The sequence below is a fragment of the Rhododendron vialii genome, chromosome 12a (genome assembly GCF_030253575.1).
Source record: "Rhododendron vialii isolate Sample 1 chromosome 12a, ASM3025357v1".
Classification (NCBI taxonomy): domain Eukaryota; kingdom Viridiplantae; phylum Streptophyta; class Magnoliopsida; order Ericales; family Ericaceae; genus Rhododendron; species Rhododendron vialii.
The window spans coordinates 19,626,506-19,697,573 of record NC_080568.1 but is presented as its reverse complement, the minus strand read 5'-3'; the positions used below and the strand labels follow the sequence as shown (position 1 = coordinate 19,697,573).

At 39.8% G+C, this 71,068-nt stretch overlaps 5 protein-coding genes and 1 pseudogene across 7 annotated transcripts; 3 read left to right on the top strand and 3 right to left on the bottom strand.

Annotated features, from left to right (window-relative positions):
* Nucleotides 1-2,974: 2,974 nt before the first annotated feature.
* LOC131309986 (protein HHL1, chloroplastic) lies at nt 2,975-12,824 on the bottom strand. 3 transcript variants are annotated; one of them, XR_009195072.1, is made up of 8 exons: nt 12,284-12,742; nt 10,512-10,649; nt 8,888-8,974; nt 8,753-8,800; nt 7,238-7,380; nt 7,020-7,131; nt 3,969-6,839; nt 2,975-3,215 (listed from the first exon to the last, which is right to left on the bottom strand). XR_009195072.1 is itself a non-coding variant. In XM_058336739.1 (6 exons), exons 1-6 carry the CDS (start codon nt 12,566-12,568, stop codon nt 7,119-7,121), a joined length of 714 nt encoding a protein of 237 aa, XP_058192722.1. In that variant the 5' UTR covers nt 12,569-12,824; the 3' UTR covers nt 6,862-7,118. The 3 variants fall into 3 exon arrangements, 2 of the variants coding, with proteins under 2 accessions (XP_058192722.1, XP_058192725.1); XM_058336739.1 differs by lacking the exons at nt 2,975-3,215; nt 3,969-6,839 and having other exon boundaries at nt 6,862-7,131; nt 12,284-12,824; XM_058336742.1 differs by lacking the exons at nt 2,975-3,215; nt 3,969-6,839 and having other exon boundaries at nt 6,862-7,380; nt 12,284-12,745.
* On the bottom strand, nt 3,201-4,573 carry LOC131309533 (predicted GPI-anchored protein 58). The gene is made up of 4 exons (XM_058336150.1): nt 4,317-4,573; nt 4,093-4,171; nt 3,925-4,008; nt 3,201-3,215 (listed from the first exon to the last, which is right to left on the bottom strand). The coding sequence occupies exons 1-4, from the start codon at nt 4,571-4,573 to the stop codon at nt 3,201-3,203; spliced, it is 435 nt and encodes a 144-aa protein (XP_058192133.1).
* A 14,788-nt stretch (nt 12,825-27,612) lies between the features above and the next one.
* Nucleotides 27,613-31,769, top strand: LOC131309985 (probable carboxylesterase 16). The gene is made up of 2 exons (XM_058336738.1): nt 27,613-28,643; nt 30,861-31,769. The coding sequence occupies exons 1-2, from the start codon at nt 27,970-27,972 to the stop codon at nt 31,399-31,401; spliced, it is 1,215 nt and encodes a 404-aa protein (XP_058192721.1). The 5' UTR covers nt 27,613-27,969; the 3' UTR covers nt 31,402-31,769.
* A 14,877-nt stretch (nt 31,770-46,646) lies between these two features.
* LOC131309984 (stemmadenine O-acetyltransferase-like) lies at nt 46,647-51,517 on the top strand. Its single transcript, XM_058336737.1, has 3 exons — nt 46,647-47,473; nt 49,871-50,174; nt 50,930-51,517. The coding sequence occupies exons 1-3, from the start codon at nt 46,833-46,835 to the stop codon at nt 51,281-51,283; spliced, it is 1,299 nt and encodes a 432-aa protein (XP_058192720.1). The 5' UTR covers nt 46,647-46,832; the 3' UTR covers nt 51,284-51,517.
* Nucleotides 51,518-55,541: 4,024 nt separating this feature from the next.
* On the bottom strand, nt 55,542-58,053 carry LOC131309531 (stemmadenine O-acetyltransferase-like; annotated as a pseudogene).
* Nucleotides 58,054-58,139: 86 nt separating this feature from the next.
* On the top strand, nt 58,140-66,854 carry LOC131309983 (uncharacterized). The gene is made up of 7 exons (XM_058336736.1): nt 58,140-58,277; nt 59,553-59,649; nt 64,381-65,022; nt 65,131-65,298; nt 65,389-65,928; nt 66,025-66,159; nt 66,274-66,854. Exons 2-7 carry the CDS (start codon nt 59,593-59,595, stop codon nt 66,628-66,630), a joined length of 1,899 nt encoding a protein of 632 aa, XP_058192719.1. The 5' UTR covers nt 58,140-58,277; nt 59,553-59,592; the 3' UTR covers nt 66,631-66,854.
* The last annotated feature ends 4,214 nt before the right edge of the window (nt 66,855-71,068 follow it).

Here is a 71,068-nt window from a genome sequence, read left to right as displayed (position 1 = left end):
ACACTGTTACCTTTAACGTTAAAACAAGGGGCAATTGTGTCTTTTCCCCACCCCCAACCCTATTATCCCGCCAAAACCATACACCAACCCACCTGGTAACCCTTTTATCCCGCCAAAACCATACACCCATTATATATACATTACCTGTGAAAAAAAAACAGAGTACACCAGTTTCTTCTCTATCTCTCTTTCTCTTCCATGGCTTCTTCTTCCTTTGCAACTACCCAATATGAGTACCCTACTTGTTTGTGTGGGAATCCAGCCCCCCTTCGAAGGTCAAAGACCATTGCTAATCCAGGAAGACGATTCTTAGGGTGCGCCATTTACGAGGTATAAAATAAACCCACAAATTATATACTAAATAAAAACTGCAAGTTTACAGAATTTATTGTTAATATTTGCAGATAAAAGAGAAAAGATGCAAATACTTCTATTGGGTTGATCCACCAACAAGGGAGAACGAATTGGAGGCAAAGAATGCTGAGCTAGAGCATCGACTAGAAGACATGGAAAAAAAGAACCAATAACTAAGTAAAGAGAACAAGAACCTGAAGTAGAAATTGATGGCAGTGGAGGCTAAAATGAACTCCTACAAATTATGGTGTATTATTCTAATGGTTGTATGCATCATGTATTGGTTCACAACAAAAAATAGTCATGTTGGAAGTGTCAAGTATCTGCCATGAAATATAAAGGCAGATATGTAATGACTTTATATGCTTTGAATGAATGAAACTATGGTACCCAATGCCTTTAAGTTTATGCCAAAATGATTGAACTGAAATATAATGCCTTCATTTTGTGAAGAAAGCATGTAGCATGTGTCCATAAGTTCTTCCAAATTTTAACTGAAACAGAATCACAGTGTACTGAAACAAAACAAAGTGCACTGAAAATATATATATGCACCAAAGTGTACTGAAACAGAAAAAATTATGCAGCAAAGTGGACAAAAAAATGCAACAAAGTAGATAAAAGAAATTGCAGCAAAGTAGATTAAAAAAATGCAGCAAAACAAATGCTATATTGTTCCCAAAGTGCAGGTATACAATCAAAGTGCAAGTAGCAGCAGTAGCATACAGAATGTTGAATGCTAATAGCAGCAAAAGCATATTGAATCCAGGTGTTCTTCTACCTAAAACAGCAACAACATACATATTGACCATAACATAAGCTTGGTACCAAAACATAAGGTATTTTTCTGCCTAAAACATTGGCTTACTATCAAAACATTCAAACTGAATCAAATGCCCTATGGCATACATATTGAGCATAACAACATAAGCTTTAATAGCTAGCTTCCTAGTAAATCCAAAAACAAGTTCATAAGCATGGTACCATATCCAAAAACCAATTCATAAGCATGGTACCATTATGCCTAATCCATTAGGGCCTAATCCCATGCAAACCTGACACATTAGCATACTTGTTGGTAGCTCCCCTTCGAACTTGCTTAACTTGTGTCACAGTTGAGATTTGGGATCCTTGTGTTGCTTGGTCATAATTTGTTGGAGTATTGACCTGTACAAAATGAGATAAGTGTATACTATAACGTGTGACTAAATTATGAGCAAACAGAGGTTAAGTGTGTGAGATGAAGTATATAATACTAAATAATGAGCAAATAGAGGTAAAATGGTGGATTTTCACCTGAGTTGTAAGCCCCCCCTAATAGCAGGCCTTGTTCTTCCTCCTATACCTCTGACAGTTGTTCTTCCTCTTCTTACACCCCTTCCTTGCACAACACCTACATCTCCCCTCACAAGACTGCCTCTACCTCTTGCTTGCACAACATTACCTCTGCCCCTTGCTTGAACAGCATGTCCTCTTCCCCTTGCTTGCATAGCTCCACCTCTGCCCCTTGCTTGTACAACACTACCTCTACCTCTCACAACCCTACCTCTGCCCCTCACAGGTATACCTTGCACATCAGTTGCACCTCTGCCCCTCCCAGCATTACCTTCGGCTGTCTCACCTTCCTTTTGTTCTGCCAATGGTACACTGCAAGTCCTCCTATTGTGTCCATGTTGCCCACATCTCCTGCAACTTGGCACCAACGGTTGCATCCTAGGAGGCCTTTCTTTTTTGTTATTTATTTATTTATTTATTTTTATCTTTCCTAGGAGGCCTTTCTTTCTAAATAGATTTTTGCGTTATTTTTCTGTTGGATACGCTTTCCTTAACATCACTTGTATAACAAATTAGTAATGTTTTAGTGGTTGTAGATTTTACTCAAGTCCAAATTTCAAAACTTTTGCACACTATAAATCTTAAAAAATTGGTCTGTGATCCACTATAGCATGTTTCTAACCCACTAGGTCTATTGATCAAGTTTCTAACCCACTAAATCCACTAATATGTATTTAGTACGGCATAAAGTCCACTACATTTAAAAAATGAAAGAGTGTCTGACAGATTTACCCTTCCATTCAAATCTCATCCATTTAGCTCATCCCCCATTATCTCTTATACGTTTGAAATCACGCAAAATTCTCGGGAAATAACAGTTACGTTGAATCAGTTCGTATCTAACGTTATTGTGCTTATATAACGTTATATAACATTGTATATTCTGCTTTGTAGAGTTACATCTTGATCTCAACTGCTTTGTTGAATTTTTTTTGAGTTTCGCTGCACAAAAACTCTCATATAACTTTATATTTTCACTTTATTGAATTGGTCCGCACAGCAGCTTCAATAACTTGCTTCTAGTAACAATAATACACACAAAAAAACGTAATACATGTGACAAAAAATAAACATATAATTTATAACGTTATCCGTTTAGCCTATTATCCCCCATTATCCCTTACACGTTTGAATCACGCAAAATTCTCGGGAAATAACAGTTACGTTGGATCAGTTTTGTATCTAACGTTAGTGTACTTATATAACGTTATATAACATTGTATATTCTGCTTTGTAGAGTTACATCTTGATCTCAACTGCTTTGTTGAATTTTTTTTGAGCTTCGTTGCACAAAAACTCTTATATAATATTATATTTTCACTTTATAGAATTGATCCGCGCAGCAGCCTCAATGACTTGCTTCTAGTAACAGTAATACACACAAAAAACGTTATACATGAGATTTTGTCCGTTCTAACTCTAAAAAAATAAAAAGAGGAGATCTCGTAACTTCTTTTCTTTTGCCGCCGTCGCCTTCTTCACAGTCGATTTCACAGGTAACTTAATACTCTTCACTCCTTAAACAACTGCACAAATAACAACCTTTAACAAAATTAGTATATTACCAACATTGATATAACCATATATACTATCAATCAAATCCCTAACTTAATTCAACCATACCATACCAGATCAAAGATTGATATAACCACATATACTCGCAATCAAAACCCTATCTTAACTAAACCAATACGTAACCGATCAGAGTTTGATATAACCATCTATACTCGCAATCGAAACCCTAACTTAATCTAGCCAAACTATTCATATAACCATATAACGTTATATGTTCTACTTTATTGAATTGGTCCGCGCAGCGGCTTCACTCACTTGCTTCTAATAACATATATGTTTGTAACAGAGTCCAGTTCATCATAGATAACATTATATGAGCAGGTTTGTTAAGCCGCTGCGCGGACCTGAATATATAACCATATAATCATATCAACGTAATAGTATCCAAGATTCAATAAAAAAACAAAACAAACTCTTCAATTTTATGTGAAAGAATAACAGATAACATACACATATAGCATTATATATGAATTTAATGGAATAAAAAGGATGTCAGATAACCAAATATAACCATATGTAGATATATAACCTTATAGGTTAAACAACCAAAATCCTAAACGTTATATACTTATATGTTCTCTTTTTTTTGGATTTACAAAGCAAAGATGCTCACATATAACCATACATAAATTGGATTAGGCACTTATATACTAGACTAACTAAATAGTCAATGCATCTGTCCATAAAACCAGTGGCATAATCACCTTCCATGGGTTGGGGGCCTTCCTCGTCTTCTTGCTGTTGCTGCCAGAAAAAAGAACGAAAAATAGTCACAAACAGTTACGGATCCAAGTGTAAACCAAACCTAACGATCACAATCACACGCACCCTAGAAGGCGTTGTCGGCGTTGGTGATGGTGATCTATTCGATGAAGGGTGACGGCGAGGAGGAGGAAGAGGAGTGCAGCTGTGACGATGAAAGGCAACGACGGGCAGATCTCTGCCTCTTACCTCTCGCGGTTCGCGGCTATGGCGGTGATGGATGAAGGATGATGGCGAGGAGGAGTGCGGTGTCGGCGACGATCGATGACGGATATTTGCAACGATCGTACCTTGGGCTAGGTCGACGATCAACGACGGAGGAAGTCTGGGATGTGGGTTGATCTCTGCTTTTCATCTGTTGATCTCGCTGTTGGAGTGACAACGACAATCGAGTGCTTGACGACGCCGGGATTTGAGTGCTTGACGACGCCGGGATTTGAGTGCTTGAGGACAGCGACGGCGATCGAGTGCTTCTCGCTGATGGAGTGGTTGAAGATGAACCGACTGGCTGGGAACTGGGCCTTTCTTCTGAAAAGGGATGAAACATATGAAAATGGGGGGGGGGGGGGAAGGGGGGGGGTTTTATAATTTTTTGAATTGGAAGAATTTTGAAATGGATGAGACGGGGCAAAATGGTTTTTAAAATCAGGGGTATATTGGTCTTGTCGAGTTCATTTAATCCCTAATGATAGGTTAGTGGACTTAAGGGGTTATGAAATTTAGAAGTGGACTAGATGAGTTTGGAAAGTGCTATAGTGGACCTATGGAAAATTCTCCCTATAAATCTCTTGGTGAACTATTAGACAAATGGACCTAATAGAGAACACCTCAGTTGGGGGTTTCGATAGGTGGGGAACGGAAAAAATCCATCGGCACGCCGGGTTTAAAACAACTTACCGACGTTTTGAAAGGAAAAGGAAATCATTTTCAGCCAGATCGTGAAAAAAAATTTACCATGGAAAAAGTTTTTTAATTTTTTGTCCAACCAAACAAGGGAAAATAAGTAAAATATTTTACACAGAAATATCATACGTCCAAACAAACGGACGGACCCTAATTACACAATCTGAATTCCAGCTCCTACAAACCAGAAACATATGCTGAACGATTAGGCACTTTACCCCAAGCACAAAGACAAGCTCTGATGTCTTCCAAGATCTTATGCAACAAGCTAGCAGAATCCCCCTTTTTGCTCTCACCCGTGCTTGATACATAGCAGCCAGAGAGCTTCAAGACTAGCTCCTTGGCTATATTCCATAGAAGCCCCATTGGAGTTCTAGAGATGCCATTCTTGGACAGTACAGATTTCCAGACCAAATTGAACAGAGTGCACTCAACAAATAGAGGCTGATGACTTTCCCCACTGCTAGCATAGAGCACACAACTTTGATCTCGACTGACACCCCAGTAGAACAGCCTGTCACGGGTGGCTAATCTCCCATGGACTGCCAGCCATTGACTTATGGCCCATCTCCCATGGACTGCCAGCCATTGACTTATAGCTCATCTAGGAGAGAGTGCCCTCAACAAATAGAGGCTGATGACTTTCCCCACCTCTAGCATAGAACAGCCTGTCACGGGTGGCTAATCTCCCATGGACTGCCAGCCATTGACTTATGGCCCATCTAGGAGTATGTTTTGCTTAAACCAGACCAGATCATTCCAACAAACCTGAGTGGTTCTGATTTTATGCCATGGACTGCCAGCCATTGATAAACATTTTCCATTCTTGGATAGAATCCAAAGAACAGAATCCTCCACCTGAGAGTTTGGTTTACTATTTCCATAGTGACATGATTTCTTCCCCTAGGCCAGGCCCATCCACCACAGACCATGGCAGAGCTCACCATGGCTGCAAGAGATCTATCCATGTTGAACACCACTCTTTCCCCAAAATGTTGGTACAAAGTTCTTATAGGGTGCCTGTTGTCAACCCATAAGAAGGCAGAGTTCCCCATACTTTATTCACCCTTGCCCAGCCTCTATGATTGAAAATCATCCTCATAGTCCAAGACAATTGAGGGGGGAAGGACATGAATCAGAAACTGTCGTATTTTATCACAAAAGTGTATACATTTGAACCGAAGGATGTCAGCTTTATTGCAGATGGCCCAATACGCCTACTCATAGTGACCTTATCCCATTCCTCAACTTCAAGAACCTTCAAACCTAAGCCACCTTCCTTCTTAGATAAACAGACTTGCTCCGATTCAACATCAGCTCCTTTAGGCATGCTAGCCTTTTGGGGGTGAAACAATAACACTTGAAAATTAAATCAAATATGGAAAGAGGAAAAAGCTTATACTAGAAGGACCAATCCAACCAAGCCCAAAATCACAAATGACCTCGCAAGTTATGTTTTGTGGCTATTAATATGCCTAACATATGACAGACTATATACAAAAAATTGCAATGTTCCCGCTGCAGCTGCATTCTTAATTTTATGTGTATGCGCCCACCCCTGTATCCACGTTAACGTGCTTAGATCGAGAGGAAGGTCAGGAAACTGAAGCTACAGGGTCAGAGGTGGAGAGGACTAGTTCTAGCGCATTAAAGTCTGAAAGCTGCGTGAAAGCAAATTAACAGCAGACTCACCCCACCAGTTTCCACAATGGTTCAAGTTCAACAGGAAGGAGCCAATGACTTGAAAGAAAACTTTGAATTATCTAATCATCTTTAGAACTTGTCCCTACCATCAGTATGGAACGGAGCTTTGAGTTCTTACGTTTGTACGTAAAAAGACTCCAAAAAGCATTTTCCTTGCACACAGGGTTTCCGATGCATTTGACATGGCAATTGTGTACTCTCAGTACCTGCAATTAAGTTACATGAAAATTGCAAACTCATGGTGATTTTATTCAGATCCAACAAAAACAGTAGTTTGACATTTCATTGCAAAATAAAGATAAAGTTAGCAGAATCGACAACATTCTGTTTAATAGAAAGAGATATATATGAACCAAATTCTGCCCTAGAAATGTTGCGTATAAAACCTCGCTCATTTTGCTGGCAAGTGAATTTGTCCCACATAAAGCTCATTGATCTCCCAAAACCACCAGCTACAGAAACATGTGATTCAAATGATTTCAGCTTCAGCCTTTAACCCTGGCAAATGGGAAAAACCGCCAAAACAATGATTAGAGACTTTCAGATTTTCCTCTCTATTGTTTTGTTCCCATCAGGCTGTTTTGCTGTGATTTTCATCACTCACTTGGATTGCTCTTTGGGTTTTTCCTCCAACTCCTCTGTTGTGGTTAAATTTAGGGCTGTCAGCTTCCCGAAGGATTCCTTGGCATCCCCAAAGAAGTCTTTCACCTTATCGAGCACTGTTTTGAGCTTGTCTTTTGTCGGGAGCTGAAAGTTAAATGAAGAGGTTGCAAGGTATCAAAATATATATAGGGGTACATATATACATGTGTGTGTGTATCAGAAATGCAAAAGCAAGATACCCCAAAGTGATCATATCAAAGTTTGAACACAGACATACAACAGGAAAAGTATAAACGTCACTAACTTCTAGTTTCGGGATAAAATATTCAGAAATCCTATGTGTACCGACCAAAGTGTAGGGAAACCGTACCGACCGCCGCGCGCGGCCGTCTCTGGCCACCGGACGGCCGATCCGAGCCGTCCAAAAATTTTTTAAAAAAAAACCGAGGGGCCCAACGGGGGAATCAACGGCATCCGAGGTGTGTAAGGTGCTTGATCCGAGCACCCTTTTTTCGTGCATATATGTATATTTCGCGCCGAAATATACATATATGCACGAAAAAAGGGTGCTCGGATCAAGCACCTTACACACCTCGGATGCCGTTGATTCCCCCGTTAGGGCCCCTCGGTTTTTTTTTAAAAAATTTTTGGACGGCTCGGATCGGCCGTCCGGTGGCCGGAGACGGCCGTCCGGTGGCCGTCGGTACGGTTTCCCTACGGAAACCGTCGGTGCAGCTAGCACTACTCTAAAATATTTGTTCATAGATACACCAGAATTCACAGCACAGTTTATGACAAATGCCTCAAGTCCATGCCAAAGCAGTTATCCATACTCCTTTGACGAATTGCTGGAGAACCAATTCTATTGTGATACACTCCACGTTCCCACCAGAAGTTATGACCTTTTGTGAGCTGGTTTCAAGGGGGTTTTAAGCCTCTTATCGCTATTGTTTGTGTTCTCTTCAGACCACTGGAATAAACAAAATAAACAGATGCCTACGCACTGTCCCATATCAGTGAATGAACCACTTATCTTTTGGGATTGAAGGTTAAGGTTCCATTCCCCCTTCAAAAGTTTGGCCCTTTTGTGAGCGTGGTTACAAGTGCACTCAAAGCCTTATATAACACCACTGCCCGAGTGAGTACGTGTGTTTTCATCAAACCAAAGGACAAGAAAATAAGAATGGAAGGCCTATCCAGTATCAACATTGGAGGAATGGAGGGTAAGGTTGAACCATTTCCCTTGAGAGATTTAATGCTCCACTTCCCTCCAAAAGTTAGGCCATTCTGTGTGTAACTCAGAAGGTATGACCCTTTGATGTTCATTTGTTCTCCACTGAGTCACTGACCAAACGAAAAGAAAGACAAAGTGGAAAGCCATAAACAAGTCTCATATGGGTTTTGAATTTTGATATTGCCTTTTATGCCTGTGGTAACCTAAACATATCCAAATTCCCTTTATCTAATACAAAAATCGCCAAACCAACAGAACTAAAATGGAACGACCATTGACTACCTCAATTACATCAGAAGAAGCAAGTGCAGCTCTCAAATTGTTATTCTCCTGCATGGTAAGCATGTGGAAAATTAGAGCAGAACTGCTTGGCTGTGCAAGTCAATATTTAGTGACGTGAATTTCTGAGGACATTACAACAAGTTTGTAGCCATATCTGAACTCAGTAGCTGAACGCAATGAACTGTGCTGCTTAAGTGCTGTCTTTTGTATCTCCTTTTCATCCTGTTTAAATAGAGACCACCTGTCAGCTATATACCATTAGACACATACTACAGTGTGACTGAAGACAGGAAACTGGAAAAGAACATGGAATGCCCACTCTACAAAAAGACCAACTATAAATGTCCACCCATAAGAGAACATCTTTTAACCAGTTCGGGATTTAGTCAAAGCTGGAAAAGTCTAGGCAACAGCAGAACAAACCCTAAAATGGGAACATGCAATCAAAATAAACAAAAATAGCTCAATTGAAACCAATGATGAGAATTAAAAAACCAACTTCATCACAGGACGGAAAAAAAAATTCCTAAAGCAAAAAACCATGACTTCAAAGTTCGGATTTGAAAATTAGAGCAGTGCTACTTTCAGGATGTAAAGAGAAATGGAAAGAACGCTCATCTAAATGCTTCCAGCAAAGAGAAATTCTAGCTCACAAGACAAACTCAGGAAACATTCCCCATGGAACAAGCTTAAGCTACCATAGCAGACATGAAAATTATAAATCACCAGATATGCCATCATGAAACTACCAGAGGCTACAAGAAAGGGCTTGGTAGAAAAGCAAAAGAAGCCCTCCTTTGAGTGGTGAAAGGAACAAATGGCACCATCCAATCAGATAGCAGCGAAAAGTCTGCCCTAAACATAATGACAGAACCTTCCAAAAAATTAAAATACACACGTACATGCTCCTATGTCATGACATACAGGTAGAAATGGATGAATCCCTTAAACTATAAATTGCTTGGTCTTCAATAATAATAAAAATAAATTGCTTCCATGCGGATATTATGAGCTTTGATGCACGCGGTCCTATCTTTATTTATAACTCAATGGATATCTTTCCTGGTTGATTCTTCCATAGGCTTTATATATGTTCCATGTACTTGGGTACGGGTGTCAAGTGCGAGTGCATATCTGCTCGTTGGACACAGCAAGTCTCTCATATAGGGCATGAGGAGCAACAAAAGGAGGATTCATATTTTTCATACTCTAATCTATTGGGGGATAAAAACATTTTATGAAACTTAGAGAGTGTCACAAAAGACAGTTTACTTATTTTATATCAATGCTGTAGTAAAGAATAAATATGAAAGACAATGTTGAATACATTTGCATAACAAGTGTCCAATGAGAAGTATAGAACCAGAACAACACTCCAGTGTCTGACAAGAGACTTGATTTAGTGTGAGGAGTCCTTGCAGCATAGGTTACAGACTTACAGCGATCACCGAGAAATTAGTTCTCACAAACTCTATTTATCTAATAGAAATGCAATCTCCCTCTTGTACATTCACCCAACATAGAAATCAGGTTCAACAATGTCGACCGATCTGTAGTAAACTAAATACTTGTACTCGTATATATCACTTGTAGATGTTAACACGAGGATCCATTTCAGTTATGGAATAAAACACAACTCAAATAAGTAAACTACCACTAAAGTTATCCCAGAAAAGGCAGGACCCAGCATCAATTGATTTTGTTTTCCTATGAATTCCAAGCACAGAAAGTATAAGAACTTGGTTCAAAGAAATCTTACTCTGTAAATAACTGCCGCAAGATTCCTAGCAATAGTATCTTTATATATATACTTCCCAAGAAAATTATCTTTAGCTGCAACCATAATCTTGGCAGTTGTACCACCGGATATTATACTGAGTGGGTACCAAAGGCCAACCTGCCCAAAATACAAAGCATCATTTGATCCTAAATGAATCCAAAAGTATAGCTCCAAGTAAAAGAGTAAACGCAAAAAGTTAATAACACTAGCACATAGACTTAATAGGAATGATTTGATTCATTTGAAGCATACTAGGCAAGTACCCATGACAGACAAAACGAAGCCCAGCAACGAGGCAAAAATGGATTTGAACAACTTTAATTAGAAAATAAATACAATGACAATTACAAATTTACAAGTATCCATAACACTATAACAGCAAGGGATGACACATAAGGCCAAGGGTGGCCACAATCACTCCTCTTCTTTAAAAGCCCACATTATAATACACAATTAAAGCAGAAGAGAATGTTTACCAAAAATGGCCCGGCACGTTTTTGAAGACGAAACTCCTTAGACATTCTTCACTAAACCCAATTTATGAAGCACATTTTCAATGCATCCATGGAGTGGGAAATAAATACATTGGCCGAATATCCTAGTTACCACTTCTAGCAGACTCTTTTCTCTCCTTTTCGTTCTTTCTTTCTTCAGTCTTTCATTTTGTTTCTCCCACGTTATCCTAGTCTTCCAAGAGACACAATCCATCTCAAGTTGGCTATTTTTCTCCACAACGGTTATTTAATGCGATCAATGACTCCCACAACTCACATCTGAAACTTTTTGAGAGAACATTTCATCTATCTTCCTCTTTCACTTCGAACCCCACAGAAGTAATCTTACCTCTTCTTTGTTTCTCTCCACCTTTCTCTCTTGAATCATTGTATATTTACAATCACATTGAACAAACCCAAACCTCAATCCTCTAGTAGTACAAGAAAACCAAGCAGTAAAATATAAATCTTTCTTTTCTCTGCCTGACTAATTCTCACCCGCTTTTCTAAACACTAGATAAAAACCATGGTATAAATCATATATGTATCTCAATTTAGCAACATAAACAAATAATTGGTAAGCCATTAATGGAAATTGAGGTACATAATTTTTCAGATCGAAAGGATTGGAATTTGATAACTTTGCAGACACAATATACCGACCATATCTGCTAAAGGAAGCCAAATACCATGGGCTTCTTTGCAAGCTTCACTTCATTGATTACATGTACGCGAAAATACAACTCGAGCAACTAATGCAACTATATTTGGGAATTGTGATTCACCTCCCTGACGCACTGAATACAGCAAAACAAAGGGGAAGGACATAACGATGCTTGTAATTCCTACACGCTGATTCTTCCGTTGACTCCAACCATTCATTCCAATTCACCCTCCAATTAGGATGGGGCGATGGGCCAAAAGCCCTGCTAGCGAAGAAGGTGTAACGATATGCTTGCGTATTTGTTTGTGCATATGTTTGTGGTTCTAGCACCACTGATTTGCGATTGATGCCTAATTCAGTGTTATTCATCTTTTCGAATATCAAGTGTCGAAATACCAAGTCAGAGAATTTCTTCTCTAAATTAGGTAACACCTAAGTGACATAATGCGTGAGCATGAAAGCACATCAAACAACTGAAATTCGCAAGCGCATGAGCGTAGTGCCGGAATCGACACACATGATTTAGGTGAATTAAGAAAGTAACTTCGAATTCGAGAAAAAAGAATCACTGAAACAACAAAACTTATACAGACCTTGGCCGAGCAGATGAAGAGAACGAATTTCGGGTTGCCATCGTCTTCAAGCTTGGGCAAAGGGGGAGGCGTACGGGGTTGGAACTGACGATTCATCATCCCTTTTTTGCCCTTCGCTTTCACCACCAACATTCGCTGCCGCTGCCCGTGCCTAGCAGGCTTTCTTGGGGTCGTGGAAAGAGAAGAGAACAAGGAGGAGTGTTTGGTTAGACCCTCTTCGCTTGTTCTTGAAATATTCGACATTGGCAGCCGAACCAGCGCGTTCAACGACATACCCACTTCCATCTCTCTCTCTCTCTCTCTCTCTCTCTCTCTCTCTCTCTTAAAATGGACTGATTTGTTTGTTAGTTTGGTTTCACCTCCTCACGGGATGGCGCACACCACCATAGATGGTAGACGGAAGCTTATCCACAACTTCTTTTACCCCGTAAAATAGTGAAGGAGCACACGAGAAGTCGCTGATTATTCAGTGCTATTGGACTACCACCATTTTGATGTTCCATTGGCCTTTTTCACTACCTATATTTGGTTTTTTTGGTACATACTACCTATATTTGTATTTGTTTGAGAGCCATATACTTGGTTGTGAAACACACACAAATGGGTACACGATGACTGCAAAAAACCAGGTCAATGGAATGACCGCAAGTTCTTGTCTAATCTGCTAACTTTTGATTCGTAATTAGGATCTTGAATTCTGAAAAAAATTAAGAAAATTGAATCAATAACTTATTGTCATTTGATTAACCTGATTTTTAATTGGGCTTATCAAAAAATTATTTTAAATTTAAAGAACGTATTAGATTGTTAGCGTGAGACTCAAAAGTGAGCCCCACAAATTGTCTGTGCACGTAGTCTTTTTGTTTGGTGGCTACATGAACTTTTTTCTGTCCAAGATTTGGACTCTCGTCATCTATTGGACCAAAAGGGTTGCAATTCAAAAGTTGATGAATGAAATAAATCATTTTTCGTAGTTTAGAGATGAAGTAACAAAAATGGAAATAGTTTTGGAGATAGAAACAAAATCTACTCTTTTTTAAATGACAATATGTTTGAAAATTTGTGACTGATACGGTTAGGTTCGAGAATAATCCGAACTCTGTTTGGTTCAGTTACGGTTTATTTCTTTTCCCCTCGTTTGGCTATCGGGGCGAATTCTAGTAGGCTTTTTGGTTTCAGGGATCGAGTACGAATATGCTTATATCCGTCCCGATCCACCCCGTTGCGATTCCTAATAAGCAACTTGCATGTAACATTTTGGAATTTTTGTCCAAAACCTAACCTAACCAAACCGGCCCAATTTACTTCGATGACTGGTCTAGTTTAACCACTTGTGACTCGACTAACAAAATTATGAAACCGAAATATCTGGTCTAGTCCTCGAATGGCCAAAACCCGGACGAAATCGGTCCCATTTACCAAATTAATAACAAAGGGGGAATTATGTTTCAGCGGTGGTTGGGACAAACAATTCACAAGTGATAGATATGTTTTTATCAAATTCAGCTAGATATGAAAAGGAGAAAAGAAATTTCCAGTACATGGAGAGGGCCACCTAAAATGATTATTACACCTCTTAATGAATCGAACCCTAAATCCCTAATCCCCACTGCTTAGCCAAAAACCTTGCCTTCAAATAAGGTTGAAAACCCCAAGCATATGGCTAGATCATTGAGAGCATAATAAACTGGTAAGTCCGGGATCGTACCACAGGGAATTGGTAATAGCTTGCTCGGATTGTATGTTTTATGTAAGGATTGTGGCGTTTAAGACGGCCAACTTTCGGTTTTGCTTTTAAAGTGGAAATACTAAGGCAAAAAACTAGAAAAGAGTTTAATTAACTTAAAAGAGGCAAGCCTAGGGATCATCTAGCCCGTAACTTAGGCCATTATTGGTCTCGATTATAACTCAAGCAAGAGTCACAACCGCATGTTTGTGCTTGGAAGATTTAACTTTAAAGATTACGTTTATCAAAAGATGTGATTTATCAGAGGCAAAGTAACTTATTTAACTCATTAATCGAACATGTAGGACGCCACGAGCTCTAGGCATACTGCGTGCCAAGATCGCTTGACCAAACGATATGCCAAGGAGTTAACACCCCTAGTAAAGACCAAAAGTGCAAGATTAGCTCTTATTCCAAAAAATCATGCTTTTAAGCCCGAGGGTTCGAGAACCAAGCAACAACCTAAGTCTTTGGGAAAGATTAACCCAAGACTTAGCCAAGAAACTACTCACACCTAGCTAAAGAACAAAGCAAAACATAATAATGAGACATGTTATTTAACCATAGAAAACAAAAATAAACTTGATATTACTAAGGATCTAGTCCGTACAAGCAACTTTAATAAACAAGAAATTAACAAACAACAATTACCTTAAGAAGTTCTTGAACAATTAAACTAAGAAAGCTTGAGAAAAACTATGGAGAAAACCTAGAGAAAAAACTAACCTAGAGCATAAATTAGTTCTCACTAAGGGGGGGAGAGAGGGGTATATATACATCTCACCCTCTTTCTCAACAAAATATCCCAAAACTTGCCAAAAAGTGGCAAGTATTCCATAAATAGAAAGTCCAAAAAATGAAGAAGCAAATATTAGGCCGAAAGCCCGTGGTATCGATGCAACCAAAATGGTTGCATCAATACATCAATCTTTTGACATTTTCTTCAATCCCTCTGTCTTGCACCAGTATCGATACGGCAGAAATGCCTGTATCGATACAGCCTTGATTCATCCAGAATCCCAGCTTTTGGCCTTTTTCTTGGCACTTGACGACCCCCACAACCTGATGGTCCTCCAAATGCCTCAAAAGCCTTGCCGGCCGCGTTTCGTTAGGCCTGCGGTGCTTGGGCACACTCATGGGTTGATGTTGGTGTCAAAAAGCGGCGTATTCCATCGGTTCACCTGAAACATTTAAGAAAACACCTTACGTGCAAAATCACTATAAAAACTAAAGAAAACGCAAAATAAAGCAACATAACCCAGGAGACGCACCAAATATCTACAATATTAGGTGCTCATCACCCACCCGCTGTTTCATTTCATCCCTTCATTCGTAGGCCCCTCAACAATAAAGGTAGGGTTCTGTTTCTGCTTTCCTCCGTTCACCTCTTCTCCCTCACCTTTCTTCCTCTCTCACTTCATCTCTATGTTCCATTCTAGCTTAATTAATCTCTCCATTCCACCCAAGAAGAAGCAGCATCTTCTCCTTCCCCAAGCGAGCTCGTCGTCGTACATTGGAATCGTACGCATCTGGTAAGGTTTGGGTGTTTCATTTTTTTTGCAGCTTTCTCTTATTTTGTCTCTGTCTCTCTCCGTTTGTAAGCAACTTAAGACAAAGGCAAAACTTATGAGTGAGTGATCTAACCTTGTTAGGTTTTAGGTACCCATTTTGTCATGCATAACAAGTAGGGCTGCTTGCGATCCGGCTCGGTTCAGATTTTTAAGAATCCGAGACCGAACCGCTAGTCACGATTTTTTGAAAATGAAATCTGTGTCCAAACCAAAAGTCCTACCATTCGGTTCCAATCCAATCCGTGACTCATGGATCGGTTACGGTTTTGTCCACGGATTTTGGCACATAAGTAAGCAAAAATTAAACACTAGCATATATTATCTCGCAAACTAAAGCATTACACCAAATGAAAGCAAACACCAAATGAAAACAATAAACGCAGTTCTAGTCTTCCAGACGTTCATTAAAAACCAAACAACAAAGTGGAACAAAAAAAAACACCAAAGATCTTTCATCAAAATGCAAGGCACGGCAACCGGCAAGAGTGTCACTCTGGAATTGGATGAAATGAAACATTTTGTAGAGTTGCAAATAAATAAATGAAGCGAAATTAGATTATAGTAAAATGAAACTCTAGCATACAAATTAACTAAGTAAGCGAAATTTAGATTATAGTAAAATGAAACTTTAGCATACAAATTAACTAGGTTATAAACAAAAATACAAAAAGCACAGTAAACTAAAACTTTACCCAATTCAAGTTGTTGCATTTCTTCCATATTCTCTTCCACTTCAAATGGCAATGGAATAGCACGCATTCAATATTGCATACAAATTAAACACTCAACAAACCTTGGAGTGAGAGAACTACAAAATTGATCAACAACATGACCTCCGGTACTAAAAGCAGCTTCAGAAGCTACGGTTGAGACATGTATGGCTAAAGCATCTTGAGCAATTTCAGAAAGAACTGGGTACTTACAAGAGTTCACCTTCCACCATGCCAAGATATCGAAGTTTGGAGTTTTCTTCTCACAACGTTCTGCTAAATACCTATCTATCTCTGATTTCATTTTCCCCACATCATCTTCTTCTTCCAAATGTTTTTGAAATTTGGATTCAAATGACAATCCCAGCTCACTTTTGCTATGTCTATTTGGTTGGTCAGCTTCCATCCCATTACTATTTTGGCTAGAAAATGGTGCTCATTCGTTCAACTTTTCATACTCAACAAAGGCATGATCCAACATGTCCCTTATCATTTGTGTTAACTCTTTTTTCAAATCAGAATCAAAAAATTCACTAAAGCAAAATGTCACATACTTCAACTTAAAACGGGGATCCAACACAATAGCATTGAGCATCATCATGTTCATCGTTTCCACTTTACCCCAATAACTATCAAACTTTTTCTTTATTTTTCTAGCCATAGCAACTAGTACGTCACGACTCACATTCCTCTCATCACCGTCATACATCACATGAACATCTTTTAGAAAACTCGATAAAAACTCATCAACTGCCATAGCTTCATTGAAATACATATTAGACGTGGCATATGAAGAACCAGACAAGTGTAGCGTGGTATCATAGAACTTCTTCAAAAAATCAGCAAAGTACCTAGCATCATCCCAATCTTTAGAGGTAGAAGGCCCCGTATGGAGTTCAAAAAGGAATAGTGGGTCCTCCTCTTCAAGCCTTTCAAATACTTTTTGATAGTTTAAAGCAGTACTTAACATGAGATAAGTTGAGTTCCACCGAGCTGGAACATCAACGCACACAAAGCTTGTACAAGTTATTCTTTCGCTCATCACACATCCTCTGAATCGTTGCTCTCTTTGGGGAGAACCCCTAACATACTTCACCGCATCACGAATCCGGGAAATTGATTGTTTAATATCACCTAATCCTTCCCTCACAATTAAGTTTATAATATGAGCACTACATCTCATGTGAAGATACTCACCTCCTAAGATCAATGCAACACCCTTCTTGGACAATTTTTTCTTTAAATATGCAATTGCAACATCGTTGGTTGTTGCATTATCCACTGTAACAGTATAGGCTCTACCCACACCCCTTCAAGCAAACATGTTTCCAGGGCCTTCCCAATTGCCTCACCTTTATGACTCGAAATCACATAAAAGTTAATAATCCTTTTATGCAATTTCCAATCCTTATTAATGAAATGGGCAGTAACGCACATGTAAAATAGATTATGAAGGGAGGTCCATGAATCAGTGGTAAGGCAAATTCTTTGATTTGATTTCTTGAACATATTCTTTATTTTGGTTCTCTTGCTAGCATAAAGATCCACAATATCCCTAGCCACTGTATGACGTGAGATTTCTTTGAAAAGAGGTTGCAACACACGACAAAAAGAACGAAACCCCACGCGCTCAACAAACCTAAAAGGTAACTCATCCTAGCCAAAGCATCTCTACAAGCTTTTGGGTCAAATTTCCAAAACCCAAGTCCACTTTTAGTTTCTCCTTTTACTTGTGTATATGATGCTAGTGTTTTCTGTCTCTTAAGTTTCTCATTCACTGAATTTTTTGGGCACCATAGCATATGCTTTTTTAAGGTACTAGTCCCATTCCCACTCAACCATTTATACTCATGCTTATAGTACTTGCATTTAGCACGATCAAGTTTCACTTGGCCTTTCCTAGTGACTTGCTCAAAGTGAGCCTACACAACAGACTCAGTTCTTCCTTTGGATTTAGATCCAACAGTTATCTCATTTTCCTCTCCCTCATTAGATAGATTGATTCCTGGCTCAAACATAGCATCACTCTCCATGACATCATCTTCAGTCCTTAGGGTGCTGTCAGTAGCCATGTCTGCCTCTCCAATGCTTGACATCTAACAACAAATAGGCAACAAAATCAAATTAGTTTACTTTTCAAGAGAATCAAGTGCATCCTATACAATACAAACCTGAAAATAGGTAAGAAAAATGAAAAAACCAATAACTTACAAAGACGGAGGTCACGACTCGTGGAGCTGCAAGTGGTGTGCGAGCAAGAGAGAGATAGAGGTGTGCGACCTCTTTACTCTTTTGAACTTTGAAGAATCAGATCTAGGAAATACCGAAATAGGGTTAATGTATTACTGACTAACTACGATTTACCCCCTAAAGTTTTTGTAGACTTAAAATATATCCCAATATTAAGTAAAATACTAAAATTGGTATAAAAATTTATTTATAGGTGAAAATTATTTATGTATAGACTTATATATTAATATATATATATATATATTTATATTTATAATAAATTCTCACTGTCTGGTTCGGTTAATCCACGGTTTCGTAATGAAAATCCATGGACCGAACCGCGAGTCACGATTTTTTAATTTTTCAATCCGTGTTCGGACCATTAATCCACGAACAAAATCCAAAAAATACGGATCGGTTCAGTCCGGTCCGATTTCACCGTTCACCGGATTTTTTGAGCAGCCCTAATAACAAGTGCTGGATAAATTATTGAAGGGAAAGAAGTAACTACATCTCATGCATTTAGACATAGGATATTGTGGGTCTTTCATTCTCCTATCAATAAATGGCAGTGAGTATTAATGATTTGTTGTTAAATAACTAGATGAATTCTATAACTATAATGATAATGAAAACATTCTCCTTTCGACGTTTTCCCCCTTTCTGCAAAGTGACTTTGAGCACATTGAGATGGATTTTACTAGAGTCGAGACAGAGTTTTATGATACGGAAAGAGATCAAATTGTGGAAGAGGAAGAATCACTTTATATGAACGAAAGTGATACTTTTGGTGATATAATTTAATATGTAATGTTTGTGTTATGTCTGTATTTTGAGACCACACAGACCACACCTAAGTTAACTAATGTTGGTTGTTGTAAGAATGTTTGTTGCTCTCTATGTTTCAATGTATGTACCAAACTATTGTCTTGACCTATATTTTAGCTTACTAAATGGTTGTTAGCATACTTACTTGCCAAAAATAGCATGGTTTTATAAATCTATCCGATGGTTTTTACAAGTGATATGGTATGTCCCCGAAAAATATAAAAATACCTTTAATCATTTCCCGCTCTCCTAATAAGATAGTCCACGATTGAATTTTTCCCTTGCGTAATTTCGTTATCTTAATGGAGGGTTATGAAACCTAAGGAGATTGAATACATTGGCTCAGTTTCACATTTCTTCGACATCTTTTCTTTGTTGGATTAGTCGAGATTGGTTCCTGCTTTCGCTTGTGGCACGCCAAATAATCTATGATTTTTGAATTGTCCCCACCTCCCCCTCCTCAAGCTGACCCACTTGGAAATTTTCAGGAATTGGTGGCGAATGACCTTCATTTTGAGCAATTTGGGGCCCTACATTTTGTTGCCATTGACCATCTTGAGGTGAGGTTAATGATGACATATCAGGCAACGAACCATGTTCAGAGGCACCACCAAGGACTTCCACCAACAGGGCTTCCATTGTTCGACTCAATCATAGAAGCATCCATTTCATGCGAGCTTTTTGCGTTAACAACAAATTGACACATTAAATCTTTGTACATTTTAATGAAGCGTTGAAATGGTAGAAGATAAAGCAAAATATGAGTTTATGTGAAAACTAATGTAAGCAATATAAAAACAAAACTCGTCAATCTAGAAAATATGGAAACTAAGCCAATATCATCACCTGATTCCTCAAATGATGGGAAGGAAACTGAGAAAAAATGGAATCCTCAACTGAATTATCCTCCGGCTCTTTCTTATTTCGAATATCCATCAATTCCTTTGTCCATAAGGCAATCGGAGGCTGTGGTTTCTTCCCAATGTTAACATTCAGCAAATTTAGGTCGAAGTATATGACCTGTAAAACAAATAAGTTTTAATTTTTAACTTCCTACATAAACCATAATATTGTTTTTAAGAGCATGTACATCAGATTCTGTATTTCTTACTTTTTAAGTGAAAATAGAGAAGCAAATCTTGAAAATAGTCCTACAGCAGCTTAGGTATTACCCCAATTATTATACATTTTCTAGAAAACCTCGGCACTTTTAGTGATGAATTGTTACAAAGGTAAAGAATAAAAAAATATTTCTTTAGCCTCTTGCAGTACTTTACCCCTCATCTCTCTCTACTTTATACAGGTGGCAACTATGTAAAGTAATATTTTTATTAAATAGAGATAAAATACCTACCCCTGCTGTAGAGGTGAGGGAAAAAGTGTTGGGTAAAGTATAGAAGACAACATTTTGAATAGCTATTTTACATTTTATTGGTGTACATACTCTAAAAGGATTAAATACAATTTGATGGAAAAATTAAGTATACATACCATTAAAATGAACAAACTACCACCAACTCCTTCCCTGGACCGTCCACGACCTTCGCTTGTCCTATCCTTGTAATTTCGAATCTCATTAACTAACCAATCCAAGACAAAGGCAGGCCACTTGTAAGCCTTTAAAGTTTCAAAGTTATCGTCAGCCACCCTTGGGAACAATCTACTCCCAGCGACATCTTTCGTTGTGGGGCACAAAAAGTATCCTATAGCAAAAAGCATATAAACCCTTTGAAACGTTCCATCAGTCGTCCCTTCCCGAATGACATTTTCCAATCTGAATATATCAATGCCCTTAAAACATCCTTCAAAGTCCTCCTGAAATTTATGTCTATGTGACTCAAGGCATTCAATCGGCATGGGTATGTCCCCAATCGGCATTCCCGAAACTCTCGCCACATCATCTTAAGTAATTGGGAAAATTACGCCCCTCGTCAATTCAATGCTGCAATTGTCTGGATTAAAACATTGCACCAACTGCATGGCAAAGGCTCTATGCAAATGTGCACATTTGACATCGAGTAGAGTATGGAATGGATTAAAATTCTTGATTGCATCAACTTGGTCTTCAATCAAACTACAAATCAAAGCAACGAATTTTCTTGGGGAACACCTTGTCTTTATAAAAGGTTGTAAGTATAAACATGAAAAACAATTATAGGGTTTGTATTTAGTACATTAAGGTTTGCATCAAACATTATGCCACATTTTCCTAAACAGAAAAAAGGGAAGGAATGATTACATTACACTCAATGGCCATAATGACTTTCATTATATTCACAAATGTCCAATCTTCCACTCTTCTTTCATATTTGGAGTAAAAATTCAGTCATCCAGCAAGTCAAACATATTCTCATATGCAGCAAATGACACTATCATTAGAGCATCCATAGTGGCATAATCAAAACCAAAAGGTTGCTAAGATTAGCAACATTTGCTCAAAAAAGAGCTTACATTGAAATAACCAAACTTAGCAACCTTTTATCAACTCATCAAATTTTGGCTCTTGAATAATCAAAACAAGGAACCTTTTGCCAATAATCAAATTTAGTTGTCCCCACATTTTCTAAATCAAGTACACCATCATTACACAAAAACATTCCCTCTCTTCCATTTTTAACATATTTCTAAGAAAAATACTTTTAAAAACAGTTTTTATTTTTTTGCAAAACCTTTTTTTTATTTAAACTGTTTTTCCAATTTTTTTTTTGCAAAAATTGTTTATTTCAAAACAATTTTTTTATTTAAACTTTTTTGTTTCAAAAAATGTTCTTCTTTTCAAAAACTTTTTTTAAACTGTTTTTTTTAATCAAAGTTTTCAAAAAAACTATTTTCTCTTTTTCTAATAACATGTTTTTATTAGTTTGAAAACTATTTAAAAAAAATATTTTCTATGTCACAATTTTTAGATTTTTATAAGCTGATAAGGTGATGTGGAAATTTTTGGTTATTCAATTTTGATTGTACCATTGTGGACCTCTACATTGCTAATCTTAACAACTCCATAAATAGATAACCAAAAGATGACGTGACAACTTTTGATTATTAACTTTTAGTTATTCTCTTATGATAGTAAATGTAAAGAGGAGAACTGTTAGCTTATGCAAGACTCGAGCAATCTCACCAAGTCAACAAATGTCATGAGGGTACATTAATTGACCATATTTATTTCTCCCACTAAGTGTTCTACAATTCGATTGGCGTAAATAATGCTCAATATGGGTATTTAGACAGACGAAATCCAAATCATGGTGACGTCAAACTTGTGGTATGTGCTGAAAACATGGTTACAAGGACAAGCAACTGATCTCTAGATTGTTAGAAGTAAAGCATGAATATATACTGCACTCAAATTGAACAAAGAATATAAAAAAGCTTTACCCAAACTAGGACATGCAAGAGCACTAATAATACAATTCTTCATAGCAAGTATTGGGTGGTCAATTGTTGGCCTCAGATTGACATACCTACACTTTCTTCTTCTTTTTATTCTCGCCTTTAATCTTCTTCTTCTTTGGAGGGGGTGGACAATTGTTGGCCTCTTATTCGCTCGCTTCCTCATCATCATTCTCTTCCTCATCGCTCGATCCCTTAAAGGTTTTGTCGTAGTGTTTTCGCCCCAATCCCTCATGCTACCATTCCGACATGGCTGCCATCACCTACAAAGGAAATGAATATCATGGACAACATTAAAAAATGGTATTGATAAAAACAATACAAATTATTTCCATCCCTCAATCCTAACCTCCAGTTGTTTTATAATATTGTCTTTTCCATATGAATCCTTTAAACCATTAGTCATATCCTTTCTGCATTTAACCGAGTATTGGGTGGTCAATAGGTAAGGGGGATAACAAATAACATAAAATATAATCTTTTAAAATTCACACATAAAAAGCGAAACCACTTGGTTTCCATTGGACCTTCCCCTTGAGAGGTCGTACTACTGATTTCCTGGCTTCTCTCTTTGAATGTGCCATCACAAAGATATCTGCACATGAAATCACTGCAGCACAAAACTCATGTTCAAATCAAAGAGAAGTGCAAGTAAACTGGAGTAAAACTCACATCCCGCCTAAACCAGCTAGAAGGGAAGCATAAACTTTATGCATGAACTAGATGATCGAAACCATATAAGGAATTGCAGAATGGTGGAGGTGGGCCGAAACCATATAACTACTGTAAATAAACCTGGTGAGTTAAGAATAGCAGTCCTTCAACACCCATAAGGTTTCATCTTCTAACCCAAACCTCACATACACATTAAGAATAGCAGTCCAAGATACAACATTTCGTTGCGACATTTTACCAAACACATTGCGCACGTCAGTTAAATCAGCCCCTCTCAACATAAGCACTAATCAAGTTATTGTCAACAAAGGTGACTGGCCTCTCGAAACACTTAATATCAATCGCATACAACTTTTTAATTTCTTTTGTTGCGTAACATTTTATGAAGCTTAGAAGCAAGAAAATTGCAATCCACCGAAATTAGAACTAAAATAAAGAGAATTAGAGAATTAACAAACCTTAGAGATGCTCTGCCAGTCATCTAAATGAACTCAAACAATGGAACTGAAAAATCAAACTTAATCCTACCACTTCACGCGAATTTCAGTTGAAATCTATCAACTCACCCACTCTTGTGCAACAGAGCGAGCGAGAGAGAGAGGGGGAGGGAAACGATCGGAGAGCAAAGTGAGAGATAGTGAGATTGAGTCGGGGAGCAACACAGAGAGAGAGAGAGAGAGAGAGAGAGAGAGAGGAGAGAGGGAGACGATTGATTTAAGAGAGTGAGATTGCAGGTTTTATTTCTTGTCTTTGTTATTGTGGGGGGGGGGGGGGAGTGGTGGGTGGTTGAAACGGCATAGTATAGATGAGAAGGATAGTTTTGTCTGAGTGTGTTTTCAACACCATGTATTCGGAATAATTCTTTTCCTTTACATCACTTCTTAATTTCAAAAAACCTATCCATCACTTGTGAATTGTTTGCTTCAATCACCGCTAAAACGTAATTTCCACTATAGATTAACTTCTCCACCGCCGTTCCGTGAAGAAATGTTTAGAGCGTCTAAAGAACGGCGCCGTTTTGGGCAGGAAAAATTTGAAAACCGGTGACATGTTCCCCAAGCCACAACCGCTTAAATATTAAAAAATTAAGTGCTTCAATTTTTAATCCATTTAAACCAATGCGAAAATCTTATTTTTTTGATCATTTTATCATATAGGGTCATGATTAATTTTTGACTCTAGAATTTTCGTAATTAAGTATTTTCTTTTCATTTGGTTCTACAGCTATCTTAGGGCTCTCATATGAGAATCTCAGAGCCAAAATCTAATCATGACCCTATAGGATAAAATGATCAGAAAAATGAGATCTTCGCACCGATTCAAACGAATTGAAAATTGGGTCACTTAATTTTTTAAATATATTTTTTAAGATATACGCAGTAAAAAATTTAAATGCTCTAATTTCAATCCGTTTGAATCTGTGCGAAAATCTCATTTTTTTGATCATTTTATCCTATAGGGTCATGATTAGATTTTCACTCTAAGACTCTCATATGAGAGCTCTAAAATAGCTATAGAACTAAATGAAAAACAAATACTTAATTACGAAAGTTCTATAGCCAAAAATTAATCATGACCCTATAGAATAATATGATAAAAAAAATAATATCTTTTTACTGGTTCAAACGAATTAAAAATTAGATCACTTAATTTTTTAATCATTTTTTTTAATATTTAAACAGTTATGGCTTGGGGAAACGTGTCACCTGTTTTCAATTTTTCCTTCCCAAAATGGCACCGTTCTATGGGCGTTGTAAATATTTCTTCACGGAATGGCCGTGAAAAAATTAATCTATTGATTAGGGTTTTATTAGAGTTTTAGGCTAGTTTGTTTTTGGAGATTAACTTCTTCTCGGCTTTTATGTGAAGAAATGTTTAAAGCGCCCAAAGAACGGTGCCGTTTTGGGTAGAAAAAATTTGAAAACAAGTGACACGTTCCCCAAACCACAACCGCTTAAATATTAAAAAATTAAGTGCTTTAATTTTTAATTCGTTTGAATTAGAACGAATCTTAATTTTCTGATCATTTTATCTTATAGGGTCATGATTAATTTTTTGCTCTAGAACTTTCGTAATTAAGTATTTGCTTTTCATTTGGTTCTACAGCTATCTTAGGATTCTTATATGAAAGTCCTAAGATAATTTTTTTTAATATTTAAGTAGTTGTAGCTTGGGAAATGTGTTGCCTATTTTCAAATTTTTCCTGCCCGAAACGCGACGTTCTTTGGGCACTGTAAACTAGACCTGGGTAACAGGTCGTGGCAGGTCGTATTCGTATCGTGTCAGTCGGGTTCGTGTCACAAACCACCGAACCCAAACCAGACTCATGCAGAATTCGTGTTTCTCGAGTCGTGTCATTTTCGTGTTAAGTGTCAGAAATGCTCAACACTAACCCGTTAACTTCGTGTCTGATTCGTGTCGTGTGATCGTGTCCGTCGCCTAACTCTATATAGAATTACAGATATACCATATTATATATATATATATATATGTGTGTGTGTGTGTGTGTGTGTGTTCGTGTTAATGGGTGACACAGATTAGTAACCGTGTTAGTCGTGTCAATTTCGTGTCTCGCGTATTTAACCCGAACCCGAACCATTTAGGATTCGTGTTCTTGAGTCGTGTTATTTTCGTGTTTCGTGTTTGAAATATTCAACCCTAACCCGCTAACTTCGTGTCAGATTTGTGTCGTGCTATCGTGTTTCGTGTCCGTTACCCGGCTTTACTATAAACATTTCTTCTTCATGGAACGGCCATGAAGAAGTAATATTTTCCACTAAGGGCTTGTTCCAGAACGTGAATAAGAATTTATTTTTTGTTCAATAATAAGGCTTGTTCCACAAAAATAAGAAGAATGTACATATTTTTTTAGAATTTATATAGGTACCATGAGCGCCGGGAAGGGAAATCGTACAGACGACCGTGCTGGGCCGTCTCCGGTCACCGGACGACCGATTCGAGCCGTCTAAAAATTCTATAATAAAAAACCGAGGAGGCTTACGTGAGAATCAACGGCATCCGAGGAGTGTATGATGCTTGATCCGAGCACCCCTTTTTCGTGTATATGATTTCACACGAAAAATGGGTGCTCGAATCAAGCACCTTACACACCTCGGATGCCGTTGATTCTCGTGATAGCCCCAACGGTTTTTTTTTTTAGAATTTTTGGACGGCTCGGATTGACCGTCCGGTGGCCGGAGACCGCACAGTGCGGCCGTCGGTACGATTTCCCTCCTCGGCGCCCATTACTTATAGCACAACTCTTTATTTTTTAAGAAGGTAATTTCAAGATCAAAAATCATGTGCTTATGCAAATAATTTTCTTATTAATATGGATCTTATTTGATAGATCTCATTGAGATCTTTAATACGGTGCAAAAAAAATTGAATTTTTTTTCATTTACATTATTTTTGAGTTTGAAAATGTGAAATAAATTTTTTATTTGAATTTTGTGGAATGACCCTTCTTATTTTTCTTTGAAAAGTTTTAAAATAAATACTTATTTTTTAAGAAGGTTTCCGGAAAGGACCTAAGAACATGTACACCAATGTTAGCAAAAATACCTAATGAAAAAGGCACAATTTCTATTCTACCTATTCACTTTTTCTCCCTCCCTGCACCAGCCTCTCTACTATATTTTCTCCATATCTATAAACTATCATAAAATAATACAAAAAGAGTATATATAATCATATATATAGGCACCAATATATGCATATACTCATATACACCTATACACCCACACCCCGTAGATATATATGTTTTCTTCTTCTGTTTCTTAAAACCCACATCGATCGTTGAACAACGCCGGACCTCGCCACTGGAGATCGACGTCGATCGATGCTTTAAAACCCACACGCCCAAAACCAGATCGTCAATCAATCGGAAAGGACAAAGAAGGTTGAAGAAAAACGAGAGATTGACGAGAAACAGTGAAGACAATAGAAGATCGTACTCGACGGAAACCCAAACGACGGTAGATCAGATCCTTGCCGACTTTCTCATTTGCACGCGCACACAGAGAGAGAGAGAGAGAGATTAATAAATTACTCGTTTGCTCGTGAACAGTACCTCGGCAAAAGAAGAGAGGTACAGTGGCTTAAGCTTTTCTACCGAAGTGTTTGCAGAGTCTGGTGTAGACAACTTCTCTCATTTTGGTGAGCTATAACAGCTCAAATGCCTTTTTACCTATTCTTGTGCACATGCTCTAATAACAAAGACTGTTCAAAATCAAAGCCGCCTCTCCCTCTCCCTCTCCGTCGTCCTGTATTTTGATACAGGTCGTTGAATGGAATAGGTCCGTTCTCTCATCATCATCATCATCATCATCATCATCATCAATGGCGTCATACACAAACAAGTCCCTCATCTCGCCAACGAATACTCTCTCTGTCTAGAAGACGCCCTGCTTCAAAATGTCAACACGATACAACACAGGGTCTTTGAATTGAATATGTCTCTCATAGTCGATGTTCCCTTAACAAATAAAATAAAACCCCAAACCCAATTCTCTCTCTTCTCTCTCTCTCTCTTCTCTCTCTCTCTCTGTCCACATGCCTAGCGTAACGGTGAAGCTCTACAGCGTCCTCTTCAAGTTCCTCCTAAAACGCCAATTACAAACCCTAATCCAATCCTCCCTCCTCTACTCCAACCCCACCCACCCCTTCGGCACCACCGCCCGCCCCGAGGAACCCACCGCCGCCTCTAACCCCACCTTCTCCGCCCCCGACGGCGTCGCTACCAAGGACATCCACATCGACCCCTTCACCTGCCTCTCCGTCCGAATCTTCCTCCCCAACACCGCCCCCACCTCTGTTGTTGTTTCCAAGACTTCCGGTTACGCCCCCGCCGTCGACAACCCGCGCCGCCGTAACCTCTACCGGAAGCTGCCGATCGTCGTGCAGTTCCACGGCGGGGGGTTTGTGAGCGGGAGGAATGATGGGGTAGCTAATGACTTGTTTTGCAGGCGGATGGCAAGGTTGTTGGACGCGGTGGTGGTGGCGGTCGGATACAGGCTTGCGCCGGAGAATCGGTATCCGGTGGCGTTCGAGGACGGAGTGGCGGTGCTGAATTGGTTGGGGAAGCAGGCGAATTTGGCGGATTGTGTTGGTCGTGATGGTGGGGATTTTAGGAGGTTTGATGGTCGTCGGCGACAGCAGCAGCTTACTGATGGATTAGGAGCGTCGTTGGTGGAGCCTTGGTTGGCTGCTCATGGGGATCCGTCTAGGTAAACACTTGAGTTCTTTTATGTCTTTATTTTTGGGTGGCTGCTTCAGCATTTCCTTTATTGCATAACCAGCATGGTTATACAATGCACTGATTCTTAATTTATTTATTTTTTGGTAAGGGGAAATTGATACATTAAACCTTAGTCACATAATCCTTCAGAGTATACTCTCGCTCTCGATCCTCGCTTTCCCTAATTTTAGTAGGTTGGTATGTGTTCAAAGATGCTTCCACTCTACACTCGCATTTGCGCTCCCGCTCCCGCTCACGCACGCATATTATGTGACTTAGGATTAAACTAAAGAGATAAAAAGGTCATTACAACCGAACAGTAGCATTGAGCAAACTAAAGCAACGCAATTAAAACAAGGGACTAAGGTTCTAAACTGCCCCACTCCTAGGCTATCTGCGATCAAATACTCCCTTGCTGAAGGAGGAACTTGTCCCGTGACCACTAGTTCCTCTGCTGGTTCATCTCCCAGACGCATGAGATTGATCGCCGTTTGATTATCTTGCCGATAGGTCTGTGGGCGGGGTGTACTTTGGTCCTTGTGAGGACCATTTTTGCATCTTCCCCATTAATTTGATTATGTGGGGGACCCTTCATTTCTAAGCTTCCCAGCTGCCATGGAGTCAGCTTCAATTTTGACATTATTCATCCCTTTTCGAGGATGATGGTTGGGTATTTCTTTCCAATGGCAACATGGAGTGATTTTTGGTTTGTGAATTGAGCCTCTCAAGTTTCTTGACAATGCAATCTTCATTCCATGTAGGAACAATGTAATTCCTAATCGGAGAAATCGCAGTTGGTTCCTTTCTCACTTAATTTCTTTTTCCATTTTCTTTTTGTTGTTTTCTGGGGGACGTTAAGATGGAAATATAACTTAGGGTGTAAAATAATAACACTCTGGGGAGTGCCCCTGTGCTGATCAAGGGAGTCGAGGCTACCTCCCATGTTCGTGGATGGAGAAGCTCTAGCATAGATAGAATTGTCCTGTCACTCATGCCTAAAACACTGATTGAACAATAGATAATTCGACACTGAGAGGGTCGCCAATAACGAAGAAGGTACAAATAAACATACACAACCCTGTTGACATCATGGCACTTCTTTTACACAGCAAAAACAAGATGGACAATGATAAAACGGTGGCCTGCTCAGGGATTGCTTGTCAGTCAAATCTTGCTAGTGGTATTCAACGCGTAGTTGTATTATATGATTACGATGTGCATGTGATGTAAAATGATAAATGTACATGTGAGGTAAAATGAAACTGCAAGAAACTCTGTCGTTTTCCAGAGTTCAGGATATTGGGCCATAAGAGTTGATATTCATTTTGAATTGTTAGTGCTGGCGAGAGTGCGTTAATGGGTAGAATTGAAAAATATTGGGTGGTCTTGGGTCACGGCAACGTGGCACCCCAACCCCTTCTCTTCCTTACAATCATGTAGAAGGGCGTAGGGGCTCCAAGCCTTGCCCCTCCACCAATGATTGTGACATTGATTGGTGTTCACTCCTGTTGCTGTGCTAGTTCTCCTGAGTCTTGAGGTATAAGCTGCTTTCAGGGTGTGTCCACAGCATTGTGTTTATCTCTATGATGAACACTTCTTCTCTTGGGATTCATAGTCTTAGTTTCATATGGGTTGCAACAATTATTTGAAAAGTTGGCAATTATCAAGTTCTATGCCAACCTTCAAATTTTCAAATTATGATACTCTTCTGATGTTCGAAAATGTTGGACAAACTAGTTAAAACTCTAAAAACGACCTTATGACATGTTAAGATATTGTCCAATATTAGGTGTGAAGAACCTAGATGCACTACAGATTTCATTTTCCTGTATTGCTCAGACATCTCTTAACTGATCTGCCATTGTTTCAGAAGTGTTACAGCCTACAGGAAAACACCATGTTTCTTTGATGTGTGTCAATAAGGAAAAACATTTTTCAAAATGCTTTTTCTCGTAGAAGGATGATTCATTAGTCGAATTTTGAACTTCAGTAAATGATGTAAATACTTAAAAAATAGTAATTCGAAGCATGTAAATGGGTATTAGTTTATGTTATAGCAGAGGTCTTCGACGCTTCGCAATGCCAGTATACTAATAAACTCTGTAGTGGCAGAATCTTGTAACTCATATTTTCTTTTTAAAAGCTCCATTTTTTTTAAGGATAGCATGATTAAGACTAAGAGTAACTCAGTTATCTCATTAAATAGGTGTGTTCTCCTTGGAGTGAGCTGCGGTGCTAATATTGCGGACTATGTTGCCCAAAAAGCAGTGGAAGCAGGCAAGCTTTTAGACCCTGTAAGGGTAGTGGCACAAGTGCTAATGTACCCTTTCTTCATAGGGAGTATTCCCACACGCTCTGAGATCAGATTGTCAAACTCCTACTTTTACGACAAAGACATGAGCATCCTTGCGTGGAAACTCTTCCTCCGTGAGGAAGAATTCGACCTTGATCACCCTGCTGCCAACCCCCTCCTCCTGAAAAGACGACAAACACCCTTGAAAGACATGCCTCCTACTCTAACAGTTGTGGCAGAACACGACTGGATGCGAGACAGGGCTATTGGATACTCTGAGGAACTTCGGAAAGTTAACGTGGATGCACCACATCTTGATTATAAGGACACCGTACATGGGTTTGCTACCCTTGATGTGCTCCTCAAGACACCCCAAGCCCAGGCTTGTGCTGAAGATATTGCTATATGGGTTAAGAAGTATATATCGCTGCGAGGCCATGAGTTTTCTTATTGACAACTTGATGATGGCAGTAGAATCAGGTGGAATTGCCGTTAAGTACAGCTTAAGGTCAGAACATTTTTGCTTCATTCACTCAGTCGACTTGTGTACATTCTGTTTATCTTGGCTTGTTCACCTTGTAAGATATACAGTACCATATCAGCCTAGGAATCTTAGGACCAATTTGTTGTTTCTTTTTTGGTTAGGTTAGGAGGCATATTCATTCATTTATTTGTGTTCTTGTTCTTAGAGTACAGGAGGTCATTGAATTGAAATGTGTATATACCTTCCACCGACTGCAACCCATCTCCCCCACCCTTGTGATTCTTTAGGAGTAAATTTTACAGAAGAATGCCAGCAGTTATGTTACTGATTTGTTATCAGATGGATTGTATTTGTGGTACAAACTCTGTTGACAAATAATGTCATGCTCAGGAAATTATCCGATGGTGCTCAACGCCTTCCATGAATCCATAGCATACATTCAGGTGGAGTCTACGACCAAGTGTGTGGGTCCACAAATGTGTAGTTGTGGAAAGTGCTGGGACACCACGACCAATAAAAAATGACAAGTCGTGCCCATGATCATAATTTCATAGATACCTTTCTGCTGTTGAACATACTTCCTGGTAACTGTAATGAGCTTGTGGATCTTTTAGGCTGCATATCTCAGGTCCAGAATCCAGATAGGACTTTCATTTTTATCGCAAAAGTATGTTCCGACGTCTTGACCACTTGAACTAGTAACATTGTTTTTAAAAATGAGTCCTATACGGGAATTTCTAAGGGACTTCACTTATTTCTTTCTTTTGTTTTCCCTCCCGAATCCACATCAATGATTTGAACGGCCTTGAGAGGAAAAAATAGAAATTACTAAGTAGTTGTGAATTTACAGTATGAAAACAATCTTCTTGGAAGCTTAAGCTCCAAGAAAAGTTGCAGTGATGGGGAAACTTAGACACTGGTTGGTTTAGGTTTTGAGGGAGATTTTTGGAGTAATTAGTAGGGGTGTGCATGGATCGGGTTGGGCGGGTTAAGGGTGTATTTTAGCCAACCCATACTTGGTGGGTTGACAAATTTGTAACCCGCCGCCAGCCCACTGACCTTTTAAACCAATGGATGGGTTGAGTTTTTTGGCGGTTTTGACTCAACGGGTTAGGCGGGTTGAAATTTTTTTTCACTATTTGAGCCTTTCTAGGAACTGTTTTTTTTTTTAATTACTTGTTTAATTTTAGCTCATCAAAAATCAGACTATTGTAAACCTGGATGTGAAATTGCAATCATGATGTATCTTAGACATCCTTACATTGTAGCATAAAACAAGTAATACTCCACAGTCCACACAAACATATAGATCGATTACCAGAAATAGTTCACTTCGATATGAAAACGAAACCATTGTTTACTCTTTGTTCTAATAAAAAGAGGGAAGAATACTGAGAGGTTTGGAGTTTTTTTTAGGGAACTGATTTTGGCACTCCTCAAATTTATAATCACACTCCCCAGGGGAGGATTGATTTTGGCACTCCCTCTCCTTTGGGAGTGTGGTTATCAATTTGGGGAGTGCCAAAATCACTCTCTTTTTTTCATTTATAAATAGGTGGGTTTATAGGGTATGGTAGAGTGTACCATAGTTTGATGTGGCAGTCTTTTATTGTCTACTATTTTATACAATACAAGTGAATATAGCGGGGCGGGTTAGGTTGGGTTAAAGATGAGTTGGAGAAATTTTATCCGCAACCCAAACCAACCTACTTAAAATTTGTGTTTTAACCTCCCAACCCAACCTGCTCATATTTTAACCTATGATATTATTGGTGTGAGTTGAATCGGTTTGGTAGGTATTTTTCAATTAGAGAGACAGATAGAGGAATGTAAGTAATAATTCACAATAAAATTTATTGGGTATCGTGCTGAGAGAGAACTTAATTATTGTTACGCGAGTAAATTTCCTGTCAAATAAGATCTTTGAACGGGCAACCTATGTTGTCGTAATAGTATTGCGCAGGAAACAAGATCTTTGAACGGGCAACCTATCATCTCAATCGAGCAAGTTAAACTACACGCTTTTCCTTTTTTTCTCTCTTTTCCGTTGATTTACCTATCACCTTCCCTTTGGCGTTCATGGATTGATGCATGTAAGACTACAAAAAAGATCCAAAATGAAAAAAAGACATTGTCATTGAAAGGAAAAAAATGATTTGAAACTTTGAGCCGGATCTTATATAAAGATTAAGAAAAACCAACAAAAAATATGTGCCTAAAAGCCCAAAAAAAGTAGTCCCAACTCGCCCTGATCTTATACTTCATGCAACAGTATATGGCAGTTCCAGAGGCAACTAATTAGACACATAAAAAAACACCTCATAGTTTCTGATCAAATTTTAATGATCCGAGCCACTCAATGTGATTAGAATGTGATTTTAAGGATACTCATTAGAAATTAGCAAAAAAAAAAAAAAGAGACTGGGAATGGCTTGATCTGAGCAGTTTTTAGCTTAGATTTGATGAACGGTTTAATTAAAAATTGCTCAAAATAAGCACTTCCCGGTCATATTTTTTTTCTAATTTGTCGCGGGTACCTTTAAAATCACATTATGCACACATTGAATGGTTCGGATCATAAAAAATTTGATGGGAAACTATGAGATTGAGATTTAGGGTGTTTTTTAGGAGTTTAATTGGTTGTCCGCGGAACCGCTCCGTAGTGTGTATATATATATATATACACACACACATATACACGCGCTTATGATCTTTCTACAATTAACTTTCGTTGTCCACCTTTTAAATTTTCAAGAAAAGATAACCTCATGTACTTTTTTGCAGGATGCATCTTATATGAGCTAGAAGTATAAGCCACCAATTTACTTACATCTCGGTTTTTTCACGAGTTTTGTTCCCGTTCTATGCACAAGGACATATATATTTACTGAAGTATAAGTCACCAATTTACTTACATCTCGGTTTTTTCACGAGTTTTATTCCCGTTTTATGCACAAGGACATATATATTTACTGTTGTGAATAAAAAATTGAAGTGAGAGTGAAATTAACTAAATTTGTTTAGAAATACAAACTATAAACAATTGTTTTCTACATAATAATACTCAACTTTCCACTCCTCTATTTCCAAGAATCTCTTCCTCACCCTCTTGTTGGTGGGTATAGAGAGAATTCACTACACACAAACTACTTTTACTAATCTTGAACACAAACCATACAATCAAACGCACACTCGCCAAAGGACTTGTAGCCCAATGGTATTTTCTGATTCTTCCTTGTGCAAGCCAGGGTTTAAGCCTTGTCGTGGGCATTTGTGTGGTTCAGGGCAACATATAGCCTTTAACTAACACCCGCTGATATATATCGCTTCAAAAAAAAATGCAAACTCACTCTCACTGTCAGTAGTGGAGGGAGACCCCTTCAGAGACTCCCCAGGTCTCTCACTCTTTCTACTCTTACTCTTACTCTTCTCAATCACTCATTACCATTGAGATTAAATTCTTTCTAGATGAGGTGGGAACCCTATGGTTTCCACCACACAATGTGGGCTTTACTAAGCGTTCAGTGTAGTAATCTAAATCATTTATCTTGTAGAATCTATAATGTTATATGTCCACGTTAAAAATCAACTTAATCGGACATCAATAGCTATATCAAAAAGTGATTCCGGCTTATAAAATATACGGTCATGGACATTTTAATTTAAAAAGCTAGTGAAAAAATCAGGCCATCGGTTCTATCAACCGAAATCAAAATTTTGATATAGCTAATGATGTCTAATCAAGCTGATTTTTTGTGTCTTCAAGATGAACGGTTCAGATTACTGCTGTATATGCTCGGTAAGGTCCACAATAGACGGTGGCAGTTTTGGTTTCCGCCTCATCTGAACCGAACGCATTCTCGCATACAATAAGATAGCAGAGCACTTAATCTTTCAACCACTAATGCTCTCTCTAACCCGGAACATTAAGTCACCAGAAAAAAACCCACAATGGCTTGGCCATCTCATAATTCTTCCATGTCCCACTTCGTTCCCTCTCAACTACTAATACAACCACAATTAATTTTAAGTTTACAAGTCCAACACCTCTCCCATTGTTCTCCCCTCTCTCATTATTTATTTATTTTTTAAATTTTGGCACTTTAGAATTTATGGATTGGAATTTGGAAGCTTGTGTGGACAGATAAATATAGCGAATATTTTAATTACTCATCATATAGGTTGATGTGTTCGCATACCCAACTTTGAATTTGCTCAACTCTTCTGAGTCAACCCCTTCTTAATTGTGTCTTGTTCTTCTTCAGGATTGGTGGGTGTGTGTGTGGCTATATATATATATATATATATATATAGAGAGAGAGAGAGAGAGAGAGAGAGAGAGAGAGAGAGTACACTGATTGCTTGTAGTCGATATATATCAACCTTCAACTCCTGACATTAATATGCTATATATAAGCGAGAAACCGCCAACAAACATTAAGCCATAAATACGATAAAATAGTTTTTATTTAGGGAATTGACGTCATCAAAATAGTTTTTAGTGAAAGTCCTTTAACTTTTTGAGTTATTGAACTATAAGGACAAAATATATCTAAGACTATCCTAGGATAGGGCGGGTATTCCTAAGGTTAGACACTTTCATAAGATTTTATGGTGCATTTTCCTATATATTATAAGGTTTTAATAGTTTATGTATTTTCATAAGATTTAGGATTTTAGGTACTTTAATATGGTAGCTTAAGATTTTAGGTACTTTAATAGAGTAGCTTAGGCCATCCACAGTGGTATAATCAAAAATGGATAACCAAAAGTTGATACATCAGCTTTTGATTATTCACTTAAGAGATTGCTAAGCTTAACAATGTTGAGGTTCCCAATGGTCACTTCTAGTCCATAACCAAAATAAGGGGTCTACTACAATTTCACATAATCTCTCTCTCCCATTTTGTTTCCCGCCATTCACTTCCCTTCATTACGTTTTTTTTTTTGGCAAAAATATATCGAATATATGGTGTGTTCTTCCTAGTGTTATCTATCAAAACAATACTGATTTTTTTTTTCTCTTCCTATTCCTATAACCTATATCACAAATCCACCACTCTTTAATCTTTCAAAAAATAATAATAATAAGATGTGTTCTTAAATTTGAAAAAGAATGCAAGGTTCTTTCTCTCTCTTTTTTTTTTTTTTTTTGCAAGATTCTTTGTTTATTCAACCATAGGGAGAGGAACAAAAAAATGAATAACCACTTTTTAGTCGAAAAAATCAATTTTTTTTGCTGAAAAGTGATTATTTATCAAAATACTTGGGTAAAAGTATAAAAAAAAAAAAACACTTTTCCTAATTCTTCTCGTTGAGACGAATCAATAACCTATAAAAGTTTGGCGCAAATTTTGATTATTGAGGTTCACAAATTTTGATTATTGAAAAAGGTTGCTAGTTTGTATATAAATTTTCCTAAAGTTTGTATATAAATTTTGGAACTAGTTAACTTATGTAGTATGGGGTTTACAAATTTTGATTATTGAAAAAGGTTGCTAGTTTTGGTTATCCAAAGCCCAAAATTTGATTATTTTTAAGGATGTTGCTAAATTTGATTATACCATTGTGAGCTATTTTTTGCACAAATATTGTTAACTTTAACAACAATTGTCTTTTGGTTATACCATTGTGGATGGCCTTAAGATTTTAGGAACTTTCAAAGGGAATCTTAAGGTTTAGGTATTTTCATAAGATACCCTAGAGTTTTAAACATTTTCACGAACTTTTAGTTATTAGTGAATTTTTACTAGTTTTGCAAAAAGTGTATTTTAGTAATTATATAACACGTTTATCCTTATGTTGATTGCAAAAAGTGCTTGCTCTTGAGCTCAAAAAATGTAAATGCAAGGGATTTTTGGCTAGTCTCCCATAATTCTTTGCCATCTATCCTACTCCTTCCGTCCCAATTTATTTGTCCCAGTTCTATTCCAACTGGATAAAAAAACTAGTTATATCTTTAAATTGGTAATGAATTTTATATCCAACATGGATCTTGTTTGATAGATCTCGATTTGTTCTATAATACAATGTTTTCAAATCACCTAAAACATTATAAATTACAATATATAATCAATTGAAAAGTGACACGAACTCTCAAAAGTGACAATTAAATTGGGACGGAGGTAATATTTTTTAATGTTAGAATGGCCAAGTCATCCTTGGTGTTAATTAATTAATTAAATGAGATGAGTGTATATTTATAATTGAATGCTTGGAATTTGATATTGTGCGTGATTGCACCAAAATCGCACGGTGCAACATTACTATTATTTTTGGCTTTTTGATGCTATATATAGCACGCCTAAGCCACAAAAATGACATTGACAAAATCATTCGAGTATTGATGGATGAACTTACGCTAATGGCTACTTCGTCAAACTCGGATCGAATATTGCAAACGTAGCATGCGATTTTGTCAATTCGAGTATTGATGGATGAACTTACGCTAATGGCTACTTCGTCAAACTCGGATCGAATATTGCAAACGTAGCATGCGAACGAAAAACTACGTATGGGAAATGGTAAAACACAGTTTGAATTATCATTTGGTTTAACGAGCACGATGAGTGAAAGAGAGAATATTTACATATATGGTCGAAAATGTGGATTTTCTCTTATAATTATCCAAAAAGCTAGCGTACAATAAATTTAAGATATTGTGGGAGAGGCAGTAGGAACCATTATATATATATATATATATATATATATATATATATATATATATATGAGAGTTCCCTTCTTATAAAAACTATCTTATTTTAATAAAATGCGGATCTTCCTTTTCCGATCGAAAATTTCAATGATCCGAGTCGCTCAATGTGTTCAGAACGCGATTTTAAGGGTACTCACGTGAAATCAGCAAAAAAGAAGACCGGGAAGGGCTTCATCTGAGCAGTTTTTGTTTATTTTTTATCTAACGGTTCAAATAACAATTGCTCAAATCAAGCCCTTCCCGATCATTTTTTTTGCCGATTTCTTACGAGTACCGTTAAAATCACGTTCTGAATACATTAAGCTGCTCAGATCATTGAAATCCGATCGGAAAAGGCGAGAAAAAGGAGATCCGTATATAAAGTCCTCATTTTAAGGTCTTTATCTGAAGATTTCTGTATATATAGAGTCCCTTGTTCAAAAATCTGTCACATGCACATGCAATTTCTTATTGCTCCTGATGGCAGAATCAGAACCATATGCAAAATATTTGATTATGTTTGAAAACTTCTCAAAACTCCCTCAATATTCGTAGGGGTGACTATTCGCAGCTCCGTATTTTCTCCCTTAGCCCACTACATTTCGGTAAATAGTTGTTGAAAATCATACATAACATTTCGGTACATAGCTGTTGAAAATAAGATTAATTATATTTTGGTAACTAAATGTCGAAAATATGTTCAACCTTCGGTAAACAACTGCCGAATATACATTTTCGGTAAATAGCTGTTGAAAAAAATATTATATTTCGATAATTGTATGCTAAAAATGTATCTCAATTTCGATAACTAACTGTCGAGTATAATTGAAAATTTTTAACAGGCTAAGGGAGAAAATACGAGGTTACGAATATTCGGCCCCTATTCGAAAAGCCTACTAATCTAACCAATATATTTGTTAGCTTTATAGGAGTAGTATCTTTTTCACAACAATGATCTCTTGTTTTTTCAGAATTTTCTTACTCCTATGGTTTAGGGAAAATTTTCGTAGTCGTCCCTTTAGTTTTACGGTTATCTTAATTTTGTCTCTCTAGTTTCAATTGTCTCAATTTCGTCCCTGTAGTTTGTTTTACGTTTCAAATTGGTAAAATCGTTAACACCGTTAATGAAACTAACGAAAAAAATATGATTAAAAAATTAAGTACTCCAATTTTCAATCCTGTTGAACCGGTGCGAAGATCTTATTTTTCTGATCATTTTATCTTAAATAATCATAATAAATTTTTGGCTATAAGGCCTTTCAATGAGCACCTTAAGAGAGCCCTAAAACTAAATAAGGAGTCTTCGGGTGCTCGTTGAAAGACCTTAGAGTCAAAAATTAATTACGACCATCTAGGATAAAATGATAAAAAAAAAAGGATTTCGCACCAGTTCAACCGGATTGAAAATTGGAGAACTTAATTTTTTAATCATATTTTTCCGTTAGTTTTATTAACGGTGTTAACGATTTTATCAATTTGGAACGTAAAACAAACTACAGGGACGAAATTGAGACAATTGAAACTAAAGGGATGAAATTGAGACAACCGTAAAACTAGATGGACAACTATGAAAATTTGCCCTTTTTTTTATTTAAATTTTATCCTTACTCCTAAGGGTCGGATCAAGTCAAGTCTCCCCTAATCAGTTTCGTCCAGTTTTAGAATCGGGATCGTCCGAAAGTGTTTTGAACGGTCTAAATTTGTTCGGATAAATATTATTAAAAATATCCAAAACACCCCGAACATATCTAGGCCATCCAAAATAGGCCTGTCAATAGGCCGGATCCGACAGATTCGAATCCGATCTGGATCCGATAAGACCAAAATTCGATCCGAAAAGACTCGAATCTGATAGTGGTAATCCGGATCCGAAAACTTCGGATCCGATTCGAAAATCCAAATACGATTCGAAAACTTTTTTTACTTCAAAAATTTTAGGAAAACAAAAAAATTTGTTTTTTTCAAAAAAAAATATTTTCCGAAATTTTTTTAAAATAAATAAAAATAAAAATACAACTTCTTAAACATTTTTTTTTCAAAATTAAAAATTTACTGTTTTTTTAAAAAAAATTTAAAAAAATAAAGTTCGGATTCGAATTGATAACGGATTTAATCCTATCCGATCTGAATCCGATCCAATCCGTATTTGAATTACCGGATTCGGATTATCGGATTTCAGATTGACATTATCAGATTCAGATCCGGATAAGATTTTCGGATCGGATCCATATCGGATCCGGTCCATTGACAGACCTAATCCAAAACACCTTTGGATGACACGGATTAAAAAAAACATTCATTCTACCACCGCATCCATTCATACACCCATACTTACAACAAGGGTGGAGCCCGCATACACTATACACTCAGGATGTGTGGGGCCACCTTTGTTGTGAATATGAGCGTGTGAATGGGTATATAAATGCATGTGATGTTAGAATTTTTTAAAAAAAAATCTGGACGAAATTGGGAGAGACTTTACCGGATCTGACCCCACCAGAGCTCTTTATGTCTTGATCCAGCATTTGTCAAGGCTAGTCGTATTTCACATTAAACTGTGCATTGACTTTTAGTAGTACTTTTTACTAACCACATTTCGTATTTCAGAAACACTACGGTCACCGACCGGCCACCGATCCCGTGTGAGGTGTACTCCGGATTCCGCACGAATGATTCGAGCCGCTTAATAATTTAAAAAAAAAAACCGAGTGGGCCATCGAGAAATAAGCTCAATCTGATGTGTGTACGTGCTCGATCCGAGCAGTTCCAAAATCAGATGATCCGAGCGCCGGGGTCCCCTACACCGAGGCCCGGGCCCACTGCCGGCTGTCAGACCTCATTTCCGACCCGACTTCTTCCGGATCCAACAAGTTTCTTCCTTGTGAACTGGGTGATATTGGAGATATACACATGGCGGTCAGAGTGAATTTTTTCGAATGCGGAGGTGTGGTGGTTTCTGTGGCTGTTTCTCACAAGGTGGCGGACGCGTTCTCGTCTGTTTCCTTTGTGAATAGTTGGGCGGCGGCTGGCCGTGGGGGGGATTGCGATCGATGTGCCAGATCCGCGGCTGGATGGGGCGGAGCTCTACCCGCCGAGGGAGATGGCCGGGTTTAACCCCAGCACTGGGATGATGAAGGACCCGATTGTGACCAACAGGTTTTTGTGTTTTTCTTGGGAATTTATTACCTTTTGAGCTGCATGCCTTAAGTTATTTAATTTTAGCACATTTTTTTTGACTAATTTATTTATACAACAAAACGAACAAGAAAATTTAAAAACTACGAATCAAAATGGAAAATATTCAAAAACGATAAAAATAATTCAAATAATTTGTCTGCTTTGAATGACACACTTTTGTCTTTAGTGAATTTTTTTTAGATTTTGACCATAACGTTAAACTTTTTAAATTTCTCTTGATCAAGAAGAATATTTATTCGATTGGATCAAACACAAACTGATTGCCGATCAAAAAATAAAAAAAACACAAATCAATTAACAAGTAGTTCAAGAAAGATAAAAAATAAGTTCAAGAAAGATAAAAAAGTCATGTATTTCAAGAGAATGACATGACAATAACATTTATGGGGGGTGTTCCTCTTTTTTCAAAAAGTAACTTTTTAAAAAGAAAGGCGATTTCAAGCTCAAAAATTATGTATTTACGCAAATAATTTTTTTACCAATATGGATCTTGTTTGATAGATCTCATTGAGATCTTTTAAAATGTGCAAAAAACATTGAAAAATCATTTTTTATTTTCGTTATATTTGAATTTGAAATTACCTTTTTTTTTAAAAAATTACTTTTTGGAGAAAGCGGAACGGGGCAAAGTTACAACGGTAATTGTGTTGATTTCAAACCCACAATACTATACCACATTACACGTTACATGATTAATCGCCAGTGATATGTGAGGACCATGAGGAAAAAAAAAAAGCAAAAAAAAGATATGTGAGGACCATCTAATATAGTGATTAATGCTTTAGAAGGCGACAAATGCATGCATAAACTCCCTTGGTCTATTCCGAATTTAGTCAAGTGGTTAGGAGAAAATAATAAATGTTTCCTTGGTCTAGTTTTTCTTGTGGGTGCCTACGAGTAGTGTTTAGGTTTCGGTGCTTTTGATGTTTGGCTTTTTGGTCTCTTTAGGTGGTATGGGGGTTATCGTTTCCCTTTCGTTGGAGCTCTTTTTTCCTTGTGGGTCCTGGTGGGTGTGTTTGGTTTCGGTGGGTTTTTTTTTTTTTTTTTTTCTGGCCTTTTGGTGGCTTGCGAGTGTGTTTTAGGTTTCAACGGTGTTTGATGCTGTAGGGTTTGTTTTTTGTTTTGGGCTTGAGGCTCGCTTGGCGTTTGCTTGTTTTCAGGTCAGTTTTCTTTGGGTTTTTGGTGCTCGGTAGATGTCTTGCCTTCTTTGTTGTTTTTTTTCGGTGGTCTTGGGTGGCTTATGCTAGTGTGCTCTTGTTCTGTTTAATCTTTGTAATCGTTTATAAAAATTAATAAAATCTTTTTGCTGTTGCAAAAAAACAAAAAAAAAAAAAAACATTCTAAACCTTGAGGCTGCTGGAGGTTATGTCTGGTTGTTATCTTCAGGTCCCCGAAATTAATTAAGGTGGGAGCAAGCAGGCGCGGACATCCGGTTATAAAAAAAATGGCTCTATGCTTACAAGTTACAACTACACAATTTTATCTACTCCAGAGTCCAGTCTTTTGCTATGCACAGCTTGGTAGTACATGATTATGTTAGCTCTAGAACTATCATTAACGAAAAAATTATAAATTTTGCATAATTATGTTCGAATATGAACCAAGTAAAATTATTCCTAATTGGTCACCCTATACCTTCTCAAAGTGGTCATTGGGTCAACTCGTATCGGATTTCAGAATTAATGGTTTTTTCTCATTTATGTGAGGTTATTTGTTAGGTTAATTATTAATGCTTTGTGTTCTGGAGCTATTTCATTGTTATTATAAGATAAAAAAAAATTCACCTTTTGAAATAACCTCTCTGCATATCCTTACCAAGTTCATCTTTTGTCTAATTATTCTATGAAAGAAAATTTTCGTCTATTCATATGTTAATTATCATCTATTAATTAGGGAATAAAATAGGGGACACGTAGCAAACGCAGGAGGCTTCCCACTAAAAGACCCCCTGCAATACTATATTGTGTCGATTAAGTTAAAAATTATGAAGAGACCGATACAGATAACAAGTTAAGCTAAAAGGTAATAATATATAGTACAATCCACCCGTCATTTCTTTTTAAATTTCCTGTGGCGTGACGAAATTGGTTCCAATTTTTTCAGTCTAATATATTTGTCTCACAATAAGAAACTTTAAAATTACCATATTTCTATGACTAGGTAATTTTTGCTTGTCAGATACCGGGAATCCCAATACCAAAAATCCTGAATCCATCCCCCTGTTGAATACCAATTTATCTAAAAGTACATGTGTAGCCAGGGCTGGCCCTACACTTTTCGGGGCCCTAGGCCGGCTCAGATTTTTGGGCCTTTTATAATTTTGTTGTAATTTTCTTAAGAGGTATTATGTACAAGAATTTTAAAAATAATTGTACAATCTTTTTTCCGATTTATGAAAGGGGACAATTTTAAACAATGATTTTCTGTGTTTTTTGATTTAATTTATCATGGTGGAAAAATGTAAACCCATCACATGAAATATATCTGACAAAGAGGTTGTCATCTCTGTTATTTAACTAAAAATTACTGATTAAATGGGTAATCAAACTAATCAAATATCTATTGTACTCTCAAATAAATAACATACTTACCGACAAAAAAACTATTGCTCGTAGTGTAAATATGTGGGAAGTGGGAGTTGAAATCCAATCCAATGCTTGTAGTCTTTCTCATCTAGACTTCACGTACGCCCTTCAAGAAATAAAGAATTGTCCCTGTAGAAGTTGCTATAAACACAATAGAAAATATTTGAAGGGAAGATATAGTACGTATATGCAAAAGTACTAATTTCGCTCTCTAGCAGGTAGCCTAAGCCGGCCTTGTCTCTGTCCGTCGGGCACTAATCAAAGCGTACTTATCTCTATCGCCATTAATTAACTAATCTCCAGTTAATCACCACCATCACTATTCACCAATCTCCTCTTAATCAATTTCCATTATCGTGGTCATCACCATCATCGCGCGCAGTTCGATCTCTACTTCCCTTCGCTCATCTTGATCGATGCTGCCCTGAATCTCCCCCATCTTGGTTTTCATAGCTCTTCCGCACCGGGATCTCAACTATGATCCAGCATTACCTCAACAGCTCCACCATTGTCGCTGTTTTCCTTTTGCATATCTTGATCCTGTTCTCTCTTCTTTATTTGGTAAGTCCTGTTCTCTCTTCTGGTGCTAATTTTTGGTTTCCTAGCTCTTAGCTTCTCTCGATTTTCCCTTTTGGCTCTTGGTTTCTTCTGATTCTTGGTCCTGGTTTCTCCCTTCTTACTCTTGTTTCTTCCTCCGCCTCCTAGTTTCTCCTCCTAGTTATCGCACCTAGGTCTTGACTCTTGATTTCTCTTTGCTTTTTCAAATTCAAATTGATAGACCTACTTGATTTGTACATAATATTGAGATATTATGTCACCATAGTCTGTAGGTCTTATTATTTTTTTCTAGCTTGTTTATACTTGGTTATTATTGATGATGTTTCCTAGTCAGCCTAGATTTCTTTTTTTTTTTTTTACTCGACAAAAAAAATTTCTTAATCTTTGAAAGAAATTCAATGATTAAACGAATTAAGGACAAAACATCAAATCCTACCCAAAACCCAAAAAAAAATCAGAAAGGCAAGACACCTACCAAGACAACAAGGACCAAAGGAAAAACCGCCCAATTCACAAATCAATCCAAGCACTTCCAAGTGTCAAAACCCAACCAAAAAACTCCTACTTCTGCCAAAAAAAATAAATTCAAAAGAACTACAAAAACAAGGGAAAGACTACAATACACACCCTTTATTTGGGTGTGTATCATATGCACCCCCCAAAATGTTATGAATTATAGAGAAAATGTTACGAATCGTATTGCTAAAAAGTTACGAATCGTATAAAGGTTACGAGATACACTAAAATGTTATGAATCATAATGAAAATGTTACGAATTGTATTGCTAAAAAGTTATGAATTATAGAACAAAAGTTACGAAACATGCTAAAATATTATGAATGAACCATAAAATAGGTGCATATGGTACACCCTTTTAAAGAATGTGTATTGTAGACTTTTCCCAAAAACAAACACCAAATCCGAATAGAACCACTCCACCTTCATTGACAAAAGTCAATGGAGTATTAAAACCCCAAAGAAAGAGAGGCACTGTCCTCCATATCAGAAACTTCACCATCCTCTAAATTAGCAATATCACCATCCAACATTTCACCTTCCTTCATCTCAATAATTTTCTTCAAGTTAAAGCTCTTCCCCCTCTAAATTTTACTCCCAACAATTCACTATTATGAATTATCTATCACCTTACGAGGTTCCTCATGCAAAATAGTGTTCTATTAATTATGGATGCCAATTGATGATGAAAAAGAATAATATACCTCCCTAGCTTGACTTTTTAACTTGACAGCCTTCATCCTAAGCTCACTAACTTCCTTTTAGATCTATTCAACCTTCTTTCCAATTTTAAAATTGCTTCATGGAATGATCTCTCTAGTTTTTTTTTTTTGGTTACGGAGTAATATTTTCTTAATTTGTTTAGGTTTCTTTGCCACCAAATAGTAGCCCATAAACGGTGTGTTAGAAATGTGTTTTTATGTACATGCATGAAAGCTTGGCTCATGACAATTTATTTTTCTATTATATCCAGGGTACGTATCAGAGCTTCTACCAGTTTCGGTAGTAATTAATAGATGAACTTAGCATGGCCGAGCAAAAAAGAAAAAAGAAAGATGAACTTAGCATGCATCTCTGCTACCTCCCTATAAATGAATCCTAAAATGAATCATAATTAGGTGACATATTTAAGCATAAGTAGGACCCAATTTTGTGAGTTAAGAATTGCTAACTTAAGAGTGAAGTTTGTGCTCAAATGGAATAGCCTAATCATTGTGTTAACGTCAATACTTATCCACTCTCTCTCTCTCTTTACAGATTAATTGAGATCTTTAAATTGATAAAAGAAAAATTAAGAAAATTACGTGGGAAGATATTTCATTTGTTGATAAAAATGCATGTGACATGGTCTGAAAAAAAACAACATTTAGAATGGTAGGAGTCCTAGTTTGGAATCTTAACGTCATTAGTAAACTTTTTATTCTTCCTCAATTCAATGAATTCCAAAATTTCTGCTTTTGGGTTCATCTCGCTATAATAAACTATTACAAAAGTAAGCCAAGACTACCAACAAGTTACCCCTTCAACAAGTCTACTGATTCGATCTATTGGCTAATCCCGTCACCCCTTCAACATGCAAGTCTACTAGTCTATTTGGCTTTATTATATCTTTTTCACAATTAGGTGATATTTACTTTCCCGAAATTTCTATGCAATACTTTTCAATGCTTGTGTATTTCACACTAAACTCTGACATTGAATTTTATTAACCAAAATTTCTATTCAATACCACCTCGTGTACTCACTCCTACCCGTATAAGTATCCATCCCACAGTCTGCATTGTTTGCACACATTGTTTGCACACATATATCGTACTCTACTACTACACAGAGAGAGAGAGAGAGAGAGAATGAAGGTTGAAGTGGAAGTCATAAGCAGTGACACCATAAAACCCTCCACCCCAACGCCACCGCACCTCCGCCACTACCGCCTCTCGTTCCTCGACCAAGTCATTCCCCCAGTCTTCATGCCTCTCCTCCTCTTCTACCCCCAAACGGCCGCCACCTCCAGCTTCACTCAAGAACACAAATCCAACAACCTCAAAATCTCCCTCTCCCAGACCCTAACAAAGTTCTACCCACTCGCCGGCCGCGTCGTAAACAACATCCACGTCGACTGCTCCGACGCCGGGGTCCCCTACACCGAGGCCCGGTCCCACTGCCGGCTGTCGGACCTTATTTCCGACCCGAGCCCTTCCGAGTTCATTAAGTTTCTTCCGTGCGAATTTGGAGATGTTGGAGATGTACCGTTGGCCGTTAGGGTGAATTTTTTCGACTGTGGGGGTGTGGTGGTTTCTCTGGCTATTTCTCATAAGGTGGCTGATGGGTTTGCGTCTATTTTCTTTATGAATTGTTGGGCGGCGGCTGGCCGTGGGGGGGATGGCGATGTGGCGTCGCCTTGGCTGGACGGGGCGGACCTGTTCCCGCCGAGGGAGATGGCGGGGTTTAACCCCAGAACTGGGATGGTGAAGGACCCGATTGTGACCAAGAGGTTTTTATATTTTCTTTTATATTTCACTAATGCTTTGATGACTATGCATGGCCAATTAAAAAAAAATTGCTTTGTTGACTGTTTATGAGTACCAAATTTTGGGTATCATGTGAAGTAAAACCATTGAATTGGTATCAACATGATATCCACAATGTGGTACTCAAACATGGTCATCATATATTGCTCTTTTTATTTTTGGGTTGTAGTTTTAAAATTAAAAGGGCGAGCTATTTAGTTTTACCATAGTTCTATTTTTTGAACTATATATATACAACAAAATAAAAACACAATGAAGCAAACTTGAAAAAAAAATTCAAAAAACAGAAAAAACAATATGAATAATTCGTCAATGTTTTATTAATAGTTTTTGTCTTTATTAAATTCTTTTAAGATTTTTATCATAGTGTCAAACTTTTTTAAATTTCTCTACGAATGTTTAATTCAAAAAGATCAAACACAAGTTTAACAATTGAAGATTTTTATCATAGTTTCATACTTTTTAAATAACTGTACGAATGTTTAATTCAAAAAGATCAAACACAAAATTAACAATAGATCAAGAAAGATAAAAAAAAAAAGTTGGCCAAACCTCCCCCACAATAGTCCTTGTGTTAAAATAGAATAAGGTGAACGTAAGGGTATCCATAATGCTATAATCAAAAATTGATAACTAAAAGTTGCTACATCAGCTTTTGATTATTCATTTAAGAGATCGTTACGGTTAACAATATAGACGTCTCCAATGGCATAATCAAAATTAGGTAACCAAAATTTATCACATTATATTTCAAATTGCAAAAAACTAAAAATTGTGAGTAGTAGAAAATAATTTTTCTAAAAATAGTTTTGAAACTAATAAAAATTATTTACTAGAAATAGAAAATAGTTTTTGAAACTTTTTTTTTTGGAAAAAAAACTATTTCTAAAAAACTGTTTTCTTTAGTAAAATAATTTTTTTTTCGAAAATATTGTTTGAAAAGAAAGAGAGATGAGACATTTTTGTATAATAATTAGTGTATTTGATTGAGAATATGTATGGTCTATTAAATTTAGTTATTGTCAAAATGTTGTTAGTTTTGGTTATCCAAAACCCAAAATTTGATTATTTCTAAAGAGGTTGTTAAGTTTGATTATAGGATTGTGAGCCATATTTTGCACCAATATTGTTAACTTTAAAAATATTTTACTTTTGACTATAGTATTATGGATACTCTAACACCAATAATATTGCTGGGACACAATAGTCAACCACAACATCTACTATACTTGCCTAAGTAGCTCTCCATGATTGGTAGGTGCAGAGTAATTTCAAAATAATTGTTCTCTCATTACGAATTATACAATACCACGTAGACAGATGTGATTGGTGTTATGGTAGAGTGTTGTCTCGCTAGCATTATTGAGGTAACATTTCCAGTTTAAATAAGTTGCAATTAATGGTACAATTAATGCTATTGTCTTAATTTCAACAACCAATACTTAAAAAATAGAAATGAACCACAAAACTATAAAATATTTTATTGCCTCCATTCTTGGTCTACAGTTAACGTCAAATACTATAATTTAAAGAATCTCATTCCCGAAAGAAATCCCATAATTTAGGTGAAGTCAAACAAATCTCAAGATGAATAAGAGCTCACCATGGGTCATTTGTTGAATTGTTGATCTAAAATGTGGCACGATTTCTTTTTTATCTTTGAATGGAGGACATAATCCATTAACTAGGCAATTGCTAAAATATGGGCATGATTTGGGAAAAAAAAATTAAGACGGAAGGAGTATTACTTTATTAGTTTATAATCTTTACGTCATTAGTAAACTTTTACTTCTTCTTTCTTTCAACGGTCAAAGGTGTTTGAACTAGATTACATGCATATTGACTAATCCTATTACTTGTTTCGTTCAAAGACAAACCATCCACACCGGAACTATGGGATTCGTAATAAATTAATTTCTTTTTGATGACCTAATTATAAAAACTGAACTCTAGTCAGTTTTATGTGGAGTAAACCCACCAACCAACTGACCTAACCCTTGGGGCTAACTTTTTCTTCCTTCAATAAATTCTAAGACTATTGTTTTACTTTTGGGTTCATATCGCATTGATAATTAAAAAAAGTAATACAAGAACAATAAGTCACACCTTCAACAAGTCTACCATGCTATTAGCTTTATATCTTTTTCAACATAATTGATCTTGTTTTTCATAATTTCTATTCTATTGGAGTGGGATCTTATAGAGACCGGTCCGTTCTATTCGGGTCATTTTTGGGCCCTTCTCAATCCAGAAATGGCACATGGCAATTTGATTTTCCGGTTTATTTATTTATTTATGATGCTATGAATTTATAATTGAGCATAACTTTCTCTTTAACCCTTGTCTAAAAATCCCAACAGGTTTGTGTTCGCTGCCTCTAAAATCTCTTCTCTCATAGACAAGTGCACTGACGATTCAAGCCCTGATCCGAAACGCCCGACCCGCATAGAAGCCCTCTCCGCCTTCGTATGGACTCGTTTCATGGCCTCCGCCCATACCGAAAACGACCCCAACAAAATCTACACCCTTCTCCACGCCGTTAACTTGCGCACGAGGGCCAATCCTCCTCTCCCCGACCACTACTTCGGCAACATCAGCCGGATCGCGATAACGGTGCCATCGATGATCGACGGCCGACCGAAGTGTTACGAGATTGTCAACCAGGTGACTGCAGCGGAGCTAGTGAGGGACCAATGGGGCACGGGCTCCCACTGGTTTTTGGATATTTTTTTTGTGTGTGTTTCTGTGAAAAATTTATTGAAAATTTTAAAATAGCACTGAAAATATTATTGAGCGGTTAGGGACATCGCCACATAGTGTTCCAACGCCTTTTTCCGTCACATACTCATGTGGGACTTATTTCACATGAATATGTGGTAGAGAACAGTGTTGCATGGGGTACCACGTGCGATGCCAAGGACCACAAAATAATTAATTATTCATAAGCAAACATTTTTTTTTTCAATTGATAGAATAGATCATTTTACATCAAATCATTATTCATAAGCAAACCTCTATTCACTGAAATTTTGCCTCCAAACTACCATGTATTTATGGAGGTTCATTTTCACCTTCTCCCTTATTTCTATCTTCCTAAATTTTTCAATAACTCATTTATTTTGTTTTGAATATGGTACGTTTAGAACTAATAATTGAATTAATTTTTTACGTGCAGAAACTATAAATTTATATAAAATTATGTAAGAATTTTTTTTTTCATAGCTATTTAAAGATAATGGGATAGTTAAAGACTTTTGAAATAGGAATATATGTTGAAGAAATAGTTCAAAGAAAATCAATGTTTATTATCAGATTCATAAGAAAAAAAGGAAAGATAATTTGTATATTTTGCATAACAACATTGCGTATATGGATTGTCCCCTTATAATTGGTTCAAATTTCTGGTTACGCCACTGCAGATGAGAGGCGTGATAAGGAAAGTCGACGAAGAGTATGTACGGATGCTCGGCGAGGGCGATAACCACTTGAACACTTTGAAAGAGAGGGCCTCCATGTTCACCAAGGGGGAGATGGTCTCGTTGAACTTTACTAGCTTGTGCAGGTTCCCTTTGTACGATGCCGATTTTGGGTGGGGGAAGCCGGTGTGGGTTAGTACAGCTCCGATGCCGTTCAAGAACCTGGTTGTTTTCATGGACACGCATTCGGGCGACGGTATCGAGGCGTGGGTGAATTTGAAGGCGGAGGACATGGCTAAATTCGAAGCAGACGAGGAGTTGCTTGCGTTTGTTTCGCCAACCAAGGGTGCTGATTGATCAAAATTCAAGGGGTTAGCTAGCTAGCTCATGTATCGAAGTGTTTTCAAGATTTCACTGCATATCGTGTGGTTTTTGCTTATATATTGATGCGTTGGTACCGATGGACAATTACATCTGGGACCGAAAATAAAGGACATAGAATCAGACGTACAAGTGTGAAATATTCCAAATTGTAAAAAAAATAAAAAGAAGAAGAAGATCGAATAAGGGATTTTTAAGGTATTGTGTGAAGTTAAGTTTGTTCACCATTAATTTTGTGCAAGCTTTATCGGACTAGGGCTGCCCGTGGATTGGCCCTGTTCCCGATCAGATTTGCTCAAGGCGGATTGTCGTTTTCTCCATTTGCCAACCGTCCATGAGTATGTTTGAATGGATAGGTTCGGTTGCGGATTGGTTGGTTAATTGGGTGGATTATATACTAGTAAACTACGGATTGGGCGGTTCGGTTCGGTTTGGAATTGATCCGCTCGTCACGGATTGTTTGTTCATCCGCAAACCGTCCGTTAGTTAGGTTGGATCAGTTTGGTTGCAAGAAATTGGTTGGTTTGAGCGGTTTGAACGGATTGAACCATCCGCTGGGCACCCCTTTATCCTTATGAAGCTGATGGAATCTTGGAGAGAACCAATTAATCCGTTTTGGATGGGCTTGCTTTATCCAGTATGAATGAGGACTCAGATTGATCGGTCAATCAATCAATCTATCTAGTCCCAATTTCCGTCTCAACTAAACATGAGGTTTTGATTGATGAACAATTGATAAACGATCATTCGGTCTAATTCTGATTGATCACCTTTGAAACCGATTGTTTAGATCGCCTTTGATCATTGATTCACTCACTCTCAAATTCATGAACATGATTCTTTCTACACTATTCTTATACAGACTCACTAGCTAATTAGGGAAAAATGATAAAATTACAACTCGATAAAAATAAATACAAAAGAATATGCGTTTTGTCAATGATATTGTCAAACAAAAGGTCATCACCCAATAAGGAGTCCAGCCTTTGGTCATAATTGGGTTGTTAAGAACCTCACCTAGTGTATGAAAATAAATATTTCTGGCTTGATTTGCACCAAGTTGATGGAAGGACGGGGCCTTAGCCTCAACAATTTCCGAATAGATAACCATAGAATGGGGCCTAATCCCATTATGATGACAAATAACGTTATTACATATTCAAATACCACAAATTATAGATGGACAAATATCAATTTCTTCAACTACCTTTGTTTACAACACCTAGCATAAATAACTTGCCAAAACATCAAAGGACAAAAAAAGAGAGCATTTGACCTAGTCAGTTTTCATTCACAACTCCAAAAATACAAGAACTTGATTTCATTTTTTTTTCTATTTCAAATTGATTTACCCAAAAAAGAATCATCAAGAACTTGCAATTCGGGCAGAAGCTAGTGAACAAAACTTATATATAGGGCTTGTGATTCAAGCCAAAGAAACTAAATCTAACGGTTTTGAGTGTTTTCAATTGCACCGCTGTATCAAATCTAAATTTTTTTGAAAGTACGTCCGTGTACAGTATCGGTAATCTTCTAGGGGCTTGCAAAAATTGATAGAAGCAAGAGATTCCATAGAGGGCGAAGACCTCAAAGAGGCAAAAGAAGAGGGAAGAAGATGGATTTGATGCATGTTTTAAGCCCTATACTTTCTCTGACTCTAATTTATAGCAACCAAAATCACACCAGAAATCGGAAGAAGAGCATGTTCAAACCTATTGAGCAAGAGATATTCCAGGGAACTAATGGAAGATGATGAATCGAAGAGTGATCGACGAGCTAGAGACGCATAGAAAGTTTAAAAAAATTATGCACGGAAGTATTATTACTTCATTTGTTGATCTAAAAAGTGGCACGAGTTGGAAAAAAATTAAGACATAAAGAAGTATTATTTAGAATCTTAACGTCATTAGTACGTAAACTTTTTCTTTGTTCAATGAATACTGACAAAAAAGTAAAACCAGATCAATAATCTATTGTTCTTACGATAAACTAAATCTATTGATAAAATAAGAAAAATAATCGATCGATAAACTAAACAAGTCACACCTTCAACAAGTCTACTGTTCTATTGGCTAATCCTATTGATAAACTAAATATGTTACCTTAAACAAGTCTACTAATCTATCGGCTTATCCATTGATAAGCTAAATAATTAGTTACACCTTCAACAAGTCTACTAATCTGACAAGAGGAGGAGATAGTCGGAACTTTAGGGGAGAAAACTCGGTGCATGTTGTCTAATGTCTGGCTTAGCAAGACATTCTGAGGTGAGGCTGTCAAATATATGCCATCTTGTCAACCGTTTACCGTCTGCAGCAATCGGAGGGAAGTCTCCGATGGAGGTACAGTTCTGAAAGCCTATGGGTTGAAACAATTGCCAACCTTGTGGTATTTCAATTTGATCGGTTTATAATGAAGAGAAAAAGTACACAATAAGTCAATTTGATCATTTTGTTTACTTCCACAATCTCTGCGATGGATCATTTGTTTATTTGCTCTTATATATTGATTACACACCGATTGAATGTATGAGTAATTTGGAGATTGACAAACTAAAAGCTCAGCTCAGCAAGGATTTAGACATTAAGAATCTCGGGGAGGCATATAAGATACTCGGCATGAAAATTCAGTGGGACAAGACAAAATGCACAAGTTGTTTAGCTCAATCTAAAGCGGATGTTGCACAGATTTGGTATTGACGGGAGCACCATACCGGTCAGTACAGCTTTGGTAACTCATTTCAAACTCAGTGCTTCGGTGTCGCCGCGGACTGAAGACGAATGGAAACAGGTGGATGAGGTAGACTGACTATTGCGAATGATTTTTCGAGAACCAGCCGTCATGAGAGGGTATGCCTTACACATACTACGCCACAAGAAAGAGGGGCTGTAATGGTTTCGAAGAGGGCTAGAGTATTTGCCACGAATAACCTGAGCCCACAAAGAATCCTCTTCCCTAAGAAAACGCCAATTGATCGAGTTTAGCCATGGCGACAAGATTAGAGTTATGAGAGTGCCTAAGGCCCAAACCACCGGTTTTTACTTTTTATCCTTAGTAACATCATCCCATTTAAGTTCATGTTGTTGTTGATGATGTTCTAATTGCCTCTCCAAATAAAAAATAAAAAATTGCTCTAGTCTGGGCTGCACTCCATAATACTGACAAAGAAATTCGATCGAGTGCCAAACTCAGTGCTAAAGTCGACCGACCTCCAAAAATCCGCATATTCAAATAATAATTCAAGAGCCGATATTTCGGTATATAACGAAATAGTGAACGACAGAAAAAAGGAACTTGCGAAATAGTGAGCCAAACAATATCTGAATTTAACCAAGGCAGGGCATTAATTTTGTTCAACCTCTTTCCTATCGGTTGAAATAATGTGGATTCCATCACAAAATAATCAAAAAGAGTATTGCAGGAGTGTCATCTACACTATTTCAATTTTCAACCAATAACGCGTTCACCCTCTTTTAAGGATGATGAACAAAAATCGCATTCCTTCAAAAGACACCCCACCGATGTAAAGTGGACGTGTTAGGATAGCTCCACTACAAGAGAAAAAGGTTTCTGCGTCAAGTCAACCCCGTTGCAATTGTACTTTCATGGCAAAGCGGGGGACGTGGATGGTGGGGTGTCAAAAAGTTTTCAAAACACATTCCACTGTATTTTTGTGAGGTCCAACTCCAAGTCCCACAAAATATATAGAAAGGTTCATAAATATATTTTAAAATAATATTAAAATTATTAATAATAACGGACGCCTATACACTGATTTGCGTGCACCGAAATTTAATATGAACCATAGCCATAGGTTGAAGTTTTAGACAAATTAGTTGACCAATGGGTTCAAAATGCAGGATTAAATAACAAGGTGGTGGTGTGTCCCGGAAAACAAAGTGATCAGATGAAATGATCTTGCAAGTCTATTTACAATAAGTAGCGGAAGCTTTAACACTTCAATTCTGTTTAAAAAACATGCTAGTAATAAATTGTGAAAACACACTCGTCCTGTTCCTCTAAGGTTTTTATATTTTAAATACTTATTTTTCGCTTTACGATACAAGTCATTCTTTCACAATATATCACATTTAATTCAGAAAATAAGTACTCTTTTGATTAAAAAAAATCCGTGCAGTGGACAATTTAACAACAAATGTAACAAGCTTATAAATTTTACCTATTTGTGCATGTGCATAGTAAAAGCTAGCACTCGCAACTTATGTGTGGGTGTCAAAATTCTACAAGGAGCTCCGAAGCATAACGCGATCACCCAACGAAGAAGTATTAGAAACAAATGCGACAAACTCTTTATCCGCTTCAAGCTTCGTGATATCGTTTTCTTCCATATTAATCCAAGCTTCAACCCCTTGACCATATCTAGTAGGCATGAAAAGGGTCAAATTCTTGTAAGGCAAAGTGGCCATGGTGACCCAAACGGGCTTTCCCCACCCGAAATCCGCTCCATACAAAGGGAAATGGCAAAGGCTTGTGAATCTAAACGAATCCACCTCTCCTTTTGTCAAATATTTCTCAGCCCGTCCTTTGATGAAATTCAGATGCTCGTCTCCCTCTTGGAGTTTCTTCACGTAACTATGGTCGATTTTTCTCACTGCTTCCCTCATTTGGGTGTCGAGGTCGAACCCCTCTTCGTTGGTATCCAACGACGGGAATGCCACTGCGAATCAGCTAAGATTGCCGAAGTAGGAGTCTGGCAGAGGGGGATTCATTCGTGGACGCAGGTTCACTGCTTGCACCACCGAGTACACTCTGTTGGGAATTTGCACATTGAAATTACGATACATTGAAAAGTAACCATAAGATCAATAATATTGCATGAAAATTCAATAAAACCGCGGAACTAATACCCCTGGATAGCTACACATCCAGGGTTTGCTCCAGTGGTTTAGGCGGATGCCCAGATTTTGGGAGTACTCCTCGTTCAATTTATTACCGGGTGAGTACCCTGCAGTAAGTAGGGGCAATAACTGGTGTGGCTGCGCTAGCTCTCTCGGAGCTTTGGATTGCGCAGACCCTGTTCCATTAACTTTTTCCACTTTTTTTACTTTTTTTGGTTTTGTCCTTATTCAATTTTTTTTTCCGCGTTTGTTAGTTTTGCGCCTCACTTTTTTACTTTTCCGATTCTTTTCCGATACGAATTGGAAAAGTAAAAAACGTATCGGAAAAGTAAAAAAGTGAGGCGCAAAACTAACAAACGCAAAAAAAAAAAATTTAAATAATGACAAAATCCAAAAAAATCCTCTTATTGGAACAAGGCCGCAGTCAGGTGTATGTAGTGGTTGGGTTGTAGAATTGTTTCTCTGTCACCTCAAAAATAAAAAATTCCTTGGAGAGCCAGCAGGGATGGGTTTGTGTGTGTGTTAAATGAAAATTAGATGATGGTTTATCTAGTGCCGTATTAGCAAAGGTAAACTTGTCACGATATCCATGCTTCTAGAAATAGTATATTTATAGTGACATGACGTGTAGGTTATTTTTAAAGGTAAGTGTTTTTTTTTTTATAACTAGATGTCTCGACTAACTTATGCGTATCGATATTAAAAGGATATTGCAATAGCAAAAAATATTGAAAAGTTGAAATATTAATTGAAATAAGCGCATAGAATTATGGAACAAATGGACCATCAAAATCGGATAGAATAATTAGAATTTTAAATCTCTGACAATATATACCTTGGAGTGTTTGCTACTCCTCGGGTAGCAACAACATATTTGCTCCATATGAAAGTCGAAAGCGCCTCAATGCGAGTTGGTTTTGCTGCGTATTTGGCTCTAAGAGCCGATATCGCTGAGTCAGTGAACACAAACCTCTTGGTCACAATTTTCTCTTTTGCAATGCCAACCTTCCGATTAAAATTAGATATATCTTTAGGCGGGAAAAGACTTGCCAAATTAAACGAAGGAAGCACCGCATTACAACGGTCTCCTCGGCCAACAGCAGCCCAACTGTTCATAAACGTGACAATCATATTGCATCCATAATTATGTGTGAAAAACAGACACCAATACCAATCCCGCCGCAGTCGAATATGTTGACTTGAATTGCCAATAGCAAATCGCCTGAATCCTCAAGCTCACATGGAAGTAACTTGTTGAGCTTGGCCGGGTCGGGTTGGGCGAGGAATTGTGATAGCTGGCATATGGCTTCAGCTTCCGTGTAGTAAACACCGGTATCATTGCACTCGATGAATCGATCTTCTTTGACACGACCGGCTAGGGGGTAAAACCTTGATAATATCTCGGATAGAGAACTTTTTAGTCGATCGATTCTTTTAAGGGTCTTGACTTTAATATCATCAATGCTGTCAAAGCACACTAATGGTTCAGTTAGTCAGTCAGTTAGGTTTGTTAGAGAAAGGGTTAGTTGGTTAAGACGGTTTAGGTAGTGTTTGCTCTTGTATTAGTTTTGCCAGTTGGTGTTGTAACAGAATGGGATCATCGTGCAATCCCAGAGCACTATATATGCTCAGTTCCCTGTAATTGAGAGATCAGAGAAAATAGAATACAAAGAAAGATTTCCCCTTCCTTCTTTCTCTCACTAGTTCTTGAGTTCCTCTCTCTACTTCTTGTTACTTTCTATATGGGTATCAAAGCTATTCTGAGACGAAAGTCCACTCGATCCTGAGAAATCTTCATCAATTACAACGATTCCTTCGATTCTGAGACAACAGTCCACTCAATCCTCCAGAAATCTTCATCAATTACAACAATTTCTTCGATTCCATGGCTTCGACTTCAGCTACAACTTCAACTACAACAACAGTTTCCTTACCTCCAGCGTTAGCATTCCTTGTGTCGAATTTTCACTCTCTTGTCAACATCAAGTTGGATGGCTCCAATTATTCTCTTTGGCGAGTTCAAGTCGAGAACGTTATGGATGCAAATGGCTTCTATAGTTACCTCGATGGATCTATTGCCGTTCCCGCACCTCAGACTCGTAATGCCGAAGGTGAACTTACTCTGAATCCTGCATATTCTCTCTGGCGTTTAATTGATTCGCTACTTAAATCGTGTCTCACTGCATCACTGTCCCAAGCAACCCTACCTTATGTTTTAGGGCTTCGAACTGCTCACCAAGTGTGGGAATCCTTATCGAATAGATATAACTTCTCATCTGAGACGCATGTTCAAGAACTTAGAGATCAGTTGTATAATTTGTCCAAAACATCCACCATAGAGGCCTATATTGACAATATTCAAGACTTGGCTCAAAAATTGGCTGCAGCTGGTAGTCCAGTAGATGATGATGAGCTTGTTTTTCGTGCCTTACAAGGTTTACCTGTCGTCTTTAATGGACTCAGAATTGCTGTTAGAGCAGTTCGTACTAGAGGTCACAGTGTGTGCTTTGCTGAACTTGTGACCATGATGAAAGGTGAAGAGAAACAGTTAAGTAAGGCAACTTCAGAGATAGATGTTCACAGTACTGTTTTGGTGGCTTATCATAGTAATTTGTCTCTAAGTAATACTCCCCCAGGGTCATCTGCTACTCATACACTTGTCACACAACCTCATGTTGAACCTTCTCAGTCATTAGGAGTTGGATATAATCAGTTTGCTTCCTTTCCTCCGTCAACACCTCAACATCAGTATTTTCCAAGTAACTTCAGGAATTTTAACAGAGGAAGAGGAACTAGAGGCTCACAAATTCCTAGAAATCTGTGTGAGATCTGTGGTAGAACAAACCATTCCACCAACTACTGTTACTATAGACCTCCAACTATGCCATTTGACATGTCTGGTTCATCATGGAGGAGTTTTGCCGGCTCAACTCAGTCTTATCCATGGATGTCTTCATGAATCCTGGTTTTCATCCAGTTAACACATCAGTTTATCAGAATTTTCCTCAGGGTCCAAGACCTGTTTCACAATTTTCAAGATTTTCCAGATCAGATGGTAGTTTCAGGCCTGCACCTCTTATGGTTCCAATGCCGACATCTATGCAGTCCTCTTTCCCTGCACCACCACCGTCTCACGTACATTCACATCCTACTTTTGCTGGCCTTACAGAAAACTATGTGGTGCCTTATCAATCTTCTTATGTTGGTTTTCCTTAGAATTATGTGTTGCCTCAAACTACATCATGTTTATATGGCTCAAGTTCTGCACCATCATCAATATATTGTGCTAATAATTCTGCTAGTTCTTCCTCTCAACCTTGGTACTTTGATAGTGGAGCAACGAATCATATATTACTAACAATCTGCAGAATCTGAACCTTGCTCAGACTCAGCAAACAGCTCTCCAAGAAGGTGTATTAGTTGGAAATGGACATACACTGCCTGTCACTCACACTAGTCAAGGGCTTCTCCCTATTCCTCAAGGTAATTTTCAGCTTTCTCATATTTTGCACACTCCACAAATTACTCATAATCTTCTCTCTGTACATCAATTTGCCAAGGATAATCATTGCTTTCTTATCTTTGATTCACATGGTCTTGTCATTCAAGACAAGCAAACTCTCAAGGTTCTGTACAGGGGCCCATGCCACAAGGGCTTGTATCTGTGGGCACGCTACCCGGAAATTTTTGCTTTTGTGAAAAATGGGGTGCGGCCCTTTTTGTTTGGAGCGCGGCGAAACCCCTCGATTCAGAGTCGCCACTCGGGTTTTAACGGTGAGAGCACCCAAGGAACCGAACTCGAAAACGTTTTGCCACGTTTGTTTGATTTTGAAAAAGGCGTAGACCGGTCCGTCGTCACCTTCGATATCTGAGGTTCGGGAGCCATGTTACGAGAGGGGAAGGGTTTTATGGCACCCCTCTCGCCCAATCCGGAGATCGGTCTCTAGTCGGGCATTTTACAAAACGTTTGCATTTTTCTCTCATTTGATCATTTTTTAGCCAGGTAGGGTGGGGGAACAGATAATGGGGATTAAAGCACTATAACAAGTTGCAGTTTGTATGGCAAAATGTTTTATGGATGGCTTGATTGCAATGCTAAATATAGATTGAGAACAAGCACTGAGCAAACTGGACAAATTGCAGTACGCTGCCCCGCAAGGGGCATGAGCAAGTTCTACCAGCATGCACTGGTCGAGCCACTGCATGTTGGTTAGACTTGCGCACACCACAGCAAGACTGGCGTACTCCACTTATCTGGTTTCACAGTCTTTGTTTGCAACCCTCTGGGCTCTGGAAAAGGACCAGCGGACACCCAGGACAAACCATGCAGTTGAAATAAGCAGGATGTACATATTTACAGACGGATGAAATGGCTTGAAGCCAACAAAAAGGAAAAAGACAGAAAACCCCCTAAACAGAGTGGGGACAGGAAGGAGGCCAGGACTAACTAAGATGCAAGGGCCAACCACTGGATCCTAGCTTTAACTGCCGTACGCCAGTCATGGACTGCCGTACGCACGTTTAACCCTAATCCAGTGCTTGGCTTTTGCATCATCTCGGCTCTGGAACATGATCAGAAGGATCCCAGAGGCCTTCTAATCAGATAAAGAACAAGCAATAACCTTCATCTAAACAGTTCTAAACATACAGAAAATAGTAAACTGGTTATTTAGCATGCAAGGGTGATTGATAGAAAGATAAAACAGCAGAAATGACGATCCATGATCCCCACGCCAATTGTGCTAGTACTGCCATGACTGGCGTACGGCATGTAAAAACTGGCGTGCGCCATGTATCGTCTCATACGATTATTGTGTTTTTACCAATTCAAGGCCAGGACTAGTATTGTTTACCAGCCTGGGCCTTGCTGGTTCCCCTCAGGGGCCGAAAACAGAAAGGAATACAAAGGTGGTATACCTTTTGGGTGTTGAAGTTTGAAGGTGGTTTAGAGCCTAAATGGTTGAAGATGGATGTTGTATAGTGACTGGATATCAGTGGAGGTATATGGAAGTAGGCTTCTTTCCTTTCTCTTTCAATGGAAGAAGAAGAAGAAAGCAAGAAGAGAGGAGAGGGGAGCTTTTGCTTCTTGATGATGCTAACCCCTTGCAAATGAATGCAAGGGGGGTATTTATAGGGGAGAGAGACTGAGATCAGTCTGGTGCTAAGGCCTGTTTGGCTGGCTTAGGTCAAGAAGATAGCCTTCCCATGCATTAAATGCATGGGACTAGTTGATGGGGGGTGTAGGAGAGAGGGGGAGCGGGCCTGGCCGATATAATCATCAGGGGCTACTGTGGCCGACGTCAGGGTGGCACAAAAGTCCCGCCCAAGTGGCTGAATAAAGTTGATTTGACTGGGTTTGACTGGCGTGCGCCACTATTAACTGGCGTGCGCCAGTAAAAGCTGGGCCACTGGTCGATGACTGACATGTGGCAGATAACTAGCGTACGCCTCCAGGACACTGGCGTAAGCCAGTTTGGTTTTGCTGGGGCTGTTTGGCTCTGGCTTGAAGGGTTTGATATGAGTTTGAAAGAGGCTTGGGACGCTCAAAGCTCAACCACACCTTTGTCCTTAAGACTGTTTTCGACCATTAATCATCATTGGGGGGATAAAAGATCGACAAATAACGTTATCTGGACAGTCCAGAATGGGGTGTCTACAGAAGCCCCCCTTTGACGACACTTGATGCACCATTGACTGGAGACAAGTAACGTCAAAGGTTTCCTAGACACCCTCTTCAAGGCTATCCAGAATGCAAGAATTTTGAAGAACCTGTTTGATTCGACGTCGGGGCAGATAGACCGCTGCTTCGCTGTCTTTGATAGACAGATCATAGAAATGTGGACTCTCCTGGGGAATGATCCTTTTGCAAAAGCATCGACTCTGTTGGGGAAAGCAGATTGTGGGACGAATAGATCGTTTTTGATTTGAACTTGGACGAATGGATCGTCGTTGATTTGAAATTTGGACGGATAGATCGTCGTTGATTTGAATTTGGACGAATGGATCGTCGCTGGTTTGAATCTGGACGGATAGATCGTCGTTGATTTGAATTTGGACGGATAGATCGTCGTTGATTTGAAATTGGACGGATAGATCGTCGTTGATTTGAAATTGGACAGGTGGACCGTCGTTGATTTGAAATAGGGCGAGCGGATCGCCGTTGATTTGAAACTGGACGGATAGATCGTCGTTGATTTGAATTTGGACGGATAGATCGTCGTTGATTTGAAATTGGACGGGTGGACCGTCGTTGATTTGAACTTGGACGGATAAATCGTCGTTGATTTGAAACTGGACAGGCCTCTGCTTGGGGATGGGTCCAAAACTTTCCAGAATGAGTTGGGCTTTTCATTTGAGGATGAAATCTAGTACACAGTGTGAATTGGGCCTGAGGCCCAGGACTTACTGGCGTACGGTAGCGTAATACTGGCGTGCGCCACTTTCTGCACAGATCCGAGCCCAAACCCGGCCCAGATCCGGCCCAATCGCCCTCTTACGTCGTATGAGTTGCCGAAACAGTGCAGAAACCGCCATTTGTTCAGTTTCGAACTCCAAATCCCAAAAAAAACTCTCAAACCTTCAATCTCCTCCTCAATCTTTCATCCTTCTCGCAAAAAGACTTACCCGCACTCATCCATGGCAAAAACCGGAGGCGACAATGGGGGCAATGGCTGTGATGGAGGTGGTGGTGACGAAGTTCGACCAAGGGGCGAGCCCGAGGGCCCTCAAATCGACGATCAAACGCCAGGCGAAGCCTCGTCGGCGACTGGTGTAGGGGTTTCTGGCGGCTTGAGCGGCGGCGATGGCCATGCAAAAGAGGTGGTTGGTGGCGAGGAGGGGCGTACGCTAGGAGGGATGAGGCGTACACCAGGTTCTGTTGTGATAGTGGGTCCACAGGTTCGTCGATTGGATCCAAGCAGTGGGGTAGAGGGCTTAGTGATCACGGGTCTGGGCTCGGTTGGAGCCGGCGGCAGTGGCAGTGGCAGTGGTGATGACGGTGATGATGGCGGCCAGCCGGAAGCGCCGGTGAGAGATCCGGCGAGGGGCAAAGGTCCCGTGGTTGAGGAGGGCGCATCCGGAGAGGTACCCGTGGAAGGGGCTGAGTTCCGGCCTGCAGTGGGGTCTTCGGCACACGTACCCATCACTCGAGGGGATTTTGCCGAGTTTGTGTCCGAGGAAGAACTCGGCCGGTTGCTCCAGGAGAACCCGGGGGTAGTGGCTGCTGTGTTGGCTGCGCGGGAGGACAGGGCCCGGCAGGTTGAGAGGGCGCAGGAGGAGGAGCGCCTGAGGGAGGAGGCCGAGAGGGCCAGGGCCGAGGAGGAGGCCTTCGTGAGCGAGGCCGAGTCAGCGGAGGAGGCTCAGGGGGAGGTGTGGTCCTTTGAGCGGGCGGTGACGCTTGCAGAGTCCATACGGCTGGCCCCCCGTGCGAAGTTTGACGTGGCCACGTATACTTTGCCCGAGCCGCACCTGTTTATCCCATCTGGGGTCGAGAGCCTCGCACCTTTGAGGGAGAGCTACGACGCAGAGCTTGTTCTGAAAGACCCACAGAGGCACTTATCCGTGGATTGGGCACAGGTATTCTTTTGAACTTGTCTTAGTACTTCATGCTTTGTCATTTGTAGCAATACGTAGCTTTGAACTGCTGTAGCTTGAACTGTAATGCATGTAGGCTAGAACCTTGAACTGTAACTTAATCGAGAAAGTAGAACTTTGAATAGCATGCCTCGACTTTTGAAACTTAACTTGAATGATAGAACACTTGAAGTAGTTGAATCGATTCGAAAAATGCCCCTGATTTCGACAAAATCGTTGGTGCCCCACTTGAATGAACCATAAGCTGCCTTGATCAATAAGACTATCCTTTGAACTTGAATTCGACTAAGTAGATTGCCATGACACGTCGAACGCCCGGATGGAGTGCCCAATAGCTTGAATCGACCATATTGATAAACTGAATACTCGTGAAATCGACCGAGAGGTGTGCCTCAAGAGAAATAAAGCCTTCGGAGCCCGAAACTCGACTGAAAAATACCTTTGAATTGATTCGACTGATAGCAGAACTGGATAGGATACTACAAGTGCCCGGTAGCTTTGTTCGCCCTTTATGATACCTGTTTCGACTGTAGAGTCACCCCTTGATATTCTGAATTCGACTAACTGTTCGGATTGCAATTACTAATGAAATTCTTTCTGCTGCCTGTCTTTGTTGTGCAGAGGGGGGCGGCCAGCACTCGGGGCCATGGAGGTCCAGCGAGCTCGCTTGAGTTGTACAGGAGCTTGCCCGAGCGAGTCAAGGCCTTGGTTGACGCGGCGGGGTTCCGGCCGTTTATCCTCACGCTGACGGCCGTGAAGAGCGACCACGCTTTGTTGACAGCGCTGGCCGAAAGGTGGTGGGATTCCTCGAACACCTTTCACTTGCCGATTGGGGAGATGACAGTGACTCCGTCTGACTTTGCAGCGCTCACTGGCCTGAGGGTAGGGGGAGAGCCTATCCCGCTCGACTCAGAGATTCACAGGGATCCCGAGGCTCTGGCATGGTTTTTGGGGCAGGCGCCGGCGGGTGAGGCGGAGACCGTCCATTATGACCAGTTCAAACGGTATTTGCATGGGAGAGAGCCGGAGTCAGACTTGGAGGCGGAACAGATGGCGAGGGCCTACTTGCTGTACTTGTTCGGGGCTACATTGTACCCGAACAAGCGATCCACGATGCACCTATCCTACTTGCCGGCTCTCTATGACTTAAGCGCAGCCTCGAGGTTTGACTGGGGAAGAGCAGCCCTGGGCACCTGCTATGGCTTTATAGGGGCGTTCTCTCGTGGAAAGAAGGCGACGGCCGGCTACTGGAGGGTGTGGGAGGTAAGAAATAAAGCCTGTCATTTACTTCCCGCTTTTCCATTCCTTGCACTCGTATTTGATTTGCATATGAACTGTATTCTGATGCTTTGATTGTCTGACCATTTGCAGCTGTGGGCCTATGAGGTGCTGAAGATGTACCCGCCGGAGAATAAGTGCCCGAACCTGAGGATGCTCCCTCGTGCCATGATCTGGGGTCCCATGTACAGCGGCAAGAAGAAGTCGAGAGGGAGCCTCCTAGCCTTCCAGTCGTACCTGGACGAGCTGTCGGGTACTCAGGTGTGTAGCATGCCAAACTGATCATCCTGTCCCTCAGAATTGCTTTAATGCTGTCGCTGATGCTTTAAAATCTGTGCCGTTGTCCTGCAGGTAGATTGGAACTCGTGGAGTAGCGCCGAGCCTGAGCCTGAGTACCTAGCACAGAGCAGGGTGGTGACGGCGAGCCGGGTGCTGTTGGAGTCCGCTTTCGGGTGGCGGTGGTACCTGGGTGACCGGGTGGCACGGCAGTCACTGGGCTCTCTTGAGTACCAGGTGCCTGGGCCACTGCCGCCTCACGCTTCTCATACAGACAAGTACACGCTGGCCGAGCTAAGGCGTTTCACTGTTCCGGCCGGGCTTGCTGCTTTTCTGAGGCCTGGGCGCGACTATGCTGTCTACCGGAGGCAGCGCTTGGCTAGGCCGCTTGGAGTGCTGGAGCATGTTGCCGTGCAGAGCGAGGCGCTTGAGGCTGGCGAGGAGAGGCGGAGCCGAGAGAGCGAGGCAGCTCGCCCGAGAGAGAGGAGCGACTATGCTACAGCGACCGGGCTGCCTCGGCTGTCTTGGGCCCTAGCTGTGCGGGACGCCAAAGGAGAGGAGGCCGTAGTTCAGTTCGAGCCTGCCAGGACAGACCCAGCAGAGATCACAGGGTCGGTAAGACATTCCTTTATCCCTTTGTAGTTCCCGTATTTCGCTTTCAGTACGTACACTTGGCTTGTATTCTGATTTTGCCCCCAAAATATGCCGCAGGCTCCGATAGAATGGGTACGGGAGGCAGCTCTCCTGATGAAGGCCATGGAGAAAGAGTTCCACAGGATAGCTGACGGCGCCCCTTTGCAGTTGCAGTACCCACCACCAGCTCTAGCTCCCGTTGAGCAGCCTCAGGTATAACTTTTCCTTTTTCTTTTGACCAGAATTGCTTTTGACGTTTCATGCACTCAGCATTTCGATATATACAATATGCACAATGTATGCTAACTGAATTGAATGACTATGCAGGGACATGCTAGGGCGGCTCCTAGGAGGAAAAGCGTGCGGCCTCCCCCAGCAAAGAAGGCAGCTTCGAGCTCCTCCCGGCCAGCGGTAAGGGTGGAACGGGGAGTGCAAATCACTCTGGCCAGCGAGGAGCTCCAGTTCCGTCGGGAGCTGAGGAAGAGGCCTGCAGAGAAGAGGCCTGCCGAGGGACCCTCGCAGAAGAAAAGGAGAGAAGAGGAAGAGGCAGAGGAAGAAGAGGAAGAGGGGACGTCCCTCAGCAGCGACTCTGACTCAGCGAGCGACCCCCGGTTCCGGATAGACCCTCGAGAGGTAGAGGATAGCGAGGAAGACGACGACGAGGAGGACCTTTTTGACGACTGAGGGCTGCCACCGAGCCTTAGTTTGTTTTGCCATATACTTTGATGTTCTGAGTAGATACTTTGATACTTGGTGTTTTTGATTGGGCCTGCGTGCCTCTTGACTCTGTGGGTGAGTGTGCCCTGATACTTTTAGTCCTACCCGGGCCGTTGTGCCGCTTTGATTGTTGATACATTTCTACCGTTACACTTGGACACAGTCGTATATAACATAAGCATTTTCTGTTTTATCGCTTCCCCATTACTTTGGTGAGACTTGGTAAAGGAAAAGAACAAAACATCCACTAATATCTAACATGCATTGATGAGTACTTTGAGTCGACAACAGACACTTGTATACGCACATAATTGACTTAGCTCGAAGAAAAGATGGACAGAACAGTCCTAGGATACGACACGTATCCCAAACACGCGGGGGATACGGGAGTTTTGGGCGCCGGCAAGCTGAACTCCAAGAATCTCCCCGGGGAAAGAAACTGACCCTTTGTAAAAGGTGACATAGATGTATAATGACTTGCATGAGCCATCAAAACCGGTAAAATTGCCCCAGTGCAAGGGAAAAGCTAAAAAAAAGCTAAAAATGCCGCAAAAATGGACATAAGACGCCAAAGATGACTCGATATGGTCCCGGACTGAAACCGACACCCCCACACAGTCACATAAGGCCTAGGTAACATGTATGGTATGACAAAACTTGGCAAGAGCCCCGGAAATGAGTTTTGACCTCCCGTAACCTTGATTTTAGCTCGAAACGGGCCACCGGGGGTCCAAAATCTTCATCGGGCATGGCTTTAAGAATCCGACGCCTTGCCACAGTCTCAAATGGTGTTTATGGCTTGTAGGAACCCACAAACGGCCAAAACCAGCCTCGGAATCGAAAACGAACATGCGGAGGCAGTAGCTGCTGCAAACTGGTTTCTGGTGAAAACTACTGGCGTATGCCAGAAATTGAGGCTCGTACGCCAGTAAGTGGGGGACACGGACACGCCAGTTATAAACTAGCGTACGCCAGGTTCTTGAACGCCAGATCCACTTGACTGACCCACTGTCCTTTTTCAGGGGCCATTTTGTTTTTACTCCCACACGGTTTGCACACGGTTTCTGAGTTCTCAGGGGACAGTGTCCTTTGCAGAGGAGAGGTTTGGAAGCTAGCATGATGCTTTGATGGTTTGTTGGTGATGAAAGGGCAAGGCAAAGGCCTATAAAGCTGAGGCATAGGTATTGTAGTCTCCAGAACTGCATCGCTTCCCCTTTTCCCCAGTACACCTCAACATCTTCCATGGATAACCCCCTCCCAACTTTACTTAGGCCCTGGTTAGCGCAATTTCTAAGCGTTGACTGGCTCAATTTTCAATACCACGGCCTTGCCTCGTTCCGCTTTCTTCGACATGTGCCACTCCGCCCAGCACTTCTGCAGGCTGCTCTCAGATTCTGGGATCCGGACGTTCATGTCTTTCGCTTTGGCGACGACGACATGTGCCCCACTGTCGAGGAATTCCAGGCGTACCTTCGGACCTTCTCGTCCCCTACGCTTGTAGTTCCGCCCTACCAAGCGAGCATGCCTAAACTGTTGGCCAGTTCACTCAACATTTCCCGGGGCCTGGCGAGTACTATCCTCGAGGGTGGCCAAATGAATATCATGCGGCTGATCGAAATGTACAGCCCGGACGGCGATTTGGATAGTGATGACGCACAAGCACGCCGCCGCTTCGCCTTGGTAATCTGCTTGCTGGCCGCCTATCTGCTCGTGCCGGCCCACGGGCAGGTTAGTCCTTCACTGGTGAGCATTGATGCACAGATGGGGGCACGGAGAAATGTGGTTCCTTTGGTCCTGGCGGAAACTCTCCTGGGTTTGGATTTGGTGTATACGGGCCAGTCGGCCGTTTTCAGCGGCAGCCCGCTTTTGCTTCAGGTAATCTCACTCAGCTCACTTTTTTTCGGTTTTTCACACGTTTTCATTTTACCTCGACGCTCGGCTTAGGCTGCTCCCTAGCTCCTTACTTGTCTTTTCGCTCAGGTTTTATCTGACTTCTTACTTGTCTTTTCCTCTCATGCAGTTGTGGCTGTTGGACAAATTGAATCTACTGCACCCTCCGGTGGTGGGCTGGAATCTCTTTCCGAAGAGGATTCATCAAAGGGAGATGCGCTACCCTGACATGGACACAGAAGGCTGGTACGAGTTCATGCGGCAAATGCAGCCTGAAGAGATTGCCTGGAGGTGTCCTTGGCTGGACCTCCCGGACATGGCCATTCACTCCGATGGGTTCGACAGGGTGGTGATCGCGGGACTGTCGAGCTTTACTTTCTACATTCCCGGCTGTGTTCTTCGACAGCTGGGCGCTTCTCAAGAGAACCACCGCATCAGCACTGGGGATTTTTGTGTCCCGAATTTCAACGCTCAAACACTCAACGGTTACCAACGGCGCTGGGGCCTTAGAGCCTTTCAGGCTGAGATGCCGGATTTTTCAACAGGGCTGAGGAGCCGCTACAAACAGTGGCTGAGAGCAGATGTGCATGCAAGGGAAAATATTGACTGACTCCGGGCCACTCTGCTATGCTTAGAATAAACTGCGAGCCGTTAGGCTTCTTAAGCATTTTGTTCTGTTTTTCATGCTCCAACTGTTTTTAAGGCTTTTATGCTCAGCTTATGTATTAGAAGTAGTAATTTGCAATAAAGTTGAAAGACAACGGGTTTCCCCCTTTCTGATTCGCTTCGGTGCTGCCTTTGACTTGTGCTTGACCTCCTCAAACTGCGCTATTGACCCAAAAATGTCGAACCTGGATCGAAGTCTCGATGGAATGTGACCAAATCTCAAGGTGAGATTGCCTACGTATCCCTTTTTCAGGGAATCAGGTCAGAACGTAGTTCAGGCTAAGGTTCGCTCGTGTATTTTACCTCTCCTTTTACGCTCTAACTTTTGCCTAGCACCGCCTTTTCAGGTTTTCGGCCTAGCGAGCTTTCGACTCTTGCCTATTTATTTTTGCCTAGAACCGCCTCCTTAGGTTTTCGGTCTAGCAGGCTGCTATAACTTTTGCTTAGAATCGCCCACCCTTGTGGTTTTTGACCCAACGAGCATCTCTCAGGGATAGTAACGTTTGAGTTGATCCAGGTTGACCAGGGTGTTGAATTCGTTGCCGTCGAGGTCGATGAGCTTAGCAGCACCCCCGGATAGGATGGTCTTGATGATGTACGGCCCGGATCGCTTCGGCCTGAACTTCCAGCGGGGATCGAACACTGGGGCCCGGATCTCCTTTGTAACCATGTCTCCTTCGACCAAGCCCCTGGACTTCACCTTTTTGTTGAATGCTCGAGCAACTCGACGCTGATAACCCTGAACATGATACAAAGCCCGGAGCCTTCTCTCATCAAACAACATCAGCTCGACAAATCTTCCGCTTAACCAGTCAGATTCCTCCAGACCGCTTTCGACCATGATTCTCAGCGACGGTACCTCAAGCTCGATGGGAAGTACTGCCTCCATTCCATAGACTAAAGAGAAAGGAGTTGCACCAGTTGAAGTGCGGATAGACGTCCGGTACCCCCAGAGGGCGAGAGGCAGCTGCTCGTGCCAATCCCTTGCAAACTCTGCAGTCTTCTTGATGATCATCTCGACATTCTTGTTTGCAGCTTCGACCGCCCCATTTGTTTGCGGGCGATAGGTCGTTGAATGGTGGATCTCGATACCAAATTCCTCGAAGAGCTCCAGAACCCTTCCTTTGAAATGACTTCCGTTATCGGATACGAGTGCCTGAGGAACCCCATACCGATAGATGATGTTCTTTCGGATGAACTGAGCAACCTGAACCGTTGTCAGCATCTTATAGGACTCAGCTTCGACCCACTTGGTGAAGTAGTCTATCGCCACTAATATGAACTTATGGCCGTTTGAAGCAGACGGTCTGATCATCCCGATAACATCGATGCCCCAAACAGAGAATGGCCACGGTGAAGTCATGCCGTACAACTTAGACGGAGGGACATGCTGCAAGTTCACGTGGATTTGACATTTGTAACAGCGCCGGACATAGTCGATGCACTGTGCCTCCATTGTAGACCAGTAATAACCCTGCCTGAGGATTTTCCTAGCGAGCATGACGCCGCTCATATGAGGCCCGCAGACTCCTTCGTGAACCTCTTCCATTATCCTTGTTGCTTCGACACCGTTGACACAGAGCTTGTGCATCCCGCAGTGCGACCTTCGATACAGCTTCCCCCCACAGATGATGTACTGGGAAGCTAGCCTTTGCAAAGCAATCCGATCCTTTTTCGTGGCCTCGGTAGGAAACTCCCCACGCTCCACAAAGTTCCAAATGTCATGGTACCAGGGTAGGCCATCATCGACATCATCAATGGCGTTGACATACTCGTAAGCAGGCAAGTCCCTCTGTTCAATCACGATCGGCCGCAACTTAACACCTATTGGAAGTTCGATCATTGAAGC

What these genes read in the sequence shown, in the direction of transcription:
- LOC131309533 (XM_058336150.1), bottom strand. Translation starts at nt 4,573, where the DNA reads ATGTTTCATCCCTTTTCAGAAGAAAGGCCCAGTTCCCAGCCAGTCGGT. An exon ending in GATCGTCGACCTAGCCCAAG is followed by an intron (nt 4,172 to 4,316) that starts GTACGATCGTTG and finishes TCATCGTCACAG; the next exon opens with CTGCACTCCTCTTCCTCCTC. An exon ending in CGCCGACAACGCCTTCTAGG is followed by an intron (nt 4,009 to 4,092) that starts GTGCGTGTGATT and finishes TTTTTCTGGCAG; the next exon opens with CAACAGCAAGAAGACGAGGA.
- LOC131309986 (XM_058336739.1), bottom strand. Translation starts at nt 12,568, where the DNA reads ATGGAAGTGGGTATGTCGTTGAACGCGCTGGTTCGGCTGCCAATGTCG. An exon ending in TTGCGGCAGTTATTTACAGA is followed by an intron (nt 8,975 to 10,511) that starts GTAAGATTTCTT and finishes CTATTTAAACAG; the next exon opens with GATGAAAAGGAGATACAAAA. An exon ending in GATATGGCTACAAACTTGTT is followed by an intron (nt 8,801 to 8,887) that starts GTAATGTCCTCA and finishes CTTACCATGCAG; the next exon opens with GAGAATAACAATTTGAGAGC.
- LOC131309985 (XM_058336738.1), top strand. Translation starts at nt 27,970, where the DNA reads ATGCCTAGCGTAACGGTGAAGCTCTACAGCGTCCTCTTCAAGTTCCTC. An exon ending in GCTCATGGGGATCCGTCTAG is followed by an intron (nt 28,644 to 30,860) that starts GTAAACACTTGA and finishes CTCATTAAATAG; the next exon opens with GTGTGTTCTCCTTGGAGTGA.
- LOC131309984 (XM_058336737.1), top strand. Translation starts at nt 46,833, where the DNA reads ATGAAGGTTGAAGTGGAAGTCATAAGCAGTGACACCATAAAACCCTCC. An exon ending in GACCCGATTGTGACCAAGAG is followed by an intron (nt 47,474 to 49,870) that starts GTTTTTATATTT and finishes AAATCCCAACAG; the next exon opens with GTTTGTGTTCGCTGCCTCTA. An exon ending in GTTACGAGATTGTCAACCAG is followed by an intron (nt 50,175 to 50,929) that starts GTGACTGCAGCG and finishes ACGCCACTGCAG; the next exon opens with ATGAGAGGCGTGATAAGGAA.
- LOC131309983 (XM_058336736.1), top strand. Translation starts at nt 59,593, where the DNA reads ATGGACATACACTGCCTGTCACTCACACTAGTCAAGGGCTTCTCCCTA. An exon ending in GCTTCTCCCTATTCCTCAAG is followed by an intron (nt 59,650 to 64,380) that starts GTAATTTTCAGC and finishes TTTGTTGTGCAG; the next exon opens with AGGGGGGCGGCCAGCACTCG. An exon ending in ACGAGCTGTCGGGTACTCAG is followed by an intron (nt 65,299 to 65,388) that starts GTGTGTAGCATG and finishes GTTGTCCTGCAG; the next exon opens with GTAGATTGGAACTCGTGGAG.